Raw genomic sequence first — 72,089 nt, 5'->3', positions numbered from 1 at the left:
ACATATTGTTGTTGTTGTTGTTATGTGCCATCGAGTCGTTTCTGACCCATAGTGACCCTGTATAGGGTTTCCGAGGGTGTAAATCTTTACGGGAGTAGAACGCCTCATCTTTCTCCCACAGTACAGCTGGTAGTTTCGAACCGCTGACCTTAAGGTTCCCAGCCCGATTTGTAACCACTACGCTACCAGAGCTACAACAGCAGAATTACAAGATTGGTTCTGGAGTTTTGATTGGATCTGACTTTGTGTAGGATGCAATATGACTCATGATCATGGGACCCTGAGTGATAGCCACAAGATGGTTCCAAACTTTAACTTAAATGACATGCCTCTGATTAACTAGTTTTGATAAATGCTTAAGCAAGTTTTGTAGTTCCTAGAGCATTTTCTTGCATAATCTAGTTTCAACTACATTTATCCAGAAGGCAAACTGCCCTGCCCCTCTCTCCCTGGGTTTGCCAAGTCCTTGTCTAAGCATATCCACATTGCTGGTTTAATGGTCAGCAAGCTCTAATGCAGTACAAAAATGGAAATACAATTGGATCTCTGGGGGCACAGGCATTGTTCTGGGGGATTATTGTCTGGATGAATGCTAAAATAATTGAATTACAGATTTTAATGGTGTTTCTTGTTGGCCAGACAGAGATGGGCAGTGGAGGTCTGCAAGTTAGCAGTAACAGGTTGGAGGTGACAGCAGCAGAGGGAACTGATGCTCTAAGGGACCACAGAGGTTAAGGACACCATAGTGATCCTGTGCAGATGGCCCAGTTGGCTCTGATGTAGATATATATTTAGAGCAGGGATGGGGAACATCCAGCCCATGGGCCATATAAGGCCCGCAAAATCATTTGGTCTGGCCCTGCCAAAACAACCGCAGTTTCAGCCATCATGTTGTTGTTGTTAAGTGCCATGGAGTTGGTTCTGACTCATAGCGACCCTGTACAGGGTTTCTGGGGCTGTAAATCTTTATGGGAGCAGAAAACTTCATCTTTCTCCAGCAGAGCAGCTGGTAGTTTCGAACTACTGACTTTGCAGTTCGCAGCCCACTTCGTAACCACTTCGCTACCAGAGCTCCTTCACATTAGAGGTGAGTTAATTAAATATTTGAACAAATATAGCAGGATGATTTTTAAATTGGTAATTTTGTATGGACTGTGAATTTTGGCAGAAATAAAGGTTCCCCACCCCTGATTTGGAATCTTAGTGTGGTGCTGTCGGGTAAGCACTGGACTGCTAACTGCAAGGTCAGCAGTTCAAACCCACCAGTCACTCTTTGAGAATCCTATGCAGGGTCGCTATGAGTCAGAACAGACTTGTCGGTGCAACAACATACTTTGGAGTCCTGCTGTGGCATTGTAGGATAAGCACCAGACTGCTAACTACAAGATTGGTGGTTCAAACCCACCAATTGCTCCTTTGAAACCTTATACAGGGTTGCTATGGGTCGGAATTGACTCAATGGTACTTGACAACTTGGAAGAGAGGGAAAGAAGACTTGGGATCAAAGCAACAACATAGAGTTTCTGAGGAGCAGGTGGCGGGTTTGAACCACCAAACTTGTGGCTAGTAGTCCATTGCTATCCTACAGCAGTATTGGGGAGTAACATCTCTGAAAGGAAAGGGAGGAAGCAGGACTGGGCAGATGGAGCTGTCAGACACGATGCAGACCTGATAAAATTTCTGCCAGCCCTATAGGGCACTCTGGGAACGAGACTGCCTATCAGTGTTGGGAAGAAATGGTCAGAGCTTTGTATCACCACCTTGCACAGTCATTGGTTGGGACCACCTCCAGAAGAAAGTGATATTGGCTAGAAAGTGATCTAAGAGTGCTCCTGAAGAGACTATCAGCTGGAGGTCATCAGCTGGCCACACTAATGGCAGCTGGGCAGTAAGTACTTCCTTATGGAAGTATCTGAGCAGGGCATCTCAGGTCTGCAATAAAGAGTGATTTATTTATTTATACTTCAGATACTTAGAAGCTTAATACGATATAAAAGCAAAAACTTTAGATAGATTAGTCCAGATCACACTGATTGGTATTTACAAAAGAGATAGTCAAGCCATTTATATATGAGCACCTCTTTCATGTTATTGTTTAATAAACAATTGTAAAGCTCAAAAAAAATTTTTTTTTTAAATTTTTTATAAAAAGACCATGCTTACTGGTCAGAAAGAGACTAGAGGAACCTGAGACTATGGCCCTCAACGACCCTTCAAGTCTAGAAAGGAACTCACCTTCATGGCCCAATTTTCACCCAAGCAGTAGATAGGCATATAGAGGGGACAAGACTAGTAAGGTATGCTCACAATGGAATGGTGAATCATTTAAAACCAAAAAGGCAACATTTTCCTAAGGGCTAAGTTGAGAAAGGATGGGAAGGTGGGTGGAATGGAAATAGGAACCAAAGGGAGGAAGCAGGATAACTGTTGCTGCACGGGGGGATTGCAATCATTGAGATGAAACAAAGCGAATAATTTTTTTAAAGTAAACCTGATGATATTGTCTGTACACCTAGACTCAATTCACAATATAATATATTTTTTTAAAAGTATCTTGATCTGGATGATAAAGCATCTAATGTATAGGACACATTAAGAGTTCTGTCCTTATCCTCTAAGCAGTATAACCCATGATAGATTTTACACAAAGGGAGTTTCAGGGAAGAGAACATAATCAAGAGACGGAACAAAATGAAGTTTTCCTTTAAAAGGCATCTGCTGCAGTGCAGAGAATGGGTGATAGTGGTGGTGTGAAGTGCCGTCAACTCAGTTCAGACTCATAGTGACCCTGAATAGGGTTTCCAAGGACAGACTGTGGTTTGAAGCACTGACCTGTGGTTTGCAGTCCAGTGCTTACCCCACAGTATGACACCAGGACTCAAGAGAATGGGTTGTTGTTAAGTGCCATTGAGTTGATTCTGACTCATAGCAACCCTGTATGGGGTTTCCAAGGAGCAGCTGGTGAGCTTGAACTACCGACTTCTCAGTCTGACTCATTAGCCCACAGCGCCACACCAGGGCTGCAGAGAATGGGTAGGAGTATCAAAATGATACAGTGAAAGAATACCTTTAGACCAGTTATGAGGTTACTGCAGGGAGCCTGGCCTAGGATGACAGCAGTAGGGATTTGGTTTGAAGATAAAATGAAGAAGATGTTACGATTATGTGGCTATGGAAGAAGAATTGGCAAGTGTCATGGAAAACTCCAAAATTTCTAGTGGTATCATTCATTGAGATGGGAACAGTAAAAATTTACATGGGCTAGAGATTTAAATATGTGAGAAATCTACACATTGGTAGTAATTTAAAGCCTTGGGTCTAGAAGGGTGTATAGAACAAGGAGAGTGAACAAAGGTTCAAAAGCTTGAACATATCAACGACAACTAACTTTAAAGTGTTTTACATTTACAGTGAATAAAGTAGTTTTATATATACGTGTTGCAATGGACACAAATACGATGTCTTCCTATCAGTTGGCCAAATAGTTATCTTCCAAATTTCTTGGCATAGACGAGTGAGTGCCTCCAGTGCTGTTTCACTTTTTTGAAAGATTTCAGTTTTCATTCCATCAATTCCTGAATTCTTGGTACCTTGTTCTTTGCCAATTCCTTCAATGCATTTTGAACTTCTTCCTTCAGGATCACTGGCTCTTGATCATATGCTACCTCTTGAAATGGTTGAACATCAGTCATTTCCTTTTGGTACAGTGATTCTGTGTACTCCTTCCATCTTCTTCTTCTTTTTTTTTTTTTAATGTTTTATTGTGAATTATGTGATATTTTACGTGGGGGAACATTAGCTTTACATTCATCCTATTGTATATCATTTCATTGCCATGGTTACAATCCCATCCATGCATCATCAACCAACCAAGAGTATAGCCTGCAAGCCTGGCCCCTGGTCATCAGTCAGCACACAGTCCTTCTCCCTCTCTGGGTCTAGAGTCCCCAGCGGCTCTATCTCTCCACGTCATCGTCTCTGCCTCCATCTCTGGCATCCCTGATTCTTTGGGTAGGGTCCCGCACCCCACTCTTTCCCTTGATGGTTCCAAGGACCTCTGTGCCTGGAGTGCAAAGTCAATCACTCCCCTCTTTTTGCTACAAAACGTCTACTTTTACATTTCCAACCCTCACAGTCAGTCTTGATAACAATTATTCACTGTTGTACCACATGAGTACTATTCCTATCATCAGCCCCACCCCCACAGATTGGATACTACTCAGTGGAGATTCTTCCTTCCTCCATGCCCTCTAGATCTAGGCTCCCTCTTGAAAGCTTGTAAGCCAGTCTCTTCTTGCCTTTGTAGCCCCTTCCTCCCATTTTGTGTAGCCAATGTCCAAGTTGCCCATCCCTGTCTACTTTGTGTATGGAGGGAGTGGGAATGATCCTCGATATAAAGATTTGTTCCCTCTTTTGAGCTACTGCATCCATAGATGTAGGTCAAGTTCATCAAATTGTATCAGATTACTCTTTTTTTCCCTCTTCTTTCTTCTTCTAGTTGAGCTCTGATCATCCAATCATTGAAGCCAAATCAAGTGGGTATTATCTGCAAGTGTGGGTGTTCTTGTGCATATGCCTTCTCTTATCATCTGGATGCTTCATTCTCCACTCTAGTCCTCTGTGGCTTGGTCACTGACTCTGGGCTCAAGGATCTCCAGGTCTTCCCAACAGGTCTCCACCTGGGTTTGCAGGAGTCTATTAAACATTGTAGGGCTTGGCTCCTGGCTTCATTGCTGTTTTTATCTCACTTCCCCTTATCGGTGACCAGCGTGGTCACCAATCAGAGCGCATGTCTGCTCGTGTATTCCCATTGAGCCTTAGCCTTGGAAGGGGGTTTGCCCTGAGGGGACCCGAACACTTGCCTTGATGTTTCCTGGGCAAGCAACTTGCTTGTTCTTGTAGTAATCAGTCGGACTTCCATAACACAATCATAACATAATTCCATAACATAATCAGAATCTTTGAATAACACAAGTTGAGTCTTGAATTTTTTTCTTCAGTTCCCCCAGCTTGAGAAATGTTGAGCGTGTTCTTCCCTTTTGTTTTTCTGATTCCAGACTTTGCACATTTCATTGTAATATTTGACTTTGTCTTCTTGAGCTGACCCTAAAGTTAGCATCCCAATTCATAACCACTATGCTACCAGAACTCCTTTTATGTGCCATTGTTGTTGTTGTTATGTGTCGTGGAGTCGGTTCTGACTCATAGCGATCCTGTACAGGGTTTCTGAGTCTGTAAATCTTTACAGGAGCTGAAAGCCTCATCTTTCTCCTGCGGAACAGCTGGTAGTTTTGAACTGCTGACCTTGCAGTTTGCAGCCCGATTCGTAACCACTACGCTACCAAAGCTCCTTTGTTGTTGTTGTTGTTATGTGCTGTGAGTTGGTTCTGACTCATAGCGGCCCTGAACAGGGTTTCCAAGGCTGTAAATCCTAACGGGAGCAGAAAGCCTCATCTTTCTCCCGCGGAACAACTGGTAGTTTCGAATTGCTGACCTTGCGGTTTGCAGCCTGATTCATAACCACTACGCTACCAGAGCTCCTTTAAGTTAATAGTGTTTACTTTTGTTCTCTTTAACTCTTGCGTTCCTGCCTGTGTCTTCTTCTACCTTCATCTTTCCTCTGCCAATCTCCCTCTTGTTATATATTGCCTGCACTCTAGAATTTATTCTCTCAGTTTAGGAGGCTAGAAATCCAAATTCAGGACATTAGTTCTAGGGAAAGGCTTTCTCTCTCTGTTGGCTCTGAGGGAAGGTCATTATCTTCTTTCAACATTCGTGAGTCTAGTATTCTCAGAGATCTCCATATGTCTTGTCGTCAATCTTTCCTGATGTCTAGGAGATTTTCAGTGTGTATTCCTGGTGTGGCACCGTAGGATAGAACACTAGACCAAATCGGTTTGAACCACAGAATCAGTGATTCAAACCCACCAGGTGCTCCTCAGAAACCCTATAAAGGGTCGCTATGAGTTGGAAGCACTTAATAACAACAATAGCAAGGAGATGCTCAGTGCAGGGATCTCAGGTCCAAAGAATGTGGTCTACTCCTTGCTATTCTTTCTTGGTAATAGTCAGGTCCCTTCTCTGCTCACTTCTCTCTTTCCTCATAGCGACCCTGCACAGGGTTTCCAAGGAGCAGTTGATGGGTTTGAACTGCCAACCTTATGGTTCAAAGTCCAGTGCTGATCCTACAGCACCACACCAAGAGTCCAGAAAGAAGTTTACTTGTGTTTTATTGACTATGCAAAGGCATTCAACTGTGTAGATCATAAATTCTAGATAGCATTTTGAAGAATGGGTATTCTAGAAAACTTAGTTGTCCTCATGAGGGACCTGTACATAGATCAAGAGACAAGGGCATATTGAGAGAAAGAAGTAGAGGTGTCTGAATTGAGCCTTGAAGGATGGAGATTAGAATAGCTGAGATGGGGAATGTGAAGTTAGAATGAGCAGCATGATAAAGTCAGACAGGAAATTAAGAGATGAGTCATTCAGCTTGGCTAGACCAGGAGATATCTGATAACAAGTAGCAGGAAGCAAGTTCTGAAAGATAATTGCAGCCTTATCCAAAAGAACCTTGTATGGGAAATCAAAGACTTTCTATCTGTTTTATAACTAATTGGTTGTCTTTGAGGGTTTGGGATGACAGGATCAGAACAGGAAGATTCCTTTGGCCATGAAATACAAAATAGGTTGAAATGGGGAAGGACTGGAGGCAATTTCGGAAAGCAGCTAGGAGTAAATGATTGCAGGAGTCCAAGGGAGGAATGAATCCAGGTGCCTACCATCCTTTTGTTTTGGTTTGTTTTAAACAATTTCATTGCTCCAAGTGCCCTTTTGAACCACACTATAACCTATGAAATGGTTTTTCTGACTCTGAGCTGATGTTTCTCAACCATTTTTCATGTTCCAATATACATCTGAGGGTTATGACACACTTTCCTCAGTTACAGTGGTTCACTAAGGCAAAGGATTCTAGGAGGATGACAGCAGTTTTGAAAGAGGATCCAGGTGCTTTTCTGATCAATCATAGCGTCCTGTATATGAACATTGTTCAAAACCTTCAGTGGTTTCTTGCTAGTTGTCAGCAAGTTGATTTTGATTCATGGCAACAATTCTGTGTGTTTATCACAGTTTTCAGTGGTTGATTTTTCTGAAGTAGATTGCTAGACCTTTCTTCCAAGTATCTCGGGATGGGCTCAAACTGCCAATCTTTCAGTTAGCAGCCATTCACATTAATTATTTGCACCATCCAAAGACTCCCTATTGCCTGAATAGAATTTATATTTCTCATCCCATTCTCTACCCAGTGTGGCATCAGTTAGCTAGTTTCATCTCTAACTCTTTCTGCTGACCTGTCTAGATTGTACACTCCAGTTATGTTGCTATGCTTTGAAACCCCTGTAGAACATAGTCATGCATTTTCTCATTTTTTTTTCATGCATTTTGTCATTTCTTTTTTACTTCTGGAATATTTCTTTCTCCCAAATTATGTTTATCAAAAATTCTATTAGTCTTTTATAGCTCAGATTCCATTTCTTCCATGAAGCCTTTTATGTTTACCCCAGAGGAAATTACCTCCTTCCTCTCAGTTACCAGTCATATGATGCTTACACTGCCTCTTTAAAAAAATTTTTAAAAAAAATATATTTAGAGCAGACTGACACAATGTCTTTACAGGTCCAGGTGTTCAATAATTAAAATAACTATCAGTTAGACTCCTGGTGTGGTGCTGTAGGATAAACACTGGACTGCTAACCACAAGGTCAGCAGTTCAAACCCATCAACTGCTCCTTGGAAGCCCTATACAGGTTCACTATACTGACTCCAAAGCACTTAACAACAACAACAACCATTTACTTAAAGCCTTTAGTTCCAGGCAATATTTCTTGTAATAATAAACCTAGTAGGTGGATAATGTTATCCTCATTTTACAGTAGAAGAAATAGAGACTCAGGTATTAAGTGACATGTCCAGTATACACAGCTGGAAATTATCAAGGTCAAGATTTAAATAGGGCTTTGATATTCTCTGAAGCTTGTGTTGTTTTCAATTGCTCATGTTGCTTCTCCTAATTGAATGAATGAAGGAATACATTTTCCAGCGCTTTTTTTTTTTTTTTTAACTTGGTGTATTTATTCCCTAGAGTCTTACCCATCTGGTGAAGCATAAAGAAGTACCAGTTAATCTCTCTTGCCAGCTGTATTAGTCAGAACTCTCAGATGCAAGTAATAGAAATCCAGTGCATACCCACTTACACAATATAAGTAAATACATATTGATTAATGAACCTAGGGGTCTACTGGTGGATTGCTGGCATTAGATTTGGATCAATGTCACAATGAATTTGCCTTTTTCTTTCAATTTTGTTTCCTCAGAGTTGACTTCATTCTCAGACAGACTTTATTTTGGTAACAAAAGTGTCCACCAATAATTCCAAGGTTACATTTTGTAAATTTAGTAATCTCAGCAGAAAGTTCCTCTCTTCTGAAAGCTCCAGAAAAATTCCCAGCTAAGACTATCATTGACCCAGGTTGAGTCATGCGCATATCTCTGTAACAATCACTGTATCCAAAAGGGGTTATGTGGCTGAGTGGTCAGATGTAAAGCTGGGGTTTGGAACAACCCAATAACAACTCTATATAGAGAGTGGAGAACAAAAAAAAAAATCATAGTATTAGACCAAAACAGAAATAAGTGCTGATGAATACTATATTCAAAGGGTTCACTACAGAAGGCTATGCTTTTACTGTTGGCCCCAAGGGCTGAACAATTCTTCAGAGCAGTTATATGACAAAACATTACACTCACAGAAAACAGTCTATGCATGGTTTTAGTTCCATGGTGGCCTGGGGACTGACTGAGAGGAAGATACTAAGATATGGTACCACAAAGGGACACAGCGTGAGCAGGAGTAGCATTGGGCAAGCCAGTGGGAGGGCACATTGACAAATATCAAGAAGTAGCATAGGTAAGCAGTTGGTATCTGAGGCCAAATAAAAAAATCACATGTGGTCTTAATGGAAGACACAGAATTCTGGGACAGAAGATGCTTATGATTTCAGACTGACAGATGAGTGTGATCAGCTTGTAACGGGACCCCAACTAATGAGTGTTCATGGGAATTTCAGTCCTGAGGAGTGGAGAGCTGAAAAGAGGCCTCAGTTGCAAGAGAATCAGAATACTGGCTATTATATTGAGATCGGGTAGAAAGGCCTAGACTGAAATCCTTGTACTCTGAGGCTGAGTCTCAAGAATGAGACTAAAGGTCAGTTATCTGATGGAATTTCAGCATAAAATCAGACTAGCAACAGCCTGGATAGGAAATCCCAGAGTAGGAGACTGAAATGCCATAAATTCTTACTACCTCTGGGCAGGATCACTTACAGGGACAGATCAGGCCTGAGACAGGGGGCAGGGAAGAGACAGACGCTGGTCATACACACTAAAATATGTAAGTGGCATGTGTTCTTTCATTGGAGTGCATAATATAACAACAACAAAATTTTAATTTTCAGCTGGAATGTATTAAAAAACAATGAGAACTGGGTGGGGGGTGTGGAAACAGATGCTATTGCAACAAGATGTTAAATGAGAGTTTCATGTTTCTCAGTTTTGGATGAATCCTCAAGTGTAGAATAATAGCTTAGCAAGTATCTCTATATTTTAAGAATTATCAGAATGTATCTTCAGAACTTACTGAAGGGGTGGCCCCCAAATCACTCCTAAAACCTGTTGCCTGTCACCCACTTTGGCCTGAAAAATTTAAGGAGAAGAAATTTGAAAAGTGTTAATTTTTTAAAAAAGAGAACTGTTAAAAAGTGTTGGAATTTTCTTCCTCTGTGGTCAGAGGGAAATAGAGAGAGGCAGACTGCCATGAAAGGCAGTGAACATCTCAAAGTAGATGCTTTCTGACTGGAAGAAATGCCCTACAGCTGCTGGGAACTAGAGCCAAGTGTGGTGAGAGAGTTCTTAGGACAATCCAACCTGTGTTTCCTGGAGTTGTGGGTGGAGAGAATGATGTTTCTCTTACCTGGGATGTGGGAAGTAGGTGAGAGGCTACCTGGAAGATAAAAAAAAGTCTAAGGGGCTAGGAAGGGAGAGTCAACAGAGTAGGTAAGAAAGGCAGATGGGGTTCTGGTGTAGCACACTATAGGCTAAGAACTGAACCACTAACCTCAAGGCTGGTGGTTCAAACCCCCAGCCACTCCTTGGAAACCCTAAACAGGGTTGCTCTGAATTGAAATCGACTCCATGGTGCTTAACAGCAACAAAAAGTAAGAAAGAACAAAATTGTTCCTTCCTTTGAAAAAATGCTTAGAAGTCTGGTTTCTTCTTTCAGCTGTACTGCAAATTAACTGCTAATCTGGAAAAACCACTTGATTTCTCTGGTCCTCAGGTTTCTTGGCTATAAAAAGGAAGATTTGGATTAGATAACGGGGGACTCTGCACCTGATCAACAAAATGGCATTGCAACTACCCCCAATTAGTGCTGAACAAAGTCCTGCTTGAGCTTCCCGCCTCTTTATTACACCTTAAGACACCCTCCCACTCCCCACCCCTCCTACCCCCATAATTCCAGGTTTCAGGAAAATCTCCATATCCCCGCCCATTGTAAACTCCCCAGTTCTGTATCCAGACCACACCACCTTAAATTTGGAGTCTGTAAGAGAACAGAGGGCTCTTGGTCTCCTTTGGTGACTCAGAGTACCCCCTCTCAGGTTTACTCTCAATAAACCTGCCTGCTGTTGAAGCCAAGACTCTCTCCTAGTCGCTGTCTTTTTCTTACAGATTGTCTTTAAGGTATCTTGAAGAGACCTTGTTTGATTTTCTAATTCTATGAATGTATGGTTACTCAAGGACCAGGATGGGTTATTATGGTGTAGGTACATTCTAATACATTAGCCCTAGACATTCAGGTCTCATCACATTCAGGTCCTGCTCCCCTCTTCTATATAGATATAGATATAGATTATATAGATATAGATATAGAACCTGCTAACATCAGGGTCAGCAGTTCGAAACTACCAGCTCTTCTGTGGGAGGAAGATGAGGCTTTCTGCTCCCATAAAGATTTACAGCCTCAGAAACCCTGTACAGGGTCACTATGAGTTGGAACCAACTCCACAGCACATAACAACAACAACTATATATACAGACTGCAAAGCCATTTGAACTGCAAGGTCAGCAGTTCAAGCAGGGTCACCATGGGTTGGAATCAACTTAACAGCACTTAACAACAACCACACACACACACACACACTTAAATATATATATCTAGTAGTGGTTGGCGGTTATGTGCCGTGGAATCGGTTCCAACTCATAGTGACCCAGTACAGGGTTTCCAAAGCTGTAAATCTTTTTATTTTTAAAGGTTTTTATTGTGGATTGAGTGAAAGTTTACAAGGCAGATCATCAGTTTTACATTCAACAAATCTTACACCTTGTTTCCCTACAATGATTAATCCCCTCCATGTACCATCAGTTACCAGTATTTCTCTGTATTCATTTTAGCTCTTTTTTTTTAAACACTCAGGCATATATGATTTACTTGACCACCAAAGGGCACATTCTGCAAGTCTGCCTCGTGCCTGCCAGCTCTTAGTCCCTCTCTTCCCATGAATCTAGAGTCCTCAGTCGTTCCCTCTCTCCATGACCCCATCTCTGCCTCCATCTCTGGTATCATTGCTTCTCTGGATAAAGTCTCTCATTCTGATTGAGTTCTTCTTCCTTGATGATCTAGGGTCCTTTGTTTTTGGACTATAAGATTAACTACTCCCCCATTTTTGTTACAAAACTTCTACCTTTACAATTGTGAATGATAACAATTACTCACTATTGAAGAGGCTGTAAATCTTTACTGAGCAGAAAGCCTCATCTTTCTCCTGTGGAACTTGAGGTTGGCAGTCTGATTCGTAACTACTACACTACCAGAGCTCCTTAAATATATAGATATATATTACATTTTTGGTGAGTTGAGTGAAGATTTACAGAGCAGATCATCAGTTTTACATGCAATAAATCATATACTTTGCTTCACTACCATGACTGAGTCCCCTCCATGTACCTATAGTCTTAACAAATATTTTTAAAGCAACTTTATTAAAAAATTTAAAAGACAATCCTCCCCTTAATCTGTCCACCCTAGCATTACTAATTTTATTCTGATGCATTCCTTTGTAGGACTTGATCAGCTATTCATATATTGGCTCCATTTGCAATCACTAGCACACACTTTTTGTGTTCTTGTAGCATGCCAGTTTATTAAACTCTGTGTAACCGAAAGGAGTGAAAACTTGGGGTGTTTCCAATAATTATACAATAAAAGCAGGCCAGGAACAAAGCTAATGGCTAGTAGAAGAGTCTTTGGGGGCACAGAATTACTCTGGTGAAGCTTTTCCTCTTCTCTTCTTCCAAAAGTCCCCTCTCTGTTCCTCTTACTTCTTGTTTGCTTCAGTAATATCAGAAACTCAGAAGGCCTAGTAAATCAGCCACAGGAACCTCTGATTTACGTGACACTCATTAGGAGACTGCTTCTGGGTTAGAATCCATCTAACAAACCTCAAAGCAGCCATTGAAGAGTCATGTAAAGTCCCTAGAATCACAGCTAACACCAAAATCAGGGGGTTGATGAGGAGGCATCCACAGACAATCAGCAAGGTGATGACACTCCACTTCACCCACTTTAGGGCTAACTCCTGTGTCTCAAGCCTATGACCTTAGTGACGGGAATAATCCTGAATCCAGCCCCAGCAAAATTAAGCTTTTTGGAGAAGTCTTTGTATATCCTCATCTAGGTACAGATGGAGATGGTTCAGACTGGGTCCTTGAGAGGCTAAATCTTAAAATGCAAAATCTTATGGAAGCTTTAAGAGCAAAGTGGGAGATTGTTGTTGTTGCTAAGTGCTGTCCAGTCGGTTTCAATCCATAGTGACCCTGTATAAGGTTTCTGAGGAGTAGCTGATGGGTTTTGAACCACTGGCCTTGTGATTATCAGTCCAGTGCTATAGTGTCATACCAGGATTCCAAAGTGGGAGACAGAGCAAAAAACTGTCACATGTGAACAGTTAACCAAGAGTAAAGATAAACTATACTTTAGTAGAATGAATGAGCTCTAGAAGTTTATTTTTTCTCTTGGTAGTTTTGTTAAGAAAAAGTGTTCTCCATTACAAAGGTACTTTTTCTCCTATAAAATTAATAAGTGATATTAATTATACACATAGGATGATATTATCATACACATGATAATTCTTTAAATGACATTTTCTAAAATGAACAAGGTTTCTCTTAGAGTGACAGTGTCAGAGGAGTAGGCCTTTCTAATGTCAAGGAGTAAGAACATGAACTCTGGTAAAACAGAAGTAAAGAAGTCTTATTGGAAGATATTACAACTGCAGTTCAACAACAATATAAGAATTACAAATTGCTCCAAAGTATAGAAAATGAGGAGGACTTTTGTATAGGTGAAGTTTAGGGAAACAGTAGCCGTTGGCCAAACATCGTAGCTATAAATCATACATCAGTTAGATGCCATGCTCTGGAGTTACCCTGAGCAAGCATTATGCAAAAATGGTCTACTTCTTTTGATGATAGGAACAACTTCTGCAAAAACTTTCTTTCCAAGAGTAGCTGCAGTTCTGCTTCTCTGTCCTAAATTAGTACAGACTAATCCAATATTGTGAGCTTGGCTTAAACGCCTCCTATTTTTCAGGTCGACTTGTTAAGTGCCGTTGAGTTGGTTCTGATTTATAGCAATCTTGTATAGAGTTTCTGAGGAACAGCTGGTGGCCTTGAACTGCTGACCTTGTGGTTAGCAGCCCAGTGCTTATCCTACAGCATTACACCAGGACTCCTAACACAAAACAAAATGGGTTTAGCTTGCAACCTGGGCAGAAGCCTCTCTTATTATGCTAAGCACCAAGATTTTAGGGCGTCATCCACACTAGCAAGACTGGGACTAAGATGAGGCAAGTGAAGCACCTAGGACTCAAAATGTAAGGATGTCCCTATTCTCAGGGCTGACCACTTACCTATTCTGTTCAAGCTCTCATTTTTAAATTTTCTTCTGCTTCAGTATTTAAAACACACATGAATTTTGCTTAGATATGATTGATAAAATAATTTCTAATTTCCCCCCATATTCATCCTTGTTAACTTTGCTGCAGCTCATTAATCTGGGTCCTTGCTTTTGTTGTTAGGTGCCTTGGAGTCAGTTCTGACTCAAAGTGACCCTGTAGATGACAGAATGAGACACTGCCCCATCATGTGCCATTCTCACAATTGTTGTTAAGTTTGAGCCCGTTGTTGCTGCCATTGTGTCAATACAGCTTAAGGATCTTCCTCTTTTTCGCTGCCTCTCCACTTTACCAAGTCTGAAATCCTTCTCCACGGACTGGTCGCTCTTGGTAATATGTCCAAAGTACAAGAGACGAAGTCTAGACATCCTTGCTTCTAAAGAGCGTTTTGACTGTACTTCTTCCAAGACAGATTTATTTGTTCTTCTGACAGTCCATGATTCTTTCAATATTTTTTTCAATGCCATAACTTAAATGCATTAATTCTCCTAGACTTCCTTATTCACTGCTCAACTTTCACACACAAAAGAGGTGACTGAAAATACCATGGCTTGGGCTAGGAGTACCTTAGTCCTCAAACTAATATCTTTACTCTTGAATACTTTAAAGAGGTCTTTTGCAGCAGATTTGGCTAATGCAACACATAATTTTATTTCTTGACTGCTGCTTCCATGGGCATTGATTGTGGATCCAATCAAATTGAAGTCTTTGACAATTTCAACTTTTCTTCATTTATCATGATGTTATTTATTTGTCTGGTTGTGAGGATTTTTGTTTGCTTTACATTGAGGTGCAATCCATGGTGAAGGCTGTGGTCTTTGATCATCATCAGTAAATATTTTAAGTCCTCTTTTGTTTTCAGCAAGCAAGGTTATGCCGTCTACATATCACAGGTTGTTAATGAGTCTTCTTCCAATTCTGATTTATTATGTTCTTCATATTACCCAGTTTCTTGGACTATTTGCTCAGCATACAGATTGAATAAATATGATGAAGGAAAGTAACCCAGATTCACACCTTTCCTGATTTAAAACCACTCAATATTTTAAACCATTCTTTTCTAACAACTGCCTCGTAGTGTATATATGTACAGATACTTCATGAACACAATTAAGTGTTCTAGAATATCAATTCTTCACAATGTTATCCATAATTTGTTGTGACCTACACAGTTGAATGCCTTTGCAAAGTCAGTAAAGCACAGTAAGCACCTTTCTGGTACTCTCTGCTTTCAGTCAAGATCCATATGATGTCAGCAATGATATCCCTAGTCCTATGTCCTCTTCTGAATTTGGCTTGAATTTCTGGCAGACCCCCATCTATGTACTGCTACAACAGTTTTGAATTATCTTCAGCAAAATTTTACATCATATGAATGATATTATTCAATGATTTCTACATTAGTTGGGGCATCTTTCTTTGGAATGGGTACAAATATGGATCTCTTCCAATTGATTGGCCTGATAGCTGCCTTCCAACTTTCTTGGCATATATGAGCAAACACCTCCAGTGCAACATCAGTTTGTTGAAAGATTTCCTTTTGTATTCTGTCAATTCTTAGAGTCTTGTTTTTCACCAACGTCTTCAGTACAGCTTGAACTTCTCTAATAGCATTGGTTCTTGGTCATATGGTACCTATTGAAATGACTGAACATCTACCAATTCTTTTTGGTACAATTTCTCTGTACATTCCTTCCATCTTCTTCCCCCTTTTTTTAAAAAAGCTTTTATTGTGAATTGAATGATAATTTACATGGAAGAACATTAGTTTTGTACTCAACCTATCGTATTTTGTTTCATTGCAATGATTACAATCCCCTCCATGTATCATCATTTAACAGTATTTGCTTCTATTCCCTCTGTTTTATTTACTTATTTATTTTGATGTACACAAAACCCTGCAGGAATATATAATCATTTAAACAATCAAAGGATACATTCTGAAAGCCAGCCTCCTGGCTGCCAGCACACAGCCTTTCTATTTCCACGAGTCCTCAGGCTCTATCTCTCCATACCATCACCTCTGCCTCCATTTCTTGTGTCACTGCTTCTCTGGTTAGGGTCCCATGTTCTGCTCATGCTCTTTTCCTTTGATGGTCCTAGGGTGCTCTGTTTCTGCAGTATAAGATTAACTACTCCCCCCTTTTTGTTACACAAATTCTACCTTTACAGTTGTGACTATCACAATTGTTGTTGTTAAGTGCTGTTGAGTCGACTCTGACCCATAGCGACCCTGTATAAGGTTTCTGAGGAACAGCTGGTGAGCTTTAACTGCCAACCTTGAAGTTCAAACAGTTTGACAATCACAATTAGTCATGATAAAAATGATTCACTATTGAACCGTAAGAATCTTATACCAACTCCTTTCACCAGACCCATCTAGACAAGATGAAAACTATTCAGTGGGGATTCTGCCACCCAGGCCTTACTCGCTCTGAAACTAAACTCCTTCTTGTAAACTTGTAAGCCAGACATTTCATACCTTTATAGCCACCCCCACCCCCCATTTTAGGTAGCCAATGTCTAAGTTGCCCTTCCCTTCAACCCTGTGTACTGAGGGGATAGGTTTGATCCTTGATGTGAAGTCTATTTCCCTCTTGGTTGGTACTACATCCATAAGTGTAGGTTAAGTTCATCAAATTGTAACAGTTTGCAGTTGCTTCCTTTATCAAATTTCTTTATCTTCCTTTAGTTGCGTTCTGATCATCAAGCCATCTAAGCTATGTGAAATGGATACTATTTGCAAGTTTGGGCATTCTTGTGCATCTCCCCTCACTTCATATCAGCTGGACGCTTCACTCTCAGCTCTAACCCTCTATGGCTAGGTCAGTGTCCATGGGCTCAGGAGCTCCCAAGTCTCCCCATTCTATCTTCTTTTGCTGTTTCCAGCATCATTCATTATTTTGTCCATGTTGTTATTACTAAATGCCATAGAGTAATTTCCAACTCATAGCAACCCTGTATAGGGTTTCTGAGGAACAACTGTTGGGTTTGAACTGCAAACCTTGTGGTTAGCAGTCCAGTGCTTATCCTATAGCTCCACACCAAGACTCCATTTTGGCCATAATCTTTCAGTATTATAACCTGAGACTTGAATGTTTTGTTCAGTTCTTTCAGCTTGAGAAATGTTGAGCATATTCTTCCTTTTGGTTTTCTAACTCCAGATTTTTGTACATTTCTTTATAATATTTGACATTGTCTTCCTTGGAAATTTTCTGTTCAGCTCTTTTACGTCATCATTTCTTCCCATCGCTTTAGCTCCTTTATGTGTAAGAGCAAGTTTCAGAGTCTCTTCTGACATTCTCATCCACTTATTAATTTGGTCTTTTCTTTTTTATCTGTCTTTTAAATGGCCTTTTGCTTTATGTATGAAGCTCTCCCACAACTTTTCTGGTCTTCAGTCATTAGTATCTAATTCATCAAATTAGCTCTTGAAATGGTCTCTAAATTCAAGTAAGATATACCCAAGGTCAAGGAGCTCTGGTAACATAGTAGATACAAGTAGGGCTGCTAGCCTCAAGGTCAGCAGTTCAAAAATACCAGCTGTTCCATGGGAGAAAGATGAGGCTTTCTGCTCCCATACAGATTTACAGCCTCAGAAAGCCTAAACAGGGTCGCTATGAGTCAGAACTGACTCCACGGCACACTACCACCACCACTACCATACTCAGGGTCATAATTTATCTCTCATGGAGTTCTTTTAATTTTCTTCAGCTTCATCCTAAATTAGCATATGAGCAATTGATGGTCTGTTCCACAGTCTACCCCTGGCTTTACTTTGGCTAATGATATGGAACTTTTCTACTGTCTCTTCCCAGAAATATAGTCAATTTGATTTTGTCTATTCTATCAGGTGAGGTCCAGGTGTATCATATAGTTAGTTGCCTTTTATGTTGTTGCAAAAAAGTATTTTCAATGAACAAGTCATTGGTCTTGCAAAATCCTATTATGCCATCTCCAGCGTTGTTTCTAACACCAAGGTCATATTTTCCAACTACAGATCTTTCCTTTTTGTCTCCAACTTTCACATTCCAATAACCAGTAATTATCAAAGCATCATTCGCATGTTTGATCAATTTCAAACTAAAAAAGTTGGTTGTTGTTGTTAAGTGCCGTCGAGTCGGTTCCGACCCATAGCGACCCTGTACAGGGTTTCCGAGGGTGTAAATCCTTACGGGAGTAGAAAGCCTCATCTTTCTCCCGCGGAGCGGCTGGTAGTTTCGAACCGTTTACCTTAAGGTTCGCAGCCCGATTCGTAACCACTACACTACCAGAGCTAGAATTGTTTAATTTAATCATTAGTGCTTTAGTGATTGGTGCATAAATTTGAATAATAGTGGTATTAGCTGGTCTTCCTTGTAGCTGTTAAATGCTGTGAAGTTGGTTCCCACTCATAGTGACCCTGTATAGGGTTTCCTAGGAGTGGCAGGTGAGTTTGAACCACCCACCTTTCAATTCAAAGGGACCTTGCGGTCGAGTGCTTATCCTAAAGTACCACACCAGGTCTTCCTCGTAGATGTATGGATTTTAACCTATCACAGACAGTGTTGTACTTCAAGAAAGATATTGAAATATTCTTTTTGACAATGAATATGTCTTCTTCAATTTGTCATTGCTGACATAGTAAATCATATGATTGGCTGCTTCAAAATGGCCAATACCAATACATTTCAGCTCAGTAATGCCGAGGATATTGATGTTTACGCATTCCATTTCATTTTTGACAACTTTTAATTTTCCTAGAGACATATTCCATATATTCCATATTTCAATTAGTAATGGATGTTTACAGCTGTTCCTTCTCATTTTGTGTTGTGCGACTTCAGCAAATGAATGTTCTGAAAGCTTAACTCCATCCATGTCATTAAGGCCAATTCTACTTTGAGGAGGCAGCTCTTTCCCAGTCCTATTTTGAGCGCCTTCCAACCTGAGACTCTCATCTTTTAGTACTATATCTGAGAATATTTCCCTGCTTTCATAAGGTTTTCAGTGGCTAACCATTCAGAAGTGATCTGCCTTTTCTTATTCCTAGTCTGTTTTAGTCTGGAAGCTCCAGTGAAACCTGTCCATCATGAATGACTCTGCTGGTATTTAAAATACCTGTGGCATAGCTTCTAGAATCACAACACCACTGTACAACAACCTGACAGATGAGCGTTGGTCTTGGTCCTTAAATACATTTATAAAAAATGTTTTGAAAATAGAATTTGGGGAATTGTTCACGTTCTTTCTAAAGTATTACATTTTTTTAAGTTGTTTTTATTAAGTGCTGCCGAGTTGATTCTGACCTATAGCGACACTGTACAGGGTTTCTGGGGAGCAGCTGGTGAGCTTGAACCACCAACCTTGCAGTTCAAACAGCTTTGCAGTCTGGCGCATTAACCCACAGCACCACACCAAGACTCAAAGTAAGATACAATAAAAATCTTAAGAATGCAATCAGTTTTTCTTTTTGATTTTTTCACAACTGAGGGCCCTGTTGACTTCAGACTAATTTTTAGGCTGACCAGAAAAGCTAGTCAGGTTTCAGAGAGATGATACTAACAAAATCATTTCTTGGATGTAGCCATGATGGCTAGTAATTACCATCTTCTAATGAAAAAACTTGTCTTTGCTTAGTATCATCACACCACATATGTAAGGCTTATGAAATATCTTAATTTTTAGCAAAATTTTCTTGCAATATTTTAACTATAGAGATCAAGAAGGACCATCTCATTGTATCTAAATCCACTGGGTACTTATTTTGTACTTTAAAAATTTGTCTTCTTGATGGACAACATTGCAAAGAATGGATATTCCAGAATGTTTAATTGTGTTCATGAGAAACCTATATCTAGACCAAAAGGCAGTCATTAGAACAGAAGAAGGGCATAGTGAATGGTTTAAAGCCAGGGAAGGTATGCATCAGGGTTGTATCTTTCACATACTTATTCAATCTTTATGCTGTGGAAACATTTCTAGAAGTTGGACTATTTGAAGAAGAATGTGGCATCAGAATTGCAGGAAGTCTCATTAACAAATTTGTTTTGGAAAATGTCCAACTGGATTGATCATTAGTAGCAATGATGTCAAACTTAATCTCTCATACTTTGGACATGTTGTAAGGAAGGACAGTCCCTGGAGAAGGACATCATGCATGATAGAGTGGAAGGTCAATGAAAAAAGGAAGACCCTGATATTTAAGGTTTTATGTCAACTTCACTAGGCCAGGATTCTCAGTGGTTTGTCAGTTGAGATGTAGTTATCCCTATAATGAGATCTAATATAATGTAATTAACTCCATGATGATTTACTATGAATAGCTAATCAGTTGAAAGGATCTTGGGGTATGTGGCCTGCTTCCAATATATTAGACACTTGGGCAAAGCTTGTTTGCTTTTTGCTGGGTCTATATCTTACATCTGATGTGTCCTTCAACCTCTGGTTTTTTGGACTTAAGCCAGTGGCCTGCTCTATTACCTGCTGATCCTGGAAGCCATCAGCAGCCTGCATGCTGATCTTAGTTCATCTGACCTGGGCATGGGACTCTGTCACCTCTGCAACTGGGAGCCATTTCCTTGATACAAACTTCTCTTTATATATATATATATATACAATTTTCCCTGGCTTTGCCTTTCTAGAGAACCCAGCCTAAGACAGACCCCAATGAAATGGATTGACACAGTGTTTACAACTATGGTCTCAAACATAACAAAAATTGTGAGGATGTCACAGGACACAGGATGGGGCAGTATTTTGATCTGTTCTACATAGGATGAATAGGCGTCATAACCAACTCAATGGCATCTAACAACAATGGATTTACAGTCTCATTTCACTTTTAGTGAAGTGAACTTTTCATCACAATGTATCTATTCCATTGAATAACAATGTATTTTATGATAATTCTTCCATGAGCTATTGAGGAAAATACATTTGTTATGGTTGTTGTAAAACTTGTTATTGTCTTTTTATTTCCTTTTTATCTCTGATAGCCTTGGTGAAACTAGCATACTGTATGTGGTACAGTCATACTGGGTGGAGGAACCCAGGGCAAAGGGCACACCCAGAGGTTGGCAATGAGCAAGCTAATTCCAATTTCCAGTTAATCAATATTTTCAAAGAGATAATTTAAAAAATCCTCTTTTTAAATCCTTAAACCATTATTCCAAACACCATGCTCTTCATGACTACTCCTGCCATCTGTCTATCCACTTATGCAGTTATAAATAAATACACATAAAAAGCCTACTGTGTGTCACTGGTCAAGGTGTTGAAATAATCTGGCAAACAAGGTAGACAAAATATTTGTTTCATGACACTTAGATCCTACAGAGTGAGGAAGACAATTATCAAATAAATAATATAACTTCAGATGGTGTGGTATAAGAACAACAAGCATTTTAACCTTGTCCAGGAGTTGCCCTCCAAGGTCTGCAAGCTTTACAGTCAGCAGACTGCCAGCAAATTTTTTGCCAGGTCTTTCATTATTATTGAATTTTCCCCAGACCCCTCTATTTCAGGAACATACATTATCATATTCCTCTACTGAGATTTACTTCAGGAAGCCCAGGAAATAGGACTTGCCTGATAGACATGCCCCCAAATATTGCTCTTCCTCACTTCCCATCCCCTTCATGTTCCTTTCACTCTTGTGTTCACTCTTGGCATGTGGTGGCTCTATGCAAAGCACTGGGGATGAGGAAGTCAGTCACAGGCCCACTGACAAAGCCACAGTTTAGTGGGAGGAGGGAAGTAAATGGATAATTTTAGTACATTAAAACATGTACTCAAAATGCTTGGCACAGGTGCTGTTAGCCACTCTTCGGAAACCCTATACAGGATCATTATGAGTTGGAACCGACTTGATGGCATTTAACAACAGCAACAAAGGTAGCTTTATTTGGATTCTTCCCATAAAAAACTCTCTGAGAGATAAGCTGAAATGTTATGAAGGACCTTTCATTAATTTGCTAATAAGAATTATAGACAGCAGCAAATGCAGCTACCACATTTCAGAAACCCAAAGAGGTAAGATTTTTGTTTTTGCTTTAAACACACACACACATACTAACACACACACAAGGCTGAATAAAAAATTATTTGCACTCCAATTATATTAAAACTTCTGTTGGTTGCACTGTTTCATCAGCACCCTCCCTTCAAGGTCACTGCTGTGCAGGTATAAACATGGACATCTTCAAACAAAATTTGAACCAATACTCAAAGGAAGGTAAAAGTTTCTTTTAAAAAAATCGTTACTGGTGACAAGACATGAATTCATCATTATGAGCCCAAGATTAGACAGCAGAGTATGGAATGAAAGCATCCCCAATTTCTGATCAAGAAACAATTCAAAATTCAACCACCAAGGACATGAACAGACACTTCACCAAGGAAGAGATTTGGGCAGCCAAAAAACATATGAAGAAATGTTCATGATCACTAGTCATTGTTGTTGTTGTGAAGTGTCGTCAAGTCATTAGAGAGATGCAAATCAAAACAACATGAGATATCATCTCACACCAGCAACAACAGTGAAGTTCAAAAAAGAAGAGGACAATAAATGTTAGTGAGGATGTGGAGAGATTGAGACCCTCCTACATTGCTGGTGGGATTGAAAAATGGTTCAACCACTCTGGAGAACAGTATGATGCTTCCTTAGAAAGTTGGACATAAAAATGCCTTATGATCCAGCAATCCCTCTACTTGGTATTTATCCACAAGAAATACAAGCAATAACACGAGTAAATATATGCACACCAATGTTCATAGTAGCACCATTTACAATAGCAAAAAGATGGAGACAGCCAAAGTGCCCATCAACTGAAGAATGGATAAACAAAATGTGGTATATACACACAATGGAATACTATGCTACCTTGAAGAATAACAAGGAAGCTGCAAGCCACCACATAACATGGATGAGCCTTAAGGACATAATGCTGAGTGAAATTAGTCAGTCACAAAAGGTGAAATACTGCATAAGACCATTATTGTAAAATTTTAAGAAAAAATACCCACACTACAAGAGAAAAAAGAAAAATTCTTTGTTGGTTACTGGGGTATAGAGGATGGGGCGAGGGGAGGGAAGGGAAAGTGGAGCACAGGGGAGGGAGTAGACACACGATAGTTTGGGTGTTGGTGGAAGCAATACCCAAGAAGGAGGAGGGGAATGTAAGAACAAGGAAATGGGAGAACATTTAGGCAGGTTTGCACGGGCTAAGTGGGACAAAGGTAAATAGTGATGTATGCTCAGTCTTGGAACAATAGGGCTCTGGGATACAGGCATGGTTTAAATGGGTAAAAGAGGGGAAATAATGTTAAGATGCTTGACTGTCTTATGAATCTTGGTTTTCCTTGCTTACTATTGTAAAATAGACACTTGAGGGGGAGAGAAAGGAATAGCCAGAAACATCACTAAAAGTGATGCTTAAGGAGCTCTGGTAGCGTAGTGGTTACGAATCGGGCTGCGAACCTTAAGGTCAGCGGTTCGAAACTACCAGCTGCTCTGCGGGAGAAAGATGAGGCTTTCTACTCCCGTAAGGATTTACACCCTCGGAAACCCTGTACAGGGTCGCTATGGGTCGGACCCGACTCGATGGCACTTAACAACAACAACAAAGCTTGTTGACAGATGGACAAAGTGGATTGAAACCCAAGAAGATGTAGAAAAATGCTGTATGTGTCTTTTCTAAAAGTTGATTAAAATAAATTCTACAGCAACAGTATGGATAATTTTTGACTCACCCTAGTGTGTGTGTGTACATATATGAAATAGTTTATTTAAAATAACAGTTAAAACTACATTTCAAGTACAACAATCTGCCAGACACTGAACAGACCTCAGCTCAGTTTTTTAAAAAATGAACTCTCCATTTTCCCAATTTCTCCTCCTGAGGAAGACAGACAGTAAACAAATAATATTTCAGATGGTGTGGTATAAGGGAAAGCATTTTTAAAGTGCCATGATACAGAGTGACAGGCGGGAGGCAATATTAAAGAGAACAGTCAAAAAAGCCTGACTAAAATCTGAATGCAGCCATTCAAAGTTGAAAGAACCTCTGAAATCAAAGGGAATAGTTGGAGCAAGGGTCTGGGGAATTGTTCAGCAATTTTTGATGCTTTGGAAGGAGCCCTGGTGATACAATAGTTAAGCACTCAGCTGTTAACCTAAAGGTTTGAAACCATGCAGTGACTCTGTGGGAGAAAATAACCTGGTGACTTGCTTTTTTAAAGATTATAGCCTAGGAAACCCTATGTGACAATTCTACTCTTATCACATGGGGTCAACTAGAAGGTACTCAGTAAGGATGATGATAACAATGCTTTCAATTCTTAGGACGTGGCCATGAGCTAGTACCCACATGTTGCTGTGTGTGCTCTTCTCTCCCCAAGCCCTCACTGATGAGAACCCAGTATGGAAAACAATGGAAGTTTTGAACATTATACTTAAATTCTGAGAGGTAAGGGACCTGGCACGGAACTAAGCAAAAGTCAAGGAAAAAAGCCAAGTTTAATTGAGGCCTGTGAAGATTTTTATCATGAAGATGAATTCTAGGAAATTTGATTTTGTTTTATTGATTCAATAAAGTTCTTAACTAGTAAGGAATTCCTAAGTCACTCTTCTATGTGAGATGCATAACTTTATTTATAACCGAATCTTTCCTGAAATAAAATAGAAATCACTGCTTTGCTCTCTGTGTTTATTATACTTCAACAGAGATCCCATACTAAACTTTCTTACTCTTGTGGTAAGCTGCTTTTAGCAATGTTTCCAGGCAATAAAAATAGTTTTTATGTGATTATGTCTTTGGAAGTCTGGCATAAAATGTGATTTCACTTAATGGATGTGGTGTGACAGCTGAAAATTGCCACATTCCAGTTGAATGCTTCAATATTATATTATTGGAGTGACTGAGTTGCTTTTTTCAGCTTTGACTTTTCCACAGAGAAGCAGGCACTCAGACAAATCCCCAGAGCTACCCTCACAAAAAAATGTTAACAGGTCGTTATCACTCAGAAGTTCTATTCTAAGTAGGCAGTGTTGTTTGTGCAGAAGTGCTGGGTGAGAGATGTGTGTCTGTCTGTGGACTGGTAGAAGGATCTTATCTTGTCTTGTCAGCAGCCAAGAGGCATAGAGACCCCTTGGGATAGGTGTTCTGACCATGGATCAGAATACTCTAGCAGGAAAGCCCTGGGCCAGTTTAAGAAAGGCACTACAAGCACTGGATTCCAGTGTCAGTTTAATCCACAAGGTTGACAGTTCAACCCAATAAGCAGCTCCTTGGAAACAGTATACAGGGTCGCTATGAGACAGAACTGACTCGATGGCACTTAGCAACAATAACAACAACCATTGATAACTGTAGAGTTACCATGTAGAATTGTGCTCCATCGAGTCTTCAGTGGCTGACTTTTTAAAAGTAGATATCCAGGCCTTTTGTAAGGCCTCTGGGTGCTCAAACTTCCAACCTCTTGGTTAGCTGCCTCAAGTTCTTACAGGCAGTGTTTGGAAACTTTTTATTATATAGTTGTGTACATACTCATAAGTCTATCATTTAAAGACAGTGTACTGAAATAAATGTTTTATTTGTTTTGTAAGCCTCTTCTGTAAGCATGTCGTAAGCATTAACTGTTTGCACCACCAGGGACTCCAGGGAATCTTATCAAGAAGCCACAAGTAGGGTAGCAATGATGGAGAATCAAATTCCTGGAAAGGACTCAAGAGACAGCAGTCTTTTTTTTTTTTGGTGGGAGTTATTTCTACATTAGTATTTACTTTTTTTTTTTTAATGTTTTATTGTGAGTTATATGATAGTTTACATGAGAGAACTTTAGTTTTACATTCATTCCATAGTATATCATTTCATCGCCATGGTTCCAATCTCCTCCATGCATCATCTTCCGACCAAAGGGGATATCCTAGAAACCCGTCCTCTACCCTTCTCCCTCCCCCACCCACCCCCAGTCTTCGGACCACAGTCCATCTCCCTCTCTGGATCCAAAGTCCCCAGCCACTTCATCCCTCCATGTCATCGTCTCTGTCTCCATCTCAGGCATCCCTGCTTCTCTGGGTAGGGTCCCGCTCTCTGCTCTTCTCCATTGGTGGTCCCAGGGACCTCCGCTCCTAGACGAGAGAAATAATCACTCCCTTCCTTGCTACAAAACGTCTACCTTTGCATTCCCAACCCTCACATTCCGTCCTGATAACCATTATTCACTACAGTATGGTGAGTAACCCATCTGTATTTCATTTCATCAGCTCCACCTAGACAGATTGGATATAGTACTCACTGGTGATTCTGCCTTCCTCCATGCCCCCTAGCTCTAGGTTCCCTCTTGAAAGCTTGTAAGCCAGTCACTTCTTGCCTTTGTAGTTCCTTCCTCCCCATTTGGGTATCCAATGCCCAAGTTGCCCATCTCTGTCTACTCTGTGTGTGGAGGGGGTGGGAATGCTTCTTGCTGTAAGGATTTGTTGCCTCTTTTGAGTCACTGCCTTCGTAGGTATAGGTCAAGTTCATCAGATTGAATCAGCTTATTCTTCTCCCCCGCGCCTCTTCTTTCATCTCCTGGTTGAGCTCTAATCATCCAGTCGTCTGGTCTCAATCACTTGGGTACCATCAGCAAGTGTGGGTGTTCTTGTGCACATGCCCTCTCTTCCCATAGGCCAGCAGCTCCATTCTCCACTTGGGTCCTCTGTGGCCACATCGTTGGGCCCAGGAGTCCTCAGGTCTCCTCACACTGCTTGCCACCCAGGTCCCCAACCGGGTCTACAGAAGCCCACTGAATATTGTAAGGCTTAGTTCGCCACTTCATTGCTGCCTTTACCCCACTTCTCCCCATCGGTGATGCATGTGGTCACCAATCCGAGAGTGCATTTCCACCGAGTCTCAGTCTTGGAAGGGGGCCTGTGTTGGTAGGACCCGACCAACTGCCCCAATGTCTCCTAGGGAAGCAACCTGTTTGTTCCTGTAGTAACAGTTCATCTGCCTCCATTGTATCTTATTTTTCCTGTAGGTCTTTCACTCGAGACGTATCTTTTGTTCTTCTCACCCGCTCCAGGCTGGTCAGCTCGTCCTTTCAAGTGGGGATTTCTCATCTCTGGTGAACTGGATGTGGTTCTGGTTTCTACCTATAGTTTTATGTATTGACAGCAGTCTTTTTTTTTTTTTTTTTTTAAAAAAAATGAGAGCGAGAGCGAGAGAAAGACAGCAGTCTAGATCAAATCCAGGGGGCAGGCAGGGACACTAACTTTGAGGCCAAACAGCAAAGTTGATGGATATGAGAGCAGGCAGAAGATATGGCTAAGTTACTGTGCAGTCCAGTACAGTAATTTTAAAGGTGGTTGTATAAGATTAGTGATTAAAACTGAGGGTTCTAGTTAAAATGACTTTGTCACTTTATAGTTGTGTAACCTTGGTTAATTTGAATCTCTGTTCTCACATGTAGCAAATACTATGATGTATCACTCAGATCCTTCTTTAGGAGTGAATGACTTATCCCAAGCTACTAGCAGTGGTGCCTGCAGACCACTCTCACAGTAAGCCTTCTTCTGGTTCTATCAGTGGGAGAAACAGCTTCATCCAATGTTATACTCCCTTTTTGGAGCAGCATATATAAAATGACTGATCCATGCCGGGATATAAAGGCCTGGTCCCCTAACCCACAGTTGCAATTCAGGACATCTCTGAAGGGCCACCTAGTTTCAGAGCTCTCTATGGGGGTTGGTTGAGGCCTTCATTGAGATACAATGCACATGCACCTTACCTTTTTTGGTCCATTCCTGTTTCCCTCACCTCTCTTTCCTTTCTTAAATGTTGATCTCAATAGCATATGTGTGTGTGTGTGTTTTAGTGTTTTTTGTTAAAGTTCTTATTGTGAATTGAGTGAAAGTTTGCAGGAGAGATCATCAGTTTTGCATTCAACAAATCATATACTTTGTTTCATTAGAATGGTTATAAGCCCCTCCATGTACCATCAGTTAACAGTATTTCTCTTTATTCATTCTCTTTATTCTTTAAAATTTTTTTTTTAGTATTCAGGCAAGCATATATAATAATTTAGACCACCAACAGGCACATTCTACAAGTCAGCCTCTTGGCTGTCAGTTCTCAGTCCCTCTCTTTCCATGAATCTAGAGTCCTTAGCTGCTCCCTTTCTCTATTTCCCCATCTTTGGTGTCGCTGCTTCTCTGGATAAGGACCTGCATTCTGCTTGTGCTCTTCTCCCTTGATGGTCATAGGGTCCTCTGTTTCTGCACTGTAAGATTAACTACTCTTCCGTTTTTGTTACAAAACTTCTACCTTTATAATTGTGACAGTCACAATTAGTCATGATAACAATTACTCACTGTTGAATCTTAAGAATCTTACCAGACCCATCTAGACAAGATGAAAACAATTCAGCAGGGACTCTATCTTCCCCTACACACTCTTAAACTAAATTCCCCCTTGAAACTTTGTAAGCCAGTCACTTTGAGACTTTATCACCTCCTCATTTTAGGTAGCCAATGTCTAAGCTACCCATCCCTATCTACCCTGTATATACAAAGAGGATAGCATTGATACTTGATGTGAAGACTCCTTCCCTCTCTGTTTGTATTGAGTTACTACTTCCATGAGTATAGGTCAAGATCATCAAATTGTAGTGATTTACCCATGTTTCCTTTATCAAAAAAATTTTTTTAAAATTTTATCTTCCTCTAGTCAAGTTCTGATTATCAGGCCATTGAGCCTAGGTCAAATGGGCACCATCTGCAAGTTTGGGTGTTCTGAATAGCATTTTTCATAAACTTTCTAAATGTTAATTTTTCCATCTTGGAGTCACCTTCCTGAGGAACTGTAAAATAAGGACAATAACATCCGCCTAGTAGAGTTTTTGTTTTGTTTTGTTTTTAGTATTTCCACTAGCAAACAGTCTCACCCATCCCTCTTTTTCAGAAATTCCTACCTGCTGAGGTTGGCTTGTTTCCTGCTGAGACAAGCCATACCTAGAGTGACTTGAGACCTCCTTCTTTCCCTGTTCAAACTACCTAATAGTTGCAGATAATATTTAACCCTTTTCTTGAAGATACTAGTCATGTACTACATGTAGTTGGGCTATAATTTTAACATTCACACTAAATCACAAGTTCCCAATATCTGTAAGAATTTTGATGGAGTGCTTTGGCTCTGTAGGACAAGCACATGGCTTAGGTCAGGTGCACCTTAGTCCTCAAAGTGACATTTTAGTTTTGTTTTTAATGAAACACTTTAAAGACGTCATCAGATTTATCATGGTATGCTAGCTCTATAAGTGAATTTAAAAGCTTTCTATCTTTTGCTGTGCACTGGAAGATGTAAATGTTTGGGAGTAATTTGTGGTATATTCTGTATCCTTCTCCTGCATTGTTACAGTTCCTCTTTCCCCACCCCAAGTTTTCTATTCTTTTGTCAGTGGTGGTGGTGGTGGATGTGGTTATGTGCCGTGGAGTGAGTTCTGACTCATAGCGACCCGGTACAGGGTTTCCAAGGCTGTAAATCTTTACAGGAGCAGAACGCCTGCCTCATCTTTCTCCCATGGAACAGCTGGTAGTTTCGAATTGCTGACCTTGAGATTCGCAGCCCGACTCATAATCACTATGCTACCAGAGCTCCTTAATGTCAATGGTGAAATAGGAAGAAAATATATTGTGTCAAACTTTCATTCTGTGGTTTATCTATTCTTACTCCCATCTTGAGAGTCTGGGTATGCTTAATTTATTTCAGTACAATGATGGAAGGAAAGGGAAAGAATTTTCCTGGAGAGTTTTTATTGTGAATATAGTTTACGGTTGCTAGTAATTTCATTAGAATATTTTTTTTCCTATGCTGTTTCGTTGTTGCTTTTATTATTATTATGCCCTTCATTAAAACATAGTACAATCTGTTTACACTGTACCAAACAAAAGATAAATTAACTTCAGCTTTTGTAATACAAGCTTTGGCTATATTAATAGAAGTGTTCAAGATAAGAGGATCAATGGTGGTGGTGGTTGTGTGCCGTGGAGTTGGTTCTGACTCCAACTATTTCCGAGGCTATAAATCTTTATGGGAGCAGAAAGCCTCATCTTTCTCCCGTGGAACAACTGGTAGTTTCAAACTGCTGACCTAGAGCTTCACAGCCCGATTCGTAACCACTACACTACCAGAGCTCCTCTGTTATTTTGTCATAGTCAGAAAATATTAACCGAATTGTGTTGTGTGTGTGTATTACCTTAAAAATGTATTCACTTTCAAATTACAAAAATAGTACAAGTTCTTTGAAAAACCTGGCAAATATAGAATAAAAAGAAAATTTAAATATTCATTATACAGTGTTCTAATTGAATTCATTATTAACATTTTATTGTACATATGTCTGTGTTTCACCTTATGTGTACAGTGATAGATACATTTTTACAAAATGAATCATCCTCGGAATAACTGTTTTTGTATCCTGCTTTTTCACTTCACAATGTATTATTAAAATTTTCCATGTCACTGAAATTCTTTCACAACATCATTTTAATGAATGCATTGTTATTTTATCTGCGATAGTATTAACAGATTTTCTGTTGTTAAACATTTGTTCTCATTTTATTACTATTTCATGGTGCTTCAATGAACATGATGCAATGTTAAAAAATAAATAAATAAAAGACGTCATCAGGTTTGCTCAATGCAATATATCATTTATTTTATGACGATAGCCTCCATGAACATTGATTGTGGATCCAGGTAAAATGAAACACTTGAAAACGTCATCTTTTCTCTGTTTAGCAAGATGCTGATGGGTCCAGCTTTGAGAATTTTTGTTTTCTTTAAGTGTAATCCATATTGAAGACTGTAGTCTTTCATCTTCATCAGTAAGTGCTTCAAGTCTTCTCACTTTCACTAAACAAGGTTGTGTCATCAGCTTATGTTGTTGTTGTTAGGTGCCATCGAGTCGGTACCAACTCATAGCAACCCTATGCACAACAGAACGAAACACTGCCCGATTCTGAGCCAACCTCACTACTGTTGCCACGCTTGAGTCCATTGATGCTGCCATTTTGTGAATCATCTCGCTGGGGGTCTTCCTCTTTTTCTCTGACCCTCCACCTTACCAAACATGATATCCTTCTACAGCAACTGGTCCCCCCTGACAATATGTCCAAAGTATGAGAGATGAAGTTTGGCCATCCTGGCCTCCAAGGATCACTCTGGCTGCACTTCTTCCAAAACGGGATCTATTGGTTCTTTTGGCAGCCCATGACACTTTCAATATTCTCCTCCAACACCATAACTCAAAAGTATCAATTCTTCTACAGTCTTCATTATTTACTGGCCAGCTTTTGCATGCATATGACACTATTGAAAATTCTATGGCTTGGGTCAGGTGCACCTTAGTCCTCAAGCTGACATCTCTGCTCTTCAACACTTTAAAAAGATCTTGTGCAGCAGATTTGCTTAATGCACTATGTCGTTTGATTTCTTGACTGCTGCTTCCATGAGTGTTGATAGTTGATCCAAGAAGAATGAAGTGCTTGACAACTTCAATCTTTTCTCCATTGATAAGAATGTTTATTGGTCCAGTGGTGAGGATTTTTGTTTTCTTGACATTGAGATGCAATCCATACTGGAGGCTAGAAGGCACTTAATAACAACAACAAACATTTTTCTGTTCTTCTCTAATTTCAGCCAAAATGTATTTGACATCAGTAATGATATCTCTTGTTCCACATCCTCTTCTAAATCTGGCTGCATTATCTAACAGTTCCCTTTTGATATGGATTAAATTATGTCCCACATCACCCTCCAAAATATTTGTTGAAAATTCTATCCTCTGTACCTATGGAGTCCTGGTGTGGCACTGTAGGAAACACCTGGACTGTAAGGTCAGTTTGAACTGCAAGATCAGTAGTTCAAATTCACGAGCCACTCCTTGGAAACCCTGTACAGGGTCACTATGAGTCAGAAACAACTCAATGGCACTTAACAACAAACAATACCTGTAGATACAATCTCATTAGGGAATGGGTGGTCTTTGCTACATTAAAGTGGCAGGATTAGTGTAGCATGTATTTTGAGTGTCTTGTCATCTCTTTTGAGACAAAAACGATATTAAATAAGTTAGCAAAGGAGACATGTCAAAACACACGGAAATCTTCAAGGAACTAGGAAGTAGAAGCTGCAGAGACAAGGAATTTCCTCCAGGTCCTACAAAAAGAAAAAGCCATCCACTAGAGATAGCACCCTGAAATTGGACTTCTAGTCTTCTAACCTTTGAGAGAGGAGTCCTGGTGTGGCACTGTGGAATAAAGCACCGGACCACAAGGTCAGTTTGAACCACAAGGTCAGCAATTCAAACTCACCAGCTGTTCTTTGGAAACTGTATACAGGGTCACTATGAGTCGGAACCAACTCAATGTCACTTAACAACAATAACAACAGTCTCTGAGAAAATATTTTTCTGTTTGTAAATCCAATCTTGTGGTTAGCAGTCCAGTGATTATTCTAGACTGCCACACCAGGTCTTCAAATCCATCTACTTGTAATATTTCTGTTATAGCAAAAATAGATAACCAAGACACTTGTCAATAATTGCTGCAACTGTTATTGAATGATCTTCAACATAATTTAAAAAAATTTTTTTTAATATATAATCACATTGGAAAAATTTACTTTGATGATGAAGAGCAAGAAGACTTTGGCATTTTGTGAGTTGTGGTAAAAACTACACTTATGGAAGGTCATCTAGATTATTCCTTGAAATGGGATGGCATTTCTAGTCAGAAAATTAGTGAGAATTGTCTGTACAGTCTTTTCAATTTTTTCTTCATATATTTCTTGGTAACATCTCATTGCATCCCGAATCTGCCTATTGACTTTTGCAAAGCAATTAGCATTTGGGTACATATTTTCAAGAACTGAAGTCCCTGATTGAGTTTAGGAAAAAATTCCTCTTGAGAATGGTAATATCAGCAATTACATGCTTCATCATTGTATGAAATACATATTAAAACCAAACCCACTGCCATCAAGTTTATTCGTGTTCATAGTGACCCTGTATAGGATTTCTGAAGCTATACGTTTTATTCTGTTGTTGTCAGGTACTATCAAGTCGGTTCTGACTCAAAGCAACCCTATGCTCAACAGAATGAAAACACTGCCCACTCTTGTGCCATTTTCACCATTGTTGTTATGTTTGAGTCCATTGTTGCTGCCATTGAATCAATCCATCTTGCAGAGAGTCTTCCTTTTTTTCATTGACCCTCCACTTTTTAAAGCATAATAATTCTTCTATGGGGATTGGTTCCTCCTGACATGTCCAAAGTGTGAAAGACAAAGTCTCACCATCCTCACTTCTAAGGAGCATGCTGGCTACACTTCTTCAAAGACAGATGTGTTTGTTCTTCTGGCATCCGTGGTGCTTTCTACATTCTTCTCCAACAGCATAATTAAAATGTATAGATTCTAATTACAGTTTTCTTATTATTGTCCAACTTTCATATGTATATGAGGTTATTGAAAATATCATGCCTTGGGTCAGACACCTTAGTCCTCAAACTGCTATCTTTGTTCATGAATGCTTTAAAGAGCTCTTTTGCTGCAGATTTGCCTAAAATAATATGTCTTGTTTTCTTGGTTTCTGCTCCCATGAGCACTGATTGTGGATCCAAGCAAAATAAAATTGTTGACAACTTCAATCTGTATCTACTTATCATGTTATTTATTGGTCTAGTTAGTTGTGAGGATTTTTCTTTTCTTTATACTGAGGTACAATCCATGCTGAAGTCTGTAGTCTTTGATCTTCATAAGTAAGTTTTTTTTGTGTATTTTTTTTTACTTTTTATTGTGAACTGAGTAAAGATTTAGAGAACAGATCATCAGGCCCACATTCAACAAATTATACACTTCATGCCATTACAATGATTGCAATCCACTTCATGTATCATCAGTGAACAGTATTTACCTCTATTCACTTTATTTTTTTCCCTCCATCCCACACTCTACCCACTTTGTAACCATCAAAAAATGTTTCATTTAGCATAAGAATCTTTTTTGTTGTTGTTTAAAATGTCCATGCTAGTTTTATTAATAAAAACAATGCCAAGTTAGACAATTAAAACAATTAAAGTCTCTTTATATTCCATAAAATATTACAGAAAAGCTTATTTGTGTTTTAATAAAAAGACTATCATTTTAGGACAGGCAGCAAACAGCAACTCTGTAGTTCATGGTTTTGTGTATAAATTCTAGGAGACTACTTTCTGCCTGTACCAAGTTCCTTTTTCTTCTTATAAAAAAAGAACTATTAAAACTGATTGACAAAAAAAATAAATAAAAAATTGACAACATTTGAGTTAAAAAATTGTTAAAACATTTAAATTAATTTAAACTTTATAACAGATTACAGGAAGATGCTTATGAAACAAATACAACATTTGTTTTAGTACATTATTTTTAAATGATAGATTTACAAGTTTGTAAACAACTATACAATAAAGTTTCCAAACTGCCTATAAGAAATCAGGCAAATTTTACCATAAGCAATAACCCATTCCAAGCCTCCAAGATAGTCTATATAGCTGCACTAGTATGGCAGTATACTTTTACCAAATAAAAACAAGTAAAAAACAAAACAAAAAATCTTCTAAATTTGCATGCTACAACACAAGTGGGGGTGAGAAGGGAGGGGCTATAAACTTAATGAAATCACTAGTCAATGTAATTTAAGGGTATGGTGCTGTAGATTAATGCGCTGGACTGCAAGGGTGGTTTGAACTGCAAGGTCGGTGGTTCAAGCTCACCAGCCGCTCCTTAGAAACCCTATACAGGGTCGTTAAGAGTTGGAACAGACTTGAGGGCACTTAACAACAAAGTCATAATGGAGTTCTGGTGTGGTGCTATGGGATAAGCACTGGGCTGTAAGGTCCATTTGAACCACAACATTGGTGGTTCAAACTCACCAACCGCTGGTTGGAAACCCTATACAGGGTCGCTGCAAGTTGGAACCAACTCAATGACACTTAATAACAAGTCATAAGTAGAGCTTTGCTATTCTGCTTGGTTCTTCTTTGGACACTGCGTGATTTAATAAAATAAAAAACTCTTGATGTAACCTTAATATCCATCATTTAGTGGCACCACTCAGAACACACAGCAAAGAAATACCTATTCAGTATATAATTTTCCACAAGATGATAGCGTTTTATTTTATTTCCATTGGTGTGGATGAAGTACAATACTTTCTCACAAACCTCCATTGAAAAATGCCTCAGGCCCTTGCCATTCTTCTCTCCTTTTCTGTTCCGTTTCCACTTGCTGTACAATGTTGACATTGGACTGTACAAACAGCTATTAATGAAATTACACCTTTTCCAGGACTAAGATTCTGGTCTATAAAGACTTTAGTTCTCCGTTGGCTTCAAGTAGACCAACATATTTTGCCATATAATCAGATCTGTGAAATCAATTCTATAAATGTTCACCCTCTAGTGAAGAAAAAATGATTTCCAACTGTACATGGGCTGCACTCACAGAGTACCGCCAAGGAAACATCGTGTCAAGAAAATATTTTTAAAGTTTTACAACAGTAGTCTCAGTTTGTATTTGTCCTTTTGTGATTGACTAATTTCCCTCAGCATAATGTCCTCCAGGTTCATCCATGTTGAGATTCTTTGTTATTCTTCAACGTTGTGTAATATTTCATTGTGTATATGTACCAAAGTTTGTTTAATCAGTCTCTTGTTGATGGGCACTTAGGCTGTCTCCATTTTTTTGCTATTGTGATTAGTGCCGCAATGAACATAGGTGTGCATCTATTTAGATGTGTCACAGCTCTTATGTCTTGAACATATATAATAAGCAGAGGAATTGCTGGGTTATATGGTATTTCTAGTTCCAATTTTTTGAGAAAGCACCATATTATTTTCCTCAAAGGTTGCACCATTTTACATGCACACCAGCAGTGTAGGAGGGTTCCAGTCTTTGCGTATCTGTGACAACATTTGTCATTTTCTATTTTTTGGAACTTTGCTATTAATCCTGAAGTAAGATGATTATCTCAAGGAGCTCTGGTAGCATAGTGATTACGAATCGGGCTGTGAATGGCAAGGTTAGCAGTTCAAAACTACCAGCTGTTCCACAGGAGAAAGATGAGGCTTTCGGCTCCCGTAAAGATTTACAGCTTCGGAAACCCTGTACAGGGTTGCTATGAGTTGGAACCAACTCCATGGCACATAACCACCATCACCACCAAGATGATACCTCATTTTTGTGTTGATTTGTATTTCTTTAATGGCTAATGATCATAAGCATTTTTTCATGTTAGCTGCTTGAATATCTTCTTTGGTGAGTGTCTTGTTCATATTCTCTGCCCATTTTTTAACTGGATTATTTGTCTTCTTGTTTAAGCACAGAAGTTTTCTATAAATTTTGGAGAGTTGTCCTCTGTCTGATATGTCAGTGCCAAACATTTTCCCCTCCAGTCTGTGGGCTCTCTTTTTATTGTTTTGGTGAAATCCTTTGATGCATGTAAATGTCTAATTTTTAGGAGGTCCCAGTCATCTATTTTGTCACCTGTTTGTGTGTTTTCAATTATGCTTGATAGTAAATTTATGCCACATATCAGAACTCCTAAGTTTGTCCCTATTTTTTCATTGATGATCTATATGTTATTGTTGTTGTTAATTGCCATCAAGTTGGTTCCAACCCATAGCAGACCTGTGTAGGGTTTCCAAGGTGCAGCTGATGAGTTTGACCCGCCAACCTTGTGGTTCAAACAGATTTTGCAGTGCAGCGCATTAACCCACAATGCCACTAGGTTTTACATTTAGGCCTTTAACACACATTGAGGTCAATTTTGTATAGGTGTGAGATATGGGTCTTGTTTCTGCAAATGGATTTCCAATTTCTTCAGCACCATTTGTTAAAGAGACTATCTCTTCTCCCATCTAGTGCACTTTGCCCCTTTGTCGAAGATCAACTGATCATAGGTGAATGGATTTATTTTTGAATTCTCAGTTATGTTCCATTGATCTATGTCTTTCATTGTACCAGTACCGGGCTGTTTTGACTACTGAGGCTGTGCAGTCAGTTTTGAGATTGGGAAGTGAGAGGCCTCCTACTTGCTTTTCTTTTTTAATAATGCTTTCCTTATCTGGGGTCTCTTTCCTTTCCATGTAAAGTTAGTGATTAGTTTTTCCATCTCTTTATGTATAGATTGCTTTGAGTAGTGTTGACATCTTCACAATGTTAAGTCTTCCTATTGATGAGCAGGGTGTATTTCTCCACTTCTGCAGGTCTTTTTTGGTTTCTTGCGGTAATGTTTTGTAATTTCTTTGTGTAGTCTTTTGTTTCTCTGGTTAGATTTATTCTCAAGTATAAATTTTGGGTGGCTAATGTAAAGGTATTGTTTTCCTGGTTCAACTTTTGAGAGCTGAGCTCCATCTGATGTCAGCAATGATGTCCCTTGTTCCACGTCTGGTCTGACTCCAGCTTGAAACTTTGGCTATTCCCTGTCAACGTGGTGTTGCAGTCGTTTTTGAATCATCTTTAGCAAAATTTTACTTGCATGCAATATTAATGATGTCCAGTGATTTCCACATCCCATTGGGTCAGCTCTCTTTGGAATGGGCACAAAGATGGATCTCTTCCAGTCAGTTGGCCAGGTAGCTGTCTTTCAAATTTCTTGGCATAGATGAGTAAGCACCTACAGTGCTGTGTCAGTTTGTTGAAAGATTTCAATTTGTAGTTCATCAATTTCTGGAGCCTTGTTTCTTGTAAATGTCTTCAGTACACCTTGGACTTCTTCCTTCAGTATAATTAGCTCTTGATCATAATGGTACCTCTTGGAATAGTTGAACATTGACCATTTCTTTTTGGTACAGTGACTCTGTGTATTCCTTTAATTTTCTTTTGATGCTTTCTGTATCATTCAATATTTTGCCCATAGAATCCTTCAGTATTTCAAGTTGCAGCTTGAATTTTTTTCTTCAGTTCCCTAGGCTTCAAAAATGATGATCGTGTTCTTCCCTTTTGGTTTTCTAACTCCAGGCCTTTGCATGTTTCATTATAATATTTAACTTTGTCTTTTCAAGCTGCCCTTTGAAATTTTCTGTTCAGCTCATTTACTTCCTCATTTCTTCTACTTGTTGCTTTAGCATCTCTGTGCTGGCAAGTTTTAGTCTTTTCAATTATTCATTTTGGTCTTTTCCTTTTTTCTAATCTTGTTAATGACCTTTTGCTTTCTTCCTATATGATGTTCTTGAAACTATCTCACAACTTTTCTGATATTCTCTCATCAGTATCTAATTCATCATCTAAATTTATTGGCTAATTACATTTCTTCTGTTGAATTGTTCTTTTCTTAGTTTTCTAAGTAGTTTTGTTTGTTGCTAAAAAGGACCTTCTCTACCTTAAGGATAAAAATTTATTTGCTTATTAATTTCTTCTAATATATTTTTGCTTGATAGGTAACTTTAAGAATTTATGTTTGCACAAAGATGGTGCAAATTAAATTTCTTCATAAATGCAATTTATTATTGGTGAAAGTTTAGTCAACAGATTTACTGACTGATCACTTTGATGTTGGAATTGTGTTAGCTGCTAGAGAGATGATGGTGAACAAAATATAAGGTCTCTGGGGCCTTGTTAAAGCTCATATTCTATAGGTGAATAAAGAAAGCAAACAAGTAAACAATCCAAACTAAATTATTATGGGTTCTAATAATGACTATGAAGGAAATAAGCAAGGTGCTATAGAATGAGTCATAAAAATGGTCACTGCAGGCATTAATAGAAATAGACAAAGGACGTGTACACAAAACAGTCCTATTGAATGGATCTACCATCATTTACATAACTATTTTCCTACCTGTTGGATTTGTAGATTTCTTTCACATTTTCATCATTTTATTGCTAAAAATCTGTTAAAGACAAGTCCCTGCATAAGTTTATTTCCTTGGACTTATTTCCTAGAAATGAAGTTACTAGATAAGAACAATCAGAATAATGCCAAGAGTTAAAATATACTAAGCCAACAATAGAAAGTGAAGTTTATTTAATATACAATTTATAAACAGGGATAACATTTTGAGTTGTTGTTAAGTGCTGTTGAATCAGTTCTGACCCATAGTGACCCTGTATAGGGTTTCCAAGGAGTGATTGATGAGCTTGAACCACCAATCTTACAGATCAAACTGACTTTGCAGTCCAGAGCATCAGCCCACAGCGCCACACCAGGACTCCAACATATTGATCAGGGAGTCAAAAATGTCCCCAAGAGGAAAGAACTTTCAAAGATTGTTTTTTAAAAAAGCTTTTATTGTGACTTTGAAAGACTTTATATCTCATCTTGACATTGCCATGGAAACAAGGTCAAACTCCTCCCTCTCAAATAAATAAAATTTAAACCCATTGTCATTCAGTGGATTCTGGTTCTTACTGATCCTGTAAGACTGCTTCCTAGGTTTCTGAGACTGTAAATCTTTTTTTTTTTTTTTAGTTTTTATTGTGAATTGAGTGACAGTTTATATGGGAGAACATCAGCTTTACATTCATCTTGTTGTATTTCATTTCACTGTAATGATTACAATCCCCTCCATGCATCCTCAAACAACCAAAAGATACACCCCACAAGCCTGTCAGCACACAGCCCCTCTCCCTCCCTGAGTCCAGAGTCCCCAGACGCTCCATCTCTCCACATCATTGTCTCTGCCTCCATCTCTGGCATCACTGTTTCTCTGGATAGGGTCTTGTACTCCACTCTTCTACCTTGATGGTCCCAGGGTCCTCTGCTCCTGGACTGCAAAACCAACCACTCCTCTCCTTTTGTTACAAAACATCTACCTTTACATTTGCAACCCTCACAGTCAGTCCTGATAGTACTTATTCACTATTGAACCACAGAGTCTTATCCCCATCTCCTTTCATCAGCTCCATCCAGACAGGTTGGAAACCACTTAGTGGACATTCTACCTTCCCTCACACCTTCTGGAACTAGGCTCCCTCTTGAAAGTTTGTAAGCCAGTCACTTCTTGCCTTTGTAGCCCCAACATTTTGGGTAGCCAATGTCTAAGTTGCCCATCCCTGTCAACTCTGTGTATGGAGGGGGTGGAAATGATCCTCTTTTGAGCTACTATATCCTTAAGTATAGGAGTCCTGGTGTGGCGCTGTAGGTTAATGCGTCAGACTGCAAAGCTGTTTGAACTACAAAGTTGGCAGTTCAAGCTCACCAGCTGCTGCTCCTTGGAAACCCTTACAGGGTCACTATGGTTGGAATCAACTCGACGGCACTCTACAACAACAACATCTATAAGCATAGGTCAAATTGTAGTGGATTATTCTTTTTTTCCTCTTCTTTCTGTAGTAGAGTTCTGATCATCCAGCCATTGAAGGCAAGTCAAGTGGGTATTATCTGCAAGTATGGGTGTTCTTGTGCATGCCCTCACTTCATATTAGCTGGACGCTCACTCTATGCTCTAGTCCTCTGTGGCCATGTCCCTTTCTCTGGGCTCAGGAGTCCCCTGGTCTTGACATACTACTGGTCAATCTGGTCTCAACCCAGGTTGACAGGAGTCTATTGAACGTGGTCGGACTTAGCTCACAATTTCATTGCTGTTTTTCCCCCACTTCCCCTTATCGGTAGACCAATATAGTTACCAGTCAGAGTGCATGTCTGCTTGTGTATTCCCAGTGAGTTTTAGTCTTGGAAGGGGGTTTGCCCTGAGGGGACCCGACCACTCGCCTTGATGTCTCCTGGGTGAGCAACTTGCTTGTTCTTGCAGTAGTCAGTTGGCCTGCTGTTATTGTTTTGTATTTTTCCTGCCAGTTTTTCTGTCAAGAAGTATCTTCTGTTCTAGCTGCTCAAGGATGGTCTGCTTGTCCTTTCAAGTGGAGATTTCCCACTTCAGAAGATTCTGGATGGGGATCAGTATTCCACCTAAGGTCTTATGCAATGCAAAGTCTCTGCATGAAGCCTCCTTCACTGGGCAAGTTCTAGACCCATTTTAGGTATTCCAATCAGTTATAGGCAGAAGACGGACTTACAAGCTTCTATCGTGATGTTTTTGGCTATTCCTTTCTCTCTCCCTCAAGTGTCTATTTTACAATAGTAAGCAAGGGAAATCAAGATTCATATGATGCCAAGCATCTTAACAGTATTTCCCCTCTTTTACCCATTCAAACCATGCCTCAATCTCTGTATCCCATAGCCCTGTTGTTCCAAGGTTGAACATACATCATTCTTTATCTCTGTCCCACTTAGCTCATGCAAACCTGCCTAAATGTTCTCCCATCTGCCTTGTTCTTCTATTCCCCTCCCCCTTCTTGTGTATTGGCCGCCTTCCCCAGCACCCAAACTATCCTGTGTCTATTCTCTACACTGTGCTCCACCTTCCTCTCACTCCACTCCTTGCCCCACCCAATACACCTTGGTAACCAGCAAGAATTTTTTTTCTTCCCCTTTTAGTGTGGATACTTTTTCTTAAGCTTTTACAATAATGGTCCTATGCAGTATTTCTCTGTTTGTGACTAACTTCACTCTGGTAGTGTAGTGGTTACAAATCAGGCTGTGAACTGCAAGGTCAGCAGTTCGAAACTACCAGCTATTCTGAGGGAGAAAGAGAGGCTTCCTGCTCCTGTAAAGATTTACAGCCTCGTATACCCTGTACAGGGTCACTATAAGTCGGAACCAACTCCAACGGCACACCACCACCACCAGTTTCCCTCAGCATTAATGTCCTCAAGGTTCATCCATGTTATGCAGTGGCTTGCAGCTTCCTTGTTATTCTTCAAGGTAGCATAATATTCCATTGTGTGTATGTACCAAAGTTTGTTTATCTATTTTCCCATTGATGGGCACTTAGGCTGTCTCCATCTTTTTGCTATTGTAAATAGTGCTACTATGAACACTGGTGTGCATATATCTACTCATGTTATGGCTCATATTTCTTGTGGCTAAATACCAAGTAGAGTTATTACTGGATCATAAGGTATTTCTATTTCCAACTTTCTGAGGAAGCACCGTATTGTTTTCCAGAGTGGTTGGACCATTTTACAATCCCACCAGCAATGTAGCAGAGTCCCAGAGACTGTAAATCTTTACAGTAGCATGCAACCTTATCTTTGGCCAGCGGTGATGAGGTGAATATGAGCCATGACCTTTTGGTTAACAGCCCAATGCTTGACCCACAGAGTCACTTTTGCTCCTTCGAAGCAGGGCCAGAACAGAGTTTGCAGAATAACAATTTACTTTAAAAATTCATAAGGTTCTAATCTTAATTTAGGAGTTACTGTTTCTTGAAACTGACTACACATAATTCAAGTGTAAAATATCTAAGGTAAAATGGTCTTTTTAATGTATCTAGACCCTTGTGTGACTTAAAGGTCTTTTATGAATCAATTTTCTCAAGGATTTTGTTAAACCTTGAACCTTGAGAAAACTGGTTCCTAAATTTGTTTCTCACAAGTTACAAGAGGGATTGCCAATGCACTCATCAAAGAGAGCAAGGAATGGGAAAAATAACTGTCATGACATGTAAGGGCTCAGGAAAAGAAAAAGGTAAGTGTAATTGATCTGGTTTAGGTTAGGAGCTGCAGGATGACAAGGGCTAACATCTGCACTAGATAAGAAAACCTGGATTTAAATCCCATCTTTCCACGGGAGAAAGATGAGGCTTTTTACTCCTGCAAAGATTTACTGCCTCGGAAACCCTATACAGAGTCGCTCTGAGTCAGAACCGTCTCAATGATACTTAGTAACAAGAATCCCATCTTCTCCACTCCTTCACAGGTTATAGTCCCTTCTCAATATGGAGTTCCCTTAAATTTAGGTAGGTTTGGCTGAGGTTTTATCTATTCCGTCATCTAGGTTCAGACCAAACGTTCTTTGGCCCCGCGAATCAAATCAACAGCTTCTAGAATTGGTGTACTAGGGAATGGATTGAAAGGGCTTCAGTCTCCAAACGCCAACTAATCACTCGCAGGCACTTCCGGTAGCCTAGACAAAGAATTTGCGCCCCAACTACCTCACTTCCGGATACTTAAACCGGCTCATTAGCATTCTGGGTCGGTGAACAGCAGCCCCAAGACTTCGATATTGCAACTGCGCATGCTTCCAGCGGGTGAGGAGCGGGGCGGGGCACTGAGTGGGGCGGGCCTGAAACCTGACTTGTCTCGCGGTCACTGGGCCGGCTCTAGCGCGCGAGGCTCGGGGGCGGCGCGGGGCGGAGCTTAGGCCGAGTGGGCTCTGTGGGTCTCAGCCGAACGGCGCCGAGTTCGAGGGGCTGAGGTCGTCTCAGGTAAGGAGGTCGTTCCGGAAGTGGCTTAGGCTTTGGCGCCAGAGTTTGTAAAGAGCCTGCAGCTCAATTGTTTGTTATTAAGGGGCTGCGGCATTACCCCACTCCTTCCACCTTCCCTGCAGCAACCATGGCGAAAGGCAGTGTTGCGGAACGATCGCAGACTGGGACACTCCATACGACCCCAACTGAGGACCGGGCAGCGGGGACGAAGGCTCCCGTGGCACAGGGTAGCGGAGACCACTTGAAAGGTGAGTAGCCCCGGGGACCACAGATGGGGCTAGCCCAGAGGCATGAGCATTCCAAGAGGGATTCCGGAGGGGAAAGGACCCTAGACGGTCCGGGTGGTTGAGGGGAGAATAGGGGCCAGCTGCTGTCCATCGTAAGGTGCGTAGTAATGCTTGTTAGATTGAATCCACTTGAAAGAAGGAATGACAGTGCTTTGTTTGTTGACGCCTAGGGAAATTATATAGATGATAATATAGAAGCTTTATATGGCTAGGAGGAATTTTAGCATTCGTTGCTTTATTTTTGCAGATGAGGAACTGACGTCCTAGGTTGGTATATGATTAACGAAGTCACAAAGCCAGATTAGTAAAGTGATAGTTAAGAGCAGGGACTTTGGTGACAGAAACACCTGGGTGTGAGTCCTCGCCCAACTACTTGTGACCTTGGACTTCTTAGGTTTCAAAAACTCAATGTCTCAGCTGTAAAATGGGGATAGTAATAGTAGTACCTACAAGAAACCCTGGTAGCATAGAGTAGGTTAAGCGTTGGGCTGCTCATGTTAACAATTACTATTATAGCTAACTAAGGTCTTTCGTTCTCAAGCTGCCCGGTACACCATCCTGGCATTTCTTAGGGAGTCCTGATGTGGTGCTGTAGAATAAGCGCTGGACTGCTAACCTCAAAGGTCAGTGGTTGGAAACCACCAGCCGCTCCTAGAAAACCCTATACACGATTACTATGAGTTGCAGTCGACTTGAAAGCACTTTAACAACGAACAGCAACATACCTAGAAACTAAATAATTTTTATTCCATCTTGGCATGTCTTCTCAGCAGTTGAAATGATTAAGCTTTTTAGATGCTTTTAAGTGATACAAACAAATGATGCATAGTTTGCTGCACACTCACACCACCAATGACAAGTAGGAGAGTGTCTCTAAGAATGTGTAACAGAAAGTGTTAATATATTTTCAAATAACTTAAAATATCTCCACCAATCTAATTTGGCTCTTGAAGTTTTATTTATTTGGGCATCTTCCCATTTTATAGACAACGAGCCAAATAACTTCAAAAGTCTAGAAATGAATTGTTTTGAGGTATAAATCTACATTAAAGGAATATTGTTTTAAAGATGTTACTACTGACACTGACAATCATTCAAGGTCTGGATTTCCCAAGAAAGTGTTTCCATGGACAGTGTCCATAAAGATTGTATTTGGTTTGAAATAATTTGTTTTGTCACTGTTTTTTAAAAAATCTTTAGTTATTCAGAAAACATGAGTGTTGGACTGCTAACTACAAGGTTAGCAATTCAAAACCCACCAGCCTATTCTAGGGAGAAAAAGACTTGTTAAAAAAAAAGATTTACAGCCTCAGAAACCCTGTACAGGGATACTTTTGAGTTAGAACCAACTTGATAGCACCTAACAAAAATAGCAATCAGAAAATAAAATCTCAAAACTTTTCAAAATGCTTTTATAATTGTCCATTTTATTTTATCATTATAAAAACTCTTTCAACATAGAAATTCTTTTTATGATGCTGTCAAAATATATCCTTCAGACTACATTTCTATAGGAAGTTAGAGGGAAGAGATTGATATAAACTTCATGGAAAAATCTTAAGTAGAGAGGAGAGAAGGAAATTCTGGAGAGGGAAGGGGATATAGTGGGTTTGAAGCTTAGTGTGAACCTTATACTATGTCAGTAAAGAAATTAATGTTTCTGGAGTGGAGAATTTCTGTTGGGTAGTTGTTGAGATAAGGTTGGCCATGTTTGGATTGGTGCCAGATTGTGGGTGTTAAGTACTAGGCAAAAGAAATTTTGATCTATCCTGTTTATTAAGAATTCTAGTTTATTCTGTTTGTATGGGTGTCTCTGTCTAATGCAAAGAATTCTCTTTATCTGCAAGATTTTGTTTGCCCCTTACATTACATTAAGTATCTGGGTCACCTTCTGGGAGTCATTAAGCTGTTGATGTGATGATATTAGCTACTTAACTACTTTAAACTAGAAAAACCAAACCTGTTACTATGGAGTTGCTTCATAATAATGCCCTATAAGCAAGCAAACAAACTGTCCCATAGGATTCCCAAAGTTATACTCTTTTACAGATGTAGATTTTTCTCCCCCATTGGTGTTGGTGGGTTTAAATTGCTAATCTTATGGTTAGCAGCCAAGCACTTAACCACTGGGTCACCAGAGCTCCTGCTAACTACTTAGCAACTAAATTTTTAGGTTATGAAAAGCAGTTTTTGTTATTGTTTTATAAATGTTGGCCACCTGACAGTGAAAAAAAATGGAAAGGTTTTGAAGGAAAAATAAGCATTTTGTAATTCTTGGTTGAGAAATACATAATAAGGTCCTATAAACTTCATGACACTTCAAATAAATTTGCATTTTGTTAACTGATATAGCTACATCTCTTTTATTTGCTTAAGTATTTAATTTTATCCTAGAATATGTGAAATATTTTACATGCTATAGGCAGTACTTGGTGCGTTTAGTATACTACTTGCCATGATCTGTAAGATCTGGGAACTACTTTGAAGACTTGTGACCAATACAGTATCATGGTTGTTGTTGTTGTTAGGTGCCATCAAGTCGATACCTACCCATAGCACAGCAGAACGAAACACGGCCTGATCCTGAGCCAACCTCATTACTGTTGCCATGCTTGAGTCCATCGATACTGCCACTTGGCCAATCCATCTCATTGGGAGGTCTTCCTCTTTTTCTCTGATCCTCCACCTTATCAAATATGATATCTTTCTCCAGTGACTGGTCCCTCCTGACAATATGTCTGAAGTATGAGAGTCGAAGTTTGGTCAATTTGACCTCCAAGGAGCACTCTGGCTGTACTTCTTCTAAAACGCATCTATTGGTTCTTTTGGCAGCCTATGGCATTTTCAGTATTCTCCTCCAACACCATAATTCAAAAGCATCAATTCTTCTACGGTCTTCCTTATTCAATGTCCAGCTTTCGCATGCATATGAGGTTATTGAAAATACCATAGCTTGGGTCAGACGAACCTTAGTCCTGAAGCTGACATCTTTGCTCTTCAACACTTTAAAAAGGTCTTATGCAACAGATTTGCTTAATGTAATATGTCATTTGATTTCCTGACTGCTGCTTCCGTGAGTGTTGATAGTTGATCCAAGAAGAATGAAGTCCTTGACAACTTCAATCTTTTCTCCACTGATAAGAATGTTGTTTATTGGTCCAGTGGTGAGGATTTTAGTTTTCTTTATATTGAGATGTAATCCATACCGAAGACTGTGCTCTTGATCTTTATCAGTAAATGTTTTAAGTCCTCTTCGGTTTCAGCAAGCAAGGTTGTATCATCTGCATATCACAGGTTGTTAATGAGTCTTCCTCCAATCCTGATGCCACATTTTTCTTCATAGAACCCAGCTTCTCAGATTATTTGCTCAGCATACAGGTTGAATAAGTATGGTGAAAGAATACAACCTTGTCACACACCTTTTTTAATTTTAAACCATTCAGTGTTTCCATGTTCTGTTTGAACAACTGCTTCTTGGTCCAGGTACAGATTCCTCATGAGCACAATGAAGTGTTCCGGAATACTCATACTTTGCAATGTTGTCCATGGCTTGTCATAATCCACATAATCGAAAGCCTTTTCGTAGACAGTAAAGCACAGGTAAACTTTCTGATACTCTCTGCTTTCAGCCAAGGTCCACTGGACATTAGCAATGATATCCCTGGTCCCATGGCCTCTTCTGAATCATGCTTGAACCTCTGGAAGTTCTCTGTCAATGTATGATTGTAGCTGTTCCTGTATTACCTTTAGAAAAACTTTACTCACATGGGATATCAAAGAGATTGTCTGATGATTTCTGCATTCCATTGGGTCACCTCTCTTTGGAATGGGCACAAATACGGATCTCTTCCAATCAATCTGCTAGATAGTTGTCGTCCAACTTTCTTGGCAGAGATGAGTGAGTGCCTCTGTGCCGCCTCACTTTCTTGAAAGATTTCAATATTTATTCCATCAATTCCAGGTGCCTTGTTCTTTGCCAGATTTTCATCATATCTTGGCTTCTTTATTTTATGCTAGCTTTATCTTAAAGGTTGATTTTTCTTGAAGGTCCAAGGTAAACAAAATGCTTATTAATTTTGAGAATCCTTGTTCTAGCACTACGATTAAAAGTCTTGGTATTCACTTTGATAAGCCTGTTAGTTATTAGGTGCCATTGAGTTGGTTCCAAGTATGCACAACAGAATGAAACAGGGCTCATGCTCTTATTATTGTTGTTGTTATTGTTATGTGCCATGGAGTTGGTTTTGACTTCTAGTGACCCTGTATAGGGTTTCCAAGGCTGTAAATCTTTACGGGAGTAGAAAGCCTCGTCTTTCTCCAGCGGAACAGCTGGTAGTTTCGAACTGCTGACCCTGAGGTTAGTTGGTTATGTGCTGTGGAGTCGGTTCGGACCCATAGTTACCCTGAACAGGGATTCTGAGGCTGTAAATCTTTACCATTGAGTCTTAGTCTTGGAAGGAGGTTTGCACTGAGGGGACCCGACCACTTGCCTTGATGTTTCCTGGGCAAGCATGTTGCTTGTTTTTGTAGTAACAATCTGTCTGCCTATGTTGTTTTATAATTTTCCTGTAGGTCTTTCTTTCAAGAAGTATCTTCTGTTTTTCTAGCCACTCCAGGCTGGTCTGCTTGTTCTTTCAAGTGGGAATTTCCCATCTCTGGAAAAGTGGATGTGGTTCAGGCTTCCACCTATAGTCTTATGTATTGCAGAGGCGCCGCAGGAAGCCTCCTTCACTGGGCACGTTGTAGCCCCATTTTAGGTATTCCAGTCAGTTATAGGCAGAAGATGGACTTACAAGCTTTCTATGGTGATGCTTTTCGCTATTCCTTTCTCTCCCCCTCCAGTGTCTATTTTATAATATAATGTCTTTCTTCTTTTTTTAATGATTCATGTATCCGTTGATATTTTCACTATAGGATCACTCAGTATTGTAAGTCAAGGCTTGAATTTTTTCTACAGTTGTTTCAGTTTGAGAAATGGTAAGTGAGTATCAAATCTGTTCTTCAGATGATCACTAAATTCAGGTGGGATATATTCAAGGCTCTCAGGGACTTGCCTTCATTTTCTTGCGCTTCAGTTTGAATTTGCATATGAACAATTGATGGTCTGTTCCACAATCTGCCCTTGGCCTTGTTTTGACTGATGACATGGAGCTTTTCCATCATTTCTTTCTGTGGATGTAGTCAGTTTATTTCTGTGTATTCCATCTGGCAAGGTCCATGTGTATAATCATCTCTTATGCAGTCTAAAGAAAGTATTTGAAAGAAATAAATCCTTGATTTTGCAGAATTCTATCATGCAATCTCCAGCATCGTCTCTATCACCAAGGCCATATTTTCCATCCACTGATCCTTCCTCTTTGCTCCCAACCTTTGCATTCCAATCACCAATAATGATCAATACATCTTGATTGCATATTTGATCAATTTCAGATTGAAGAAGTTGGTAGAGTTCTTCTATTTCATCCTCACTGGCTCTAGTGGTTCGTGTGTAAATTTGAATAATTGTGGTGTTTACTGGGCTTCCCTGTAGGCGCATGGTTATTATCCTATCACAGACAGCATTGTACCTCATGACTGATCTCTATCTGTTCTTTTTGACAATGACTGCAAACGCCATTCCTCTTCAATTTGTTGTTCCCGGCATAGTAAACCATGTGTTGTCAGATTCAAAATGGCCAATACCAGTCCATTTCAGCTCACTAATGTCTAAGATACTAATGTTTATGCGTTGCATTTCATTTTTGACAATTTCCAATTTTCCTAGATTCATACTTCATACATTCCATGTTCTGATTATTAATGGATGTTTACAGCTGTTTCTCTTCATTTTGAATTGTGCCCCATCAGCAAATGAAGGTCCTGTGAGTTTTTCTCCCACGGGCTTAACTCCATTTGTGTCATTACGGTCAACTCTACTTTGAGGAGGCAACTCTTCCCCAGTCGCATTTTGAGTGCCTTCCAACGTGAGGGGCTCATTTTTTGACACTGTATCTAAGAGTGTTTCTCTGCTATTCATAAGGTTTTCAGTGACTAAATATTCAGAAGTAGTCGTCACTCCTTCCTAGTCTGTCTACATCTGGAAGCTCATCTGAAACCTGTCCACTATGGGTGACCCTGCTGGTATTTCAAATACGGTGGCATAGCTTCCAGAGTCACAGTAACTCACAAGCAACCACAGTATGACAAAATGACAGACAGGTGGTGGTTTGGTTGCTTAGGTTATTTGTTTTTTTAAAATAATGTTGCTTCCTTTGGGCCTCTATGTATTTATGTATAAAATAGGTGAATGGAGTCCTATTGTGGCTGCAAGGTCAGCATTTCAACCCTACCAGTAGCTCCTTGGAACAGGGTCGCTATGAGTCAGAACTGGTGTTTCTCAAGATTCATTGTATATGCAAATCATTTAGTTATCTTGTTAAGATGATTCAGTAAGTCTGGAAGGGGGCCTAAGAATCTGACATGCTTTCTGATGATGCTGATTCATCTAGTTTATAGAATACACTTTTGAGTAGCAAGGAGCTAAATGGATTCTATCACTATATGTTCAAAGAATTTAGCAAACTTTTACTAATTCAGTTGTAAAACAAAACAAAAAATAAAACCCCCAAAACAAACCCACTGCCATCGAGTCATTTCCAACACATATCACCTCTACAGGGCACAGTAAAATTGCTCCACAGTATTGCTAAGGGTGTACTCTTTATGGAAGCTGACTACCACATCTTCTTCCCGCAGAGTGACTGGTGGGTTTCAGTCACTGACTGTTTGATTAGCAGCTATAAAAGGGTCCTGGTGTGGCACTGTACGGTAAACACTGGACTGCGAACCACAAGATCAGCAGTTCAGACACTTTTATTTGTGCTTGTTTAAACTGATATGCTCCTTTCAACCAAAAAGCCTTGACTAAATAAAAGATAAACTTCATTTTATTCCTTATCTTATTACAGCATTTTTATATATTGTTGTTGTTGTTAAGTACTATCGAGTTCGTTCCAATTCATAGTGACTCTTTTGGATTTCTGAGGAGTGGTTTTTTTGTTTGAACTGTCAACCTTGCGGATAGCAGTCCAGTGCTTATCCTACAGCACCACACCAGGACTCCTTACATGTTGCCATATCATTGACTTTGGTCTCTACTGTGTGACTTTTCAGCCTGAAGGCACACTATGCCTGGGCAACAATGTCTCTTTCTCTTAGTTCAAGTTCTCAAGAGAAAATCTGATATGCCAATGATGAACTCTTTTTACTTGGGTCAAGTAGTTAATCTTGGGCCACTTCATCGCTGTATTTAATGAAGGGTAGAATGCTGGAGCATCATTGTAACAGTAGAACTGCATTGAGATTAGACCCTTTGATCGATACGGGGAGAATGTTAGTTTCTGTAAACTTTAATGAAGAAATATTTGTAAAATTAATGAAAAAAGAATACAGATAATCCTTTACTTTGTTGTTTAGGGTACTTTATAAAAACGTGTGAAAGTTATGTGCAATTGTTAGAGAAGGTACATAGTGGTGGCTCCATTCTTAAGTGTTGTTGTTAGGTACCGTCAAGTTGGTTCTGACTTGATGTACACTATTGTCCAGTCCTGCACCATCCTCACAATCTCTTCTATGTTTGAACTCATTGTTGCTGTCACTGTGTCCGTTGATCTTTTTGAGAGTCTTCCTTTTTTTGATGATCCTCTGCTTTACCAAGCATAATGTCCTTCTTCAGGCACTAGTTTTTTCTGGTTATATGTCCAAAGTGTGTAAGAAGCCTCACCATCCTTACTTTTAAGTGGCGTTGTAGCTGTTCTTCTTCCAAGACAGATTTGTCCATTCTTTTGATTGTTGTTATTGTTAGGTGCCACCAACCTATAGCGACTTTATGCACAACAGAATGAAACACTGCCTGATCCTTGGCCAACCTCACTATTGTTGCCATGCTTGAGTCCAGTGATGCTGCCACCTGGCCAATCCATCTCGTTGGGGGTTGTCCTCTTTTTCTCTGACCCTCCACCTTAGCAAACATGATATCCTTCTCCAGCAACTGGTCCCTCCTGATAATATGTCTGAAGTATGAGAGACAACGTTTGGCCATCCTAGCCTCCAAGGAGCACTCTGACTGCACTTCTTACACTGATCTCTTTGTTCTTTTGGCAGCCCATAGCACTGTGAATAATATTCTCCTCCAACACCATAACTCAAAAGCATCAATTCTTCTACGATCTTCCTTATTCACTGTCCAGCTTTCACATGCATATGAGGTTATTGAAAACACCATGGCTTGGGTCACGTGCACCTTAGTCCTCAAGCTGACATCTTGCTCTTCAACACTTTAAAAAGGTATTGTGCAGCAGATTTGCCTAATGCAATACATCGTTTGATTTCTTGACTGCTGCTTCCATGAGTGTTGATAGTTGTTCCAAGAAGGATGAAATCCTTGACAAATTCAGTCTTTTCTCCATTGATAAGAATGCTGTTTATTGGTCCAGTGGTGAGGATTTTTGTTTTCTTTACATTGAGATGTAATCCATATGGAAGGCTGTGCTCTTTGATCTTCATCAGTAAATGGTTTAAGTCCTCTTCAGTTTCAGCAAGCAAGGTTGTATCATCTACATATTGCAGGTTGTTAATGAGTCTTCTTCCAATCCTGATGCCACGTTTTTCTTCATATAAGCCAGCTTCTTGGATTATTTGCTCAACATACAGGTTGAATAAGTATGGTGAAAGAATACAACCCTGTCGCACACGTTTCTTCCATGGTATATTCAATATTCTTTACCAACACCATAATTCAAATATGTTCTTCTCTTACAATCCTTTACCATGTACAAGGGTGTTTCAGAATATTAATGGAAAAGTTCCATTATCTTTAATTCCATGTTTCCAGCTTTTTGGAACCCCCTTATACATTGAGGCAATTGAAAATACCATGACTTGGGTCCTTTGTCCTCAAAGTTCTCAGAAAACTAGAAATAATAAAGTCTTATCATTTTTTTCTACCCCTTGAATGTTAACAGTGTATATTTAGTATAATATATAAAATAAAACAAAAATACTCACAACTGGACCATAAATGTTGTTGTTAAGTGCCATTGAGTCGGTTCCGACCCATAGTGACCCTGTATAGGGTTTTCAAGGAGCAGCTGGTGAACTTAAATTGTCTTCCTTGCAGTTCAAACAGCTTTGCAGCCTGATGCATTAACCCATATCGCCACACCAGGACTCCTGGACCATAAATAAGATCATGGTAAATGGAGAAAAGATTGAAGTTGTGAAATACTTCATTTTGCTTGGATCCACTACCAAATCTCATGGAAGCAGCTGTCAAGAAATCAAATGACGTATTGGATTGGGCAGATCAGCTCTTTAAAGTTTTCAAGAGCAACGGTGTTAGTTTGAAGGCTAAGGTGTGCCTGACCCAAGCCTCATATGCATGTGAAAGTTGAACAGTGACTAAGGAAGACAAGGGAATTGATGCATTTGAGATATGGTGTTGGAGAAGAATTCAGGTGCCGTGGACTGCCAGAAGAACAAAACAGATCTGTGTTGGAAGAAGTACAGCTAAAATGCTTCTTTGAAACCTGGACAGTGAGACTTCTTGTATACTTCGGCTGTATTATCAGGAGGGACCAATCCTCCTGGAGAGGGACATCATGCTTGGTAGGGACATCAAATGGAGGGTCTTTGAAAAAAAGCCAGATCCCCAGGAAGATGGATTGGCACAGTGGCAGCAGCAGTGGGCTCAGTCATAGCAACAAATGTGAGGATGGCACAGGACTGGGCAGTGTTTTTTTCTGTTATACCTAGGCTTGCTAGGAGGTAGGACCAACTGGATGGCAACTAACAACACCACCAACAGTAAATGTAGGTAATGAAAATTGAAACACCTCCTCTTCAGTGAGTATTATGTTAATAAGCAATCATGGCTTCCTCTACTGGTGACCGCCTCATTCTTCTGCTTGCTGCTTTCTGGATTTCATTCCATTCTTATATCTAGCATGTCATTTTTAAGGTAACACTGAGATTACTTTGTAAGGGAATGCAAACAAACTGTCTCATTCTTAGAATCATGGAACCATCCCTAAAATTTAAGTTCAGTTTACATGCCAAAATCCTTGGCGGTAAGGAGAAAGTACAACATTTACCAGTTGGATTGGTGACTCTGGATTCTTTTGACAGTTGAAGTACTTGATAAATTAATCTCTCCTAAGATTAAGTCACCAACCTTCCCAAAATACTGATGTTGTTAAGTGACATAGATTAGTTTCTAACTCAAAGTAACACTATGTATAATAGAATAAAACACTACCTGGTCCTGTGATACCCTCAACTGGTGGGCAATATTTACTAAAGTAAAACATATGCCCATTCACTTCTGTGTGTTGTTCGGTGCCATCAAGTCAGTTCTGACTCATAGTGACCTTATGCACAAGACAATAAAGCGCTACCTGGTCCTGCGCAATCCTCACAATTCTTGTTACACTTGAGTTCATTACTGATGCTACTGTGCCAATCCATCTTGTTAGGGTTCTTCCTCTTTTACACTGACCCTCCACTTTACCAACTGTGATGTCCTTCTCCTGACACTGGTCCGTCCTGATAACATCTATAAAGTATGAAAGATGAAGTCCCGTCATCCAGATTTGAATGTTCTTCTGACAGTCCATGATATTTTTAATGTTCTTCTACAATGCCATAATTCAAATGCATTGATTCTTTTATGGTCTTCCTTATTAAGTGTCCAACTTTCACATGCACATGAGGCAATGGAAAATAACCATCATTTGGGGCAGACGCACCTTAATCCTCTAACTAATATCTTTGCTCTTGAACATTTTATAGAGGTCTTTTGCAGAAGATTCGCCTATTACAATACATCATTTTATTTCTTGATGGCTACTTTCATGGTATTCATTGTGGATCCAAGCAAAATGAAGTCTTTGACAACCTCAAGCTTTTCTCCATTTATTAAGATGTTATTTATTGGCCCAGTTGTAAGGATTTTCCTTTATATTGGGGCGCAATCCATACAGAAGGCTGTAGTCTTTGATTCATTAGTAAATATTTTAAGTCCTCTTTGCTTCTAGCAAACAAGGTGGTGTTGTTTGTTGTCAGGTGCCATCGAGTCGGAACCGACTCATAGTGACCCCATGCACAGCAGAACGAAACAATGTCAGATCCTGGGCCAACCTCACTACCGCTGCCACACTTGAGTCCATCAATGATGCCACCTGGCCAATCCATCTCGTTGGGGGTCTTCCTCTATTTCTCTGACCCTCCACCTTACCCAGAATGACATCCTTCTCCAGCAACTATTCCCTCCAGACAATATGTCTAAAGTATGAGAGACAAAGCTTAGCCATTTGGCTCCAAGGAGCACTCTGGCTGCACTTCTTCCAAAACAGATCTATTGGTTCTTTTGGCAGTCCATGGCACTTTCAGTATTCTCCTCCAACACCACAACTCAAAGGCATCAATTCTTCTACGATCTTCCTTACTCAGTGTCCAGTTTTCGCATCCATATGAGGTTATTGAAAATACCATAGCTTGGGTCAGGTGTACCTTAGTCCTCAAGCTGACATCTCTGTTCTTCAATACTTCAAAAAGTTCCTGTGCAGCAGATTTGCCCAATGCAATACATCGTCTGATCGCTTGACTGCTGCTTCTGCAAGTGTTGATAGTTGATCCAAGAAGAATGAAGTCCTTGACAACTTCAATCTTTTCTCCATTGATAAGAATGCTGTTATTGGTCCAGTGGTGAGGATTTTTGTTTTCTTGACATTGAGATGCAATCCGTAACAAAGGCTGTGCTCTTTGATCTTCATCAGTAAATGTTTCAAATCCTCTTCACTTTAAGCAAGCAAGGTTGTATCATCTGCATATCGCAGGTTGTTAATGAGTCTTCCTCCAATCCTGACGCCACGTTTTTCATAGAACCCAGCTTCTCGTATTATTTGCTCAGCATACATATTGAATAAGTATGGTGAAAGAACACAACCTTGTCGCACAACTTTCCCAATTTTAAACCATTCAGTGTTCCCCTGCTCTGTTCGAACAACTGCTTCTTGTTCCAGGTACAGATTTCTCAGAAGTACAATTAAGTGTTCTGGAATACTCATACTTCTCAGTGTTGTCCATAGCTTGTCATGATCCACACAATTGAAAGCCTTCGCGTAGTCAGTAAAGCATAGGTAAACATCCTTCTGGTATTCTCTGCTTTCAGAAACAAGGTGTATCATATTCATATTGCAAATTTGTAATGAGTTGTCCTCCAACTCTGCTTTTGAGGAAACATCTCTTTCCCACTTGTGTTTTGAGTGCCTTCCAACTTGAGGTGTTCGTCTTTGACACTGTATCTGAATATGTTTTGTTGCTGTTCTTAGGTTTTCAGTGCCTAACTATTCAGACATAGTCTGTGTCTCCTTCTTCCTAGTCTGTCATAGTTTGAAAGCCCCACTGTTACTTGGTCACCATGGATCACCTGTCTGGTCATCACCATCTATTACAGTATGACATACTGACAGACAAAGTGATGTGCTTCTCAATATAGATATATAAAATTGGAAGTCAGTGATAGCATTTATAGTATTAAAAAGTTCTTTTTTTCTTTTGGTTTATTAACAAATCAGTCTTTTAAGTTTGGAAGTTTTTTATGTGTATTTTTTTCCATGCTTATAAAATGAATATATCGCCTGTGTAATAAACTTTAGATATTTTAAAGTAGTAAATATTTGCTGTTGTACAAAGCTTTGGATGGACGTATGAACTGTGTTCTGGGAAGAAAGCATTTAAGGAAACTACTTGTTGACTTGAAATAATGTCTTCCCTTATATTTATCTTAATGATAGTTTTTTTTTCCTTTCAGAGAAAGCCCGGGCAGAAGCTGGGTCAGCAAGAACGTCACTCCTTATATTGGTGTCCATTTTCTTATCTGCAGCTTTTGTTATGTTTCTGGTATATAAAAATTTTCCCCAGCTTAGTGAGTAAGTATAATGAAAGAGACACTGATCATTTCTAGACATTTATAGATATATAAAAGTGGGTAAAAATTAAAAACTTAAGCTTATTGTTAAACAACACAACTGTCATGGTGATTGTGTGTCATTATCATGGTTTGTAGCAACGCCATCTATGTACTTTTGTTTGAAGACTTCTTTCTAAATAAGCGTTTTGGCTCTCTGTGAGATTTTTCATTAATTTCTCTTCTTACCACATTCCTGTTTCTTAGCTCTTTTTCTTTTCCCTGTTTTCCCAAATGATGTGGTCTGAATAGGTACTTTTCATATTGAAGTTGACTGTGTAGAAGATATATATTTTGTACAGGTCCGCAATTTCTTAACCAAGGCATTAGAGTAAAATGTGTTTCAGAATTTAGCATTTTCCAGTTTGGAAAGGTAACGTGAAATTGTTGTTGTTGTTAAGTGTTATTGAGTCAGTTCCGACCCATAGGGTTTCTTAGGAGCGGCTGGTGACCTTGAACTGCCAACCTTGCAGCTCTAACTAACCTTGCAGTCCAGTGTACTAACCCATAGCGCCACACCAGGACTCCTATAAATTATCTCCATATAAATTATGTAATACCTCCAGTAGGGTCAGGAGCAACATCCAATTATCAAATATATAAATATTTTTATAGCAAACCAGCATAATAACACTAAATAAAAAATTGAAAGACTATAGATATTTTTAAACAAATTTGACTCAATTATGCTGACAAATACAATACAGAAATCTTTGAAATTACATCTCACAAGCTATCCATTTGATTTTCATATCAGGCTGGCCCTGGATTACATGAGGGACTACTGGAATATAGTTAGACTTTCTACCAGGGCCAACTTAATATGAAAATCAAATGGATAGCTGTGAGATGTAATTTCAAAGTACCAGAAGATTCCTGTTGCTTCTTCTTAATTATTTTCCTTCACTATTCTTTATGCTTAAATGTAATAGTTAAAAAACTTTAGTTATTTTGATTTTAAAGTGTTGATTTCTTGTATAGATGTAATTGCTCCTTAGAAATGTTGGTAGTGCTAGTGCTGTCAGGTCAGTTCCAACTCTTAGTGACCCTGTATTAGATTTTCCAGGAACTATTGTTAGTAGTCCAGTGCTTCTCTTACAGTGCTACAACAGTTATTATTGAGCCAGTTCCAACGGATAGCAACTCTATAGGACAAAATAGAACTGCCCTGTTGTTGTTGTTGTTAAGTGCCATCGAGTCGGGTCCGACCCATAGCGACCCTGTACAGGGTTTCCGAGGGTGTAAATCTTTACGGGAGTAGAAAGCCTCATCTTTCTCCCGCGGAGCGGCTGGTAGTTTCGAACCGCTGACCTTAAGGCTCGCAGCCCGATTCGTAACCACTACGCTACCAGAACTGCCCTAGGGTATCATTTTTATGGGAATAAATGACCGTGTTCTTTTTTCAGCGCAGAGCTACTGGTAGGTTCAAATCACCCACTTTTTTGTTAGCAGCTGAGTGTTTAACCATTGTGCCAATTTGTTAGTTATTATTAGTATGAATGAATGTAGATATTTTCTGTTGTTGATCGGGGAGTAAGGAATTGAGAGCTACTTGATAGTGGGAAAGTATACAGACTATAGATTAAGGTTGTCTTTGCTTCTAACCTGCTCTGAGAATTAATGTACTTTGATATTCTGTTTCTTTCTCTCTGTATAAATTTATGTCTATATATGTATGTGTGCATATGTATGCAGGTGTCTGGGCACACTGAGTTTTAAATTGTTGAAATGAGAAAAGCTAGTTTCGCTCATCACCAATTTTATGGAAAGTAGCAATCTATCACTGTTTCGCAGTGTCAGTTAAATTTCATTGTATGACCATACGGGCATACTGTATGCAAATACAAAGATGGTCGGATATGATTATTTAAAGCTTTTATAAGCAACTGTTCATTTCCAAACAAGGCAATTTAAAGGAGACTTCATAGAGAAAAGTTACTTTTTTTGTGAACTTTGAATTGGGATATTCCAGAAAAAGGGTATAAACTTGTGAATTCTTTTTAAATTTTACTTAATTTTAGTTGAAATTGATTATTGACTATAACTTACAAAGATTACCCAAAATGATGTTAAGTGTGTTTTTAATATTCTGGCATCAGTGATTGTAGCTTGTATTTAATTTAAAATATAAACTGATATTGCAGTATTCCTTTTAACCTGTAGGTTGACTCATTCTGAACTTTCATATATAGATTAGATGTTTCATGAAATTTTTAATTAAAATGTTTAAAATTAAATCATTTATAAACCTTTTAACTTAAAAACTATCAATTTAAATATTAATATCAAGACATCAAATCATTTTGGATAAAATTTCATATTTTGAACTTGACTTTGTTATTATCTTGCAGAAATTCTGTTTTAAAATTTTATACTTTAATTTTCTTTCTTTAGAGAAGAAAGAGTAACCATGAAGGTTCCCAGAGATATGGATGACGCCAAGGCTCTAGGAAAAGTTTTGTCCAAATATAAGGACACCTTTTATGTACAAGTACTTGTAGCTTATTTTGCTACGTATATATTGTATCCTTTTAGCCAAAAAAATATTTTCTAGTTTTGTTCAAGAAAAAGTTTTTAAAAGGTCTACTTGACTTTTAAGAAATTGTTAATGCAGTATATATAACAAGATTAAATAAAACCTCAGAAAATTAAATTGGAAAAATTCTATCTACTTAATTAAAGTAATTATATATGCATATATTTGTTAGCATTTGTTTTAATTTTGCTTATTTGTAAGCATTTTCTTTCTCTATTCTATTCAAAGTAATTATTTTGAATGAATAGTCTCCATGTCATAATTTTAAATCATGTTGTTACTTTTGGAGATATATATTTCTAACTTTTTTGTTTTAATAGATACTGTGTTACAAATCTCATGGTTCATATGCTTTGTATCTTCCAATCAGTTGTTTCCTTTGGGAAAATTCCTGAGACAAGAATTGTTGGTACAAAGAATATGAATGTTTCTTAAAATCCTTAGTACGTGTTTCTTTGCTTTATAATAAACATAAGTTGTACTTAAAATAACCTTATTCTTTCTGCATATTTTTAAACTGCATATGCTATTGGTGATTATCTTCCAATCTGTTAGATAGCTATTAAATTTTGGTTTTATCTTTTTATTTCAATCCTACCTTATTTTGCAAAAGACATTACCTCTTCATATTGTGAAAGTAATCATCATATTTTTAAAACCAGCTTTTACTTTAAAAAGACAAATTAGTTACTTTGTTAATTCACTCAAAGTGTATTCCTGAATTTCTTTTGCTTTGTGAGCTTTATGATTAAAACTTTTTCTCCTATAAATTTCTGTAATAGCATTTTAATTTCTTGGGTGTCAGTTGGAATATATGGGGACTTCAAAAAAATTTATGGAAAATAGAATTATATTTGGGTGATTTTTGAAGCCATGGAAATCACTGAATTTATCAGAGGAAAGGGAGAAGAATATGTCTCACAGAATGTTGCGGGTGAGAGAGAAAAAACTTAACATGAAATTATATGTAATTAGAAGAAATTTGAAAGTGCCATGGGCTGCCAAAAGAACAACTAGATTTTTTTTGGAAGAAGTGCAGCCAGAGTGCTCCTTGGAGGCCAGGATGGCCAAACTTCGTCTCTCATACTTCTGACATATTGTTAGGAGGGACCAGTCACTGGAGAAGGATATCATGTTTGGTAAGGTGGAGGGTCAGAGAAAAAGAGGGAGACCCCCAGTGAGATGGATTCACAAAGTGGCAGCATCAGTGGGCTCAAGGGTGGCAACAATTGTGAGGTTGGCCCAGGACCAGGCAGTGTTTTGTTCTGTTGTGCATAGGGTCACTATGAGTTGGTATTGACTAGATGGCACCTAACAAAAACAGAAGAAGAAAAGTACAGCTGCCTGAGTTTCTTGCAAGAGGTCTTATCTTATGCAAAATCATTATAGGAGCAAACATCCTGTTGCAAGAAACAAACAAAAAAGCCCCATTGATTTTGGTCAGGAGGAAATTCAAATAGAATGGTGGGATAGGTAAGCTTACTGCAAGGGGTCAAGAAGAAACTCTAATAGTGAGAAAGTGAAGATGAGAAGTTGAATAGGATACCTGCGTGAGGAAAGCCTAGATTTTTATTCTAGTTTGCAGATATCTTGAGTGGTTTTGTACAGGAGGAATCCTGTGAAAGAGCAAGAAGTGAAAGGTGAAAGAAAGAACCCAAGGGAAGGAGGAGATTGAAATGAGGACATAAGTAAAGGAAACTCTGACTCGTAAATACTCAAATTAAGAGGTTTACTGATAAGAAATTAATGACTTCATATTTTTTAAAAACTTGTATGTAATTTTGTCTTATTTTTTAATACTGAAATTGTTTGACTTATCTTTTCTTTTTAAAAATTCCATTTAATTATGTTTTCATCCTTAACTTAGAAGTTAACAGTTTGCAGACGTTTGCTATTCCAGGCTCTATATTTCTCAGCATCCTCTCAGGGTTTCTTTATCCCTTTCCACTAGCCTTATTTCTTGTTTGTTTGGTAAGTATATAAAATAAAACTGGGAGATTGGACAAAAATAGCTTTAAATGGAATGGCAATGATGATGATCTTAGTCCCACTAATCTGTTAGTATAAGCTGCTTAATTTAAATAGGAAATTAATATTAGAGTAGTAGTTGTTGTTGAATCAGGTCTAACTCATAGCAACCTTGTATAGAGTTTCCAAGGAGTGGCTGATGAATGTGAACTGCCAGCCATGCGGTTCAGTGCTTATCCTGTAATGCCACACCAGGACTCTTAAGGTTTTTTTTTTCTTTCCTCTTTTCTCCTAAAATTATCATAGACTTAATTGCATTTAAAGGTTATGCTTTTGCCTTTTCTACCTTTTTAATACAGTTAAGACTATTGGTAGACACAGGGAATTAAGTTCCAGAGTTTAGGTGGAAGGAGATAGTTGCAAGCATAGTAGTTGAAAATAAATTGTCATTTCAAATTTTATTCTTATAGAAAAGGCCTGTCTCTTTGAACATTAGCTATCACCCTTACCACTGAATTTAACCACAAGTGCCAGTTTGTTATAACCACTTTAGGATTTGGTTTGAGACTAGGTTCTTCCTTCTGTGCAGAAGAGATGGTTATAGTATCCTTTTCTATTCCAACCCCCCCCCCCCCCCGCAAAAGTAAACTAGTTGGGTGTTTCGTTAGGTGACTATCCATGTGGATATCATGAAAAAATACAAAATGTTTATGACTGCTTTTTATTTTCCAGTGTTCTGGACTTGGTGCCTCATTCTGCTACATGCTCTCCTATTTAGTTGGGAGACCAGTTGTGTATAAATATCTAACAGAGAAAGCAATGAAATGGTCCCAGCAGGTAAATATGTATTTCTAAATTATTTCATTTAACTCTTTGGCTAGCTGAGTGTTCAGTGTATAGCACCTAAAGTGTCCATGTTAGAAGATCACATGTGTGAGCACCTATTTTGTGTTAGTAAAGCATGTTATCATTGTGTACCAACTCTTTTAATGTATTTTACCAATGGAAATGGCTGCTACCTTTAGCCAGGATCTGCTCAGATCTGCAATGGTAAATATAAGCACTACAGTACAGTTAACAGTTTGTGTTGCTATGCTCCTATACTTGTTTTCAAAAGCCCCAGGAGAAGCTGTTTGAAAATGAACTCAGGGACACATAGTTAAGTGGCAATCTTTTGAGTACTTTTAAGTGGGATGCCCAGGGTATGAAAAAAATCTTCTGTAACAAATTGTTGTAAACTGGGTATTTTAACACAACAGAAATTTATTCTCTTCATATAGTTCTGGATTTTAAAAGTCTGAAATCAAGGTGGCATCAGGGTCATGCTGTCTCTCAAGTATCCTTTCCTCCCTCTTCTATTTTCTGGTGACTTCCTGCAATCTTTGGTGTTCCTTAGCTTGTAGTTGTATGACTCCAGTCTCGGCCACTGTCTTCACATAACCTTCCCTTCTCTATGTGAGCTCATTGACTTGATGACAAAAAAAAATGTACAGATCAAGAAAATGCTTATTAGAACTTTAATAGGTCTTTATTCAGTGTATATCATGTTGAAACAGACTGAAAAAACTTTTAGCTGAACAAATTTGTGAAGAATATATTTATATAAATACATTTTACAGTATGTACAGGAATATATTACGTCGCATTATTGGGAAAAAATTAGTTGTATTCTCTCGTTCCAAACTACACATTCTTTTAAAATGAAATCAAGTTATCTTTTTGTGATAAGGTATGGCCCAAGTTAATGGGAAGGATTGATGTAGCAATGTTGTGGATTGCCTTTTAAGTCAATTCTGATTCATAACAGCTCTATGATAGGGCAGTGTAGAGCAGGTTTTCAGGTCTTTTCTCTTGCATCAAACGTCTGATGGGTTGGTATCATTGGCCTCTTTGTTAGCCATCAAGTGCTTAACCATTGCACTACCAGCACACCTGTGGAAAATAATAGAGAAGTAGGAAAGGTAGCACGCACTATCATTTTGAAATTTAAAAATAAAATCGTATGTAACTAAATTAAAATGTTATAAAATTACATATTCTAAAATGAACATAGCATTGCTACTAGAATTTTATTTTTGTAAGGAATCAGAAGAATCATAGCCTGTTGAATCTCACAGTAAGTTTAGAGAGATCATCCTGCCTTAGCTCTTTGTTTTACAGATTAGGAAATAAAAAGGTATTAAATATTTTGCTCCAAATTACAATCATTTACTTATAAAGCAAGGTTCTAGGCTTATAGTCTAGTTTTCTTCTCACTATACCACATGTGGAGTCCTGGTATGGTGCTGTGGGTACACTAGACTGCAGTCAGTTTGAATCACAAGGTCTAATGCACTGAATATTAAAATAGGTTTATGCACTGAATATGAAAATAGTTTTATATGTATATTTATCTTTGGAATGACTTAGTTTTCTGTGACTATATTAGTTATTCAAAGGAAATATAAACTTATCAGTGTTTATATTTGATCAGCTAAATGTTTCCATTGTACCTATTTAACTTACCAGTTATTATTTTACTCATGATATATATTGTAAAACGTAAAATAAAAATTATCACTATTTTTTTTTTTTTAGCTAGATTTGTCAATGTCCTGTACTAACTAGCCTTTTACATAGTAGGGGATTTGTTGAAGGTATTAAAAAGTTGGTACTTGATGTGTATCTTACGTCTAATTAACGTATTAGTTTAATTTTGACATTTCAAGTTTAATATGTTACTGTTGAGCTATCACAACTTAAGTTCATCTAGAACCATCTTTCTTAAGATTAAGCGTAAAGCACAATTTTGAAAAACTTTCATGTTATTTAGTTCTGATAATGAACATTGAATAAATAATTCATTGTAATGTTCAAGCTCCTTTTTAAATCATTTCTCTTGGATAAATTTGGCCAGTTCTGTTGAGTGAATTATCAGGGATAAGAATTTGATATAAGGTATTTTATAATTTTAAGATTGGTCTTTTCTTAATTTAAATTCTTTTTTTTTTAAATCACAGGTTGAACGTCATAGAGAGCATCTTATTAACTATATTATATTTTTGAGGATAACGCCATTTTTGCCTAATTGGTTTATTAATATTACTTCTCCTGTGATAAATGTGCCACTGAAAGTTTTTTTTATTGGCACTTTTCTAGGTAAGACCTATTGTCCATACTCTGTTTGAGCTCATTGTGTCCTTATCTGACAACAGTAAGCAGGCTAGATTGTGTGCTCTTTGCAGATATGAAAATACCCTGGTACCAGTGCAGGGCTCAGAAGTTGTTAGAATATGTTGGTATAGGGTGTTTTGTTTTGCCTCTTTAAATAAGATCGTGTTCTACTGGATACTGTTTTAATTATGTGGAACTTTTAAGCGCTATTTTTTGTCTCACTGGAGAGAAAACACAAGAAGCCTTTTTTGAGTAATTTTTCGTTTGTCTTCTATTCAAGTGCTGGATTATTAAGCCTTAATTTGATTTTCAGTCAAAAAGTTATCTTATTTTTTTATTTGAAATCAACATTTATTTTCGGTATTACTCAACTATAGGGAAACTAAGATCTGCAAAAGGTCTTGGTTACATTTAAGGTTTGAAAGTAGTGAATTCTGATGTTTCTTTATTAAGATTATACCTTTTTAAGTTGATTTGCTTTAGACTCCAACAAAATGAACAGATTTTTCATATGTTGAGTATCTGATAAATTAAAGTTTAAATTAATCTGAACAATAAATCTTTTTGAAAAAAGTAACCAAAATCATTTATTTGTTGCTACTTATTCATTGAGAAGAACCACCTCAAAGGCACTTAACAACAACAGTTCATTGACAAAAATTATTTCAGTTTGGGTAGTTTTGGATTTTTAAAAAATACTGTCATACTGGTCGAATCAGAGGAGACTTTTGTTTCTATCTGTATTTTTCAGGTCAAATAGCTGGAGATTTGGTTAGCTTTGACAAAAGTTACTGTTTAATAAAATGTGATTGTTCTGTGTCTGCTCTTGTATGTTTCTGTTAAGTGCAGTTGAGTCTGTTACAACTCATATCAAGCCTGTAGTTTCCAAGAAGCAGCTGGTGGGTTTGAACTACCAACTTTGGTTAGTCCAGTGCTTGTCCTGCAGTGCTGTATACCAGTAGTCCATATTCTTGGATATATCCTGCTCCGTTTTGAGCATCATTCCATGTCAGTGTATCCTGTACTGAGTTATTTGTACTTTAGACTTTTTTTAATCAAGTGTCCTGGTGGGGCTGTAGACTAAGCACTGGACCACAAGGTCAGCAGTTCAAGCTCACCAGCCATTCCTTGGAAACCCTATACAGGGTCACTATGAGTCCAACTCGACACTTAACAGCAACAACAACAACAAAGCAACAATTTATTAAACATTACTTCTGAGCATTTATATTGTTTGCAGAGTTTTTATATAATGCTATATTTATTTAGACTTTTTTATTGTGACTTGAGTGAAGGTTAAAAGACAAGATCATCAGCTTAACATTCAGAAAATTATATACTTTGTTTCTTCTCAATGATTACAATCCCCTCGCTACAAGTTATCCTACTTCCTCCCTGTGCCTTCCCTTTTAGGTCTTATATTTCACAAATGAGCAAAGCAAAAATCTTTGATTGACACATACAAAACAAAAAATCTATACTCATTTAAATGTCCTAAGGGTATATTCTGCAAACCAGTCTCCTGCCTGCAGACACACAGCCTTACTCATTCCATGTGCCTAGAGCCCACAGCTGCTCTATCTTCCATGCCATCGCCTCTGCCACCAACTCGGCTGTCGCCACTTTTCTACACAGGATATCACACTACACTCATGCTATTCCTTCTTGATGGTCCTGGGATCATCTGTTCCTGAAATGAAAGATTAACTACTCCCCCCTTTTAATTACGCATCTTCGAAAATTACAGTTGTGACAATCATTATTAATCCTTTAAACAATTACTCACAAATGAATCATAAAATCCTATCAGCATCATCCCCTATCTCCTTTCACCAGATCCATCAGAAGAGAAAAACTATTCTGCCTTACCCCCCTCATTCTGAACCTAAGCACACTCATGGAAGCTTGTAAGCCAGCCACTTCGTGCCATTACAGCCTCCAATTTTAAAAGCCAATATCTAGATTGCTCATCCCTATCAACCCAGTGTACTGAGGAAACTAGCTTGTTCTTTGATATGAATAATCTTTCCATTCTGGTTGGAATTTTGAGCAACTGTATCCATAAGCAAAGGTTCAGTTCATCAAATTGTATGTAGCATTTACAGTTGCTCACAGTGTTCATCTGGTCGAGTTCTTATCAGCTAGCCACCCAAACTTGGTAAAATGGGTACTAGATGCAAGTCCTGGAGTTCATCCATGACTCCCTCCTCTTCAGACCAGCTGGCTGCTTCACTCTCAGCTCTAGCTCCCAGTGACTAAGTCGATGCCCATGAGCTTACGAGTTCACACACCTCCATAAACTTCAGACCAGCCAAGCCTTCGTCTTCTCTCTCATCTCTAGGTCAACAGGTGTCTATGGAACATGGCCAAACTCAGCCCATGTCTTCATTGCTGCATTATCCCCACTTCCACTTACAAGTAGACCCAGGTGGTCACCAACAAGCATACTAGACTGCTCACAGGTTCCCTTTGAGGTTTACTCTCAGAAGCGGGTTGTCCCTGATGAGCTGAATTTTCTTGCCTTGATGCCTCCAAAACAAACAGCCTGCTTGATATTCTAACAACCGAACAGTCTGCTTTTTTTCTGCATGTCTCTCTCTTTCTCTCTTTATTTTTATTTTTTTGGCAAAAGTCATGAAAGGTTATTTTCTTGTAGAGATTTTTCCACATGGTTCAGTGCAGTTTAGTTTTTTTTGTGTTTTTTTTTTTTTTATCTGCATCTTTTTATTATTATTATTAAGTTTTTTATTGTGTATTGAGTAAAAATTTACAGGGCAGATCATCAGTTTTATATTCAACAAATCATATACCATATTTCATTACAATGCTTATAATCCCCTCCATGTACCATCAGTTAACAGTGTTTCTCTCTGTTCACTTTAGCTCTTTTCTTTTTAAACACTCAGGCATATATAATAATTTACACCACCAAAGGGCACATTCTACAAAGTCTGCCTCCTGGCCGCCAGCTCTTAGTCTCTCTCTTCCCATGAATCTAGAGTCTTCAGCTGCTCCCTTTCTCCATGTCTGCATCTCTGCCTCCATCTCTGGTGGCACTGCTTTTCTGGATAAGGTCTCGCATTCCACTTGTGCTCTTCTCCCTTAATGATCCTAGGGTCCTTTGTTTCTGGACTGTTTAAGATTAACCACTCGGCTGTTTTTGTTACAAAACTTCTACCTCTACAATTGTGAGAGTCACAATTAGTCATGATAACAATTATTCACTATTGAAACATAAGACTCTTATCCCCCATCTCTTTCAACCAGACCCATCTAGACAAGATGAAAACTATTCAGTGGAGACTCTTTCTTTCCCCACACACTATTAAACTAAGCTCCCCCTTGAAACCTTGTAAGCCAGTCACTTCGTGCCTTTATCGCCCCCTCATTTTAGGTAGCCAATGTCTTAAGTTGCCCATCCGTATATACCCCATGTACAGAGGGGATAGCATTGATACTTGATGTGAAGAGTCTTTCCCTCTCTGTTTGTATTTAGGGTTACTACCTCCATGAAGCAGCTCTGATAGCGTAGTGGTTACGAATCAGGCTGCGAACCTCAGCGTCAGCAGTTCAAAACTACCAGCTGTTCCGTGGGAGAAGGTTGAGGCTTTTTGCTCCCGTAAAGGTTTACAGCCTCGGAAACCCTGTACAGGGTCGCTATGAGTCGGAACTGACTACACGGCACATAACAACAACACAACAACAGGTCTCACCACACTTTGGACCAACCAGCCCTTCCTCTTCTGTCATCTCCAGGTCAACAGGAGTCAATGCACCATGGTTGAACTCAGTCCATTTCTTCATTGCTGCCTTTCCCCCTCTTTCACTCACCAGTAGACCAATGTGGTCACTAGCAAGCTTACATGCCTGCTCGTGTGTTCCCTTTGAGTTTCAGTCTTAGAGGCAGGGTTGTCCTGAAGGAACTTGATTGCTTGCCTTGATGGCTTCCTGGCAAACAGCATGGTTCTTGTAGTAGCCAGTCATACTGCCATTTTGTTTTGGGTTTTTCCTGATAATCTTTCTTTGAAGATGTATCTTCTGTTGCTCTAACTGTTCCTGGCTGGTTACTTGTCCTTTCTAGTAGGGATGTCCCACCTCATAAGGTTCTGGATGGGGTTCAGGCTTCCACCTAAGGTCCTATACTCTGCAAAGGCTTTGCAAGAGGCGTAATTCATTGGGCAAGTTCTAGAACCCCTTTTAGGTATTCCAGTCAGTTATAGACTGCAGACAGGCTTACAGGTTTTCTGTAATCATGTTTCCCAACATGCCTTTCTGTCCCACTCAAGTGTCTATTTTACAATAGTAGGCAAGGAAGACCAATATTCATAAGACAGTCAAGCATCTTGGTATTATTTTCCCTCTTCAAACTATGCCATGCAAACCTGTCTCAGTGTTCCCCTATCTACTTTGCTCTTCCGCCGCCTCCCCCTTCTTGTATTACTCTCCCCTACACCTGAACTATGATGTGTCCGCCCTTATTCTGTGCTCTACCATTATCTTCCTCCACCTCCACCTCCACCTAAACCCCCCACCCCAACCCCACTGTTGTGGTTACCTTATAGTCCATTGACTTTTCCCTCCATTTAAGACAGTCTATTTTATCCTATAATCTACATGACCTTCTTACTACCTAGATCTCTGTTCCTCTGTGTTTACCTTCTTTCACATTGTAATTGTTTTGATCATAGACTAACCTCCCAGATCCATGGAATTTGTTCTTACAGTTTTATTCTGTTCTCAACTCTTCTATTTGTTGATGAAGTTCTGGGTGATGCTGCCACGTATGTAAATCTCTGAGCACCTTGGATTAGAAAGCGCTGGATTTCTTGTTTCCGCTACAAACTCCACTGGCTGTAAGCCTTCCAACTTTCTCAATATTTCTTTAGATGTGGTTCAGAGTTCTGGGACTATCCCCTGAGCCTGCTTGGTCTAGTATTCTGTGTTGTGGCTGATGGAGCTTCTCACTGCACTTCTACCTGCCTGCCATCTTGTTTGTTCTTCTCTCTGCATGTCTCTTTTAATAAGATTCTAATGTGCACCCAGCAGTTCTGGTTTGGTTTGCATGTCTTTTCAAGTGGCAGTGTATCAACTCACAGGTTTCTGGGTGGAGTTCAGGATTCCACCTAAGGTCCCGTACTCTTCAAAAGCTTAACAAGAAGCCTATTTCCCTTGGCAAATTCTAATTCCCCTTTTAGCAAATCCAATCAGTTATAGGGCTAAAGACAGACTTAGAAACTTTTCTTTAATTATAATTCCCAACATTCATTTCTATCACACTTAAATGTTTATTTTATAATAGTAGGCAGGAAACACCAATATCTACATGACAGTCAAACAACCTAAACATGTTTTCCACCTTTTTTACCCATTCAGACTATGTCTCAATCCCTGTATCACAGAACACTGTGTGTTCCAAGGTTGTGTATAAGTTACTACTTAACCTCTACCCTCCCTAAGTTGTCCCCATCTTCATTGTTCTTATGCTTCCTCTTCTTGCCTGTTGCCCTCTCCCTCCTTGTATATTGCCCTCCCCATCACCTGAGCTTACATATGTCTATCCTCTAACCTGTGAAATACTATCTACTCCCTCCCACCCTTATTTACATAATGCTTTGATGATCATCCTTCAAACTAGAACTTTGCTCATATACACCACTCTTTCCTAAAGTTGAAATTAACTGATCAATACACATTTCTTTTATTTAAAAACTGTTGAAAATACTGTACAGTTATTTTCTTGAGTTTTAAAATTCATTATCCTTTAGATTTTCTTGTATTACTTAAATATTTTATGATTTTTTTTTTTCAAAATGGAACTAGCTGTATTCTTTAAGTTTTATGCACACACAAAAATGTATAGATAGAAACCAATGATTTTAATGTGATTTTCATTTTTTATTTCAGGGGTCGCACCTCCCTCTTTTATAGCTATCAAAGCAGGAACAACACTATACCAGCTCACAACAGCGGGGGAGGCTGTTTCCTGGAACTCAGTGTTTGTTCTGATGATTTTGGCTGTTCTTTCCATCCTGCCAGCCATTTTCCACAAAAAACTAAAGCAGAAATTTGAGTAAAAAAAGTCGTCTGGGTATTCGTTTTTCCACCACTATCATCCTCTTCATCATCATCTCAATATTAGCAGGCATATCCATTTATATTTTAAAATCACCTCTTAAACAATTGAAAGGATAAATTTATAAAATAAAAATTTCACTTGAACAGTTAAAATAATGTATTTAAGTGCCAGAGAAAGAAATGATACCCCTATGACAAGTGCTCTCAGTGGTTATGGTGAGCATCTTCTCAATCACTATATAAAGGGGAGCTGCAGGTCAGTACCAGCAGCATGGTAGGAAATTCTTGATCCAACTGGTTGATTTCGTTTATTATATTTCATTAGCCATACATAGTCATGATTTGATCATTTAAGGCTGTTTTTTTTCTCTTGTACTTCATTAATAATTAAAATTAATATACAAAAAACAGATTCTGAATTCTTAAAATATATGTAGTTCTGGCTAAGATCAACCTTCTTTCATAGACTTTCAAGTTTAAAATAGATTTACATTTTTCTTCTTCGTTTTACATTTGAGGTACTTTGTTTAGATCTTGCATCTTAGTGAACCACTGAACATGGGAAAGATATCAAGTTACATCTATTTTGTGAATTTTTTCAGTTCTAGATTTTTATCATGGATTAGTTTCAGATTTATAATTCTGACTAGTCTGTTTTCATCCAGCTTTCACAATATTTCCACTGTGCATATACAAAATGGAGATGATACAATAACTATTATATTTGATGTTAATAATTTATATTCAGATAATATTTTGTTATAGAGCTCTCCTTTGCTAGCTCAGAAGGGGATCTAAAAGACATCAGTCTTATGTGTTAGTTGTACAACTTTATATTTTGAAACAGAAACTTAATGATAACATAGTTTTTTTCTTAAGTGGTTAAATATAGTAAATTGTTTGATCCCATGACTGTAAATTTTACCTCATTTATTTATTAGTTTGCCTATTATGGTATGTATTATGTGCTGTCCTTTTATGCATGATGTTCCTAAAAGAATTCATAGTTTCATTTCTCTTGACGTTTTTTGGAAGCGGGGCTGCTTTTGACAATGCAGCTTCCCAATTTAGTGTTTTCACCTTTTCTAATTCACAAAGTAAAATTAACTACTCACATGGTAACTAATACATATAAATAGTCCTAGAAAGTCCTAAATAGCTTTTTTTCTTTTTTGCTGCTTAATGATCATGTCCTTGATTCCATGATTCTAGGACATCATCAATCTAAATTCTGTCTGTTTTACCTTTACTGAAGCTTGTTACTATGTTGAAAAGTACTTTAGCTATGGGGAAAAACCTTGTATGTTTTTATTGTGTATGATCATCCTCAAAGCCTGTTTCTATGACATAGTGTCTATTGATTCATTATTTTTTCTATCACAGTATTAACAAATGGATTTATTGTAAATACAAAGAAAATATATTGATTAATATACTATTCTTATGTCACCTGGTCTTTTGTGTTGACTTATTTATTATTTCTTGCAAGGTTTTTTTTTCTTAGTATAAAGCCTCTGTTATTTTTACAAATGACCCAAAAACATACCCTTTTTGGACAAAATGCACTAAATACCATGTAAAATGTAATTAAAATTTCTATCAGACTTTAAAAAAATAAAAGTAAAAGCTTGGACTTGGAAGAAACCTCACTGTTTACTCTTTTGTGTGTGTGTTGTGCCTCCTCTCTTCTCAGTTTTTCCCCTATCTTTCTTATTGCCTGTTT

At 38.8% G+C, this 72,089-nt stretch overlaps 1 protein-coding gene across 1 annotated transcript; it reads left to right on the top strand.

Moving 5' to 3' along the window:
* Positions 1 to 43,337: 43,337 nt before the first annotated feature.
* Positions 43,338 to 70,392, top strand: TMEM41B (transmembrane protein 41B). The gene is made up of 7 exons (XM_006872994.1): positions 43,338 to 43,589; positions 56,479 to 56,596; positions 59,029 to 59,157; positions 61,048 to 61,141; positions 61,871 to 61,975; positions 64,138 to 64,276; positions 70,196 to 70,392. Exons 1-7 carry the CDS (start codon positions 43,469 to 43,471, stop codon positions 70,363 to 70,365), a joined length of 876 nt encoding a protein of 291 aa, XP_006873056.1. The 5' UTR covers positions 43,338 to 43,468; the 3' UTR covers positions 70,366 to 70,392.
* Positions 70,393 to 72,089: the final 1,697 nt, after the last annotated feature.

Source organism: Chrysochloris asiatica, unplaced genomic scaffold, assembly GCF_000296735.1.
Source record: "Chrysochloris asiatica unplaced genomic scaffold, ChrAsi1.0 scaffold00219, whole genome shotgun sequence".
In the NCBI taxonomy this organism is placed as follows: domain Eukaryota; kingdom Metazoa; phylum Chordata; class Mammalia; order Afrosoricida; family Chrysochloridae; genus Chrysochloris; species Chrysochloris asiatica.
This window is presented reverse-complemented; position numbering and strand designations above follow the sequence as displayed.

Excerpts from the sequence above, each read along its gene's own strand:
- TMEM41B (XM_006872994.1), top strand. The coding sequence starts at position 43,469 with ATGGCGAAAGGCAGTGTTGCGGAACGATCGCAGACTGGGACACTCCAT. Across the intron at positions 56,597-59,028 it reads AATTTTCCCCAGCTTAGTGA|AGAAGAAAGAGTAACCATGA; the intron begins GTAAGTATAATG and ends TTCTTTCTTTAG. Across the intron at positions 64,277-70,195 it reads TTTTATTGGCACTTTTCTAG|GGGTCGCACCTCCCTCTTTT; the intron begins GTAAGACCTATT and ends TTTTTATTTCAG.